A 72,089-nucleotide genomic window follows, 5' to 3' on the forward strand; every position below is an offset into this window, starting at 1 on the left:
CATAAAAATAATTGTGAAAAGAACATGTGGCTAGAGCTAACCCCAGTTATGGTGGGCTCATTGGAGTTAATGACTCTCTAAGGAAGAGCTGTTTTGTCTCTGTGTACACACTAGCAATTATATAAGTTGATGATGAGTATAAGAAATTGAGAGAGATTGAGAGAGCAAATATTAGCTCTGTGTGTTTGATGTATTTGCAACCAAATGGAACCTCCATTATATAGGAGATGATTTACAAGACAAAATGATGAACAAAGGAAATATACAAATGAAAGCAAAAGGAAAAGAAGGTGTAAAGAAGGTGTGAAGGTGTAAAGAACTATCTGCTAGGCTAGCAACAACTAGCAACAACTATCAATTACAGATCAATAGTATTAAATTATAGGTATAGTTTATAGGCATAGTATAACATATTAACATTATTAACAGCCCCCCTCAAACTCAAGGAGGACAAACATCAACCAACTTGAGTTTGGAGACAAGGTCAACGAAGCGGCCAGGAGAATGAGCTTTGGTGAAGATATCAGCAGGTTGATCAACAGAAGAGATCGGATGGAGATGGACAGTACCATGAGTAACATGTTGCCGAATAAAATGGCAGTCAATCTCAATGTGCTTGGTGCGATCATGAAAAACATCATTGTGAGCAATTTGAAGAGCACTGTGATTGTCACAAAAGAGGGCAGTAGCGCCAGAGGGAGTAACACCCATGTCAGCAAGAAGCCAACGAAGCCAGAGAAGCTCCTGAGTAGTATCAGCAAGGGCACGGTATTCGGCTTCGGTACTAGAACGAGCAGTAAGAGATTGTTTCTTACTGCGCCAAGAAATAAGAGAATCACCCAGAAAAAAGCAAAACCCAGTAGTAGAGCGGCGGTCAGTAGGATCGCCAGCCCAATCAGCATCAGAGAAAGCACGAAGCTGAAGAGAGGAGCGGGCGGAATAATGAAGACCATGAAACATGGTGCCTTTGAGATAGCGAATGATACGAAGTAATGCAGCATAATGTGTGGTACGAGGAGCTGACATAAACTGGCTGACAATATGGACGGCATAGGCAATATCAGGACGAGTAACAGTGAGATAGACAAGACTGCCAACCAGCTGACGATATAGAGTAGCATCAGAGAGAAGAGTGCCATCAAGAGGTGTAAGACGACTCTGAGGTTCCAGGGGAGTTGAGGCAGTCTTGCAATCGGTAAGACCAGCACGGGTGAGAAGATCAGATGTGTACTTAGCCTGAGAGAGAAAAGAACCCGTGGAATCATGGAAGATTTCAAGACCCAAGAAATAGCTGAGAGGACCAAGGTCTTTCATCTCGAAATGATGGCTAAGAAATTGTTTAAGATGAAGAATACCATTGACATCATCACCGGTGATAATCATATCATCCACATAAAGAAGAAGCAAGGTGGTCCCATGAGCAGTTTTGCGGATAAAAAGTGCAGTATCATAAGAGCTGGAGGTGAAACCACAGTCATGAATAGTAGAGCTGAACTTGGCAAACCAAGCGCGGGGAGCTTGTTTGAGACCATATAAAGCACGTTGAAGTTTGCAGACTTTATGAGGTGGATAAGTAGACCCAGGGGGAGGTTGCATGTAGACCTCCTCAAGAAGAACACCATTAAGAAAGGCATTTTTCACATCCATTTGATAAAGATCCCAGTGTCGGGTAGTAGCAACTGCAATAAGGCTGCGAACAGAGGTGAGACGAGCAACAGGAGCAAAGGTCTCCTCATAGTCAATACCATATTCTTGATTGAAGCCTTTAGCAACAAGGCGAGCTTTATAGCGCTCAATAGAGCCATCAGAACAGGTTTTAATTTTGTATACCCATTTACAGCCAATGGCAGTCTTGCCAGGAGGAAGATCAACAATGTCCCAAGTGTGAGTTTTGTCTAAAGCCTGTAATTCATCAGTCATAGCTTGCTGCCAAAGAGGATTAGAACGAGCCTCCCGATAGGAGGTGGGTTCATAAGTAGAAAAAGCAGTAGAGCCAACAATAAAGTCACGAAGACGAGTAGAAGGTTGGATTACCCGGTGTGGTCGAGCAGGAGGAGGAGGAGCCAGAGGAAGAGACTCAACAGGGGGTGAGGAGTCTGAGGGAGCAAGAGCAGGACCATCAGAGCTGGCAGGTGCTTGAGAAAGACCAGTAGGCAAGGCAGTCTCAAGAGAGTCAGGCATGGGCAGTGGAGGAAGCTCATCAGAAAACAGATCTGCAGAAGGGTTAGTAAAACACAGAGAGGGTGAGGGAACGGATAAACGGAATTGAGAGAGGGAGGAAAACATTGTATGTTCCCAAAAGACCACATGACGAGAGATACGGAGACGCTGGGAGAGAGGATCCCAACAGCGATACCCTTTATGTTCAATACCATACCCCAAGAAGCAACAAAGGCGAGAACGAGGTTCAAGTTTGGTACGTTCATGAGGTTGGAGAAGAACAAAACAGGCAGAGCCAAAAACCCGAAGGGTGTCGTAAGGGGGACTGGTGCCATGTAAACGCTCATATGGAGTGTGATTATGAATGACCGGTGTAGGGATACAATTGATAGTGTAAGCAGCAGTGAGAGCGGCTTCTCCCCAAAAATTTTCTGGACAAGAGGAAGAGAGAAGGAGGGCTCGAGTAGTGTCAAGTAGATGCCGATGTTTTCGTTCAGCACGGCCATTTTGTTGGGACGTACCTGGACAGGAACGATGAGGTTGAGTACCATGACTCCTAAGGAAGGAAAGAAAGTCAAAATCTTTATATTCCATGGCATTGTCGGAGCGAAAAATCTTGATAGTTTTAGAAAATTGGGTTTTAACCATTGCAGCAAAATTGTAATAAATTTGTTTGAGTTCAGAGCGATTTTTCATAAGAAACAACCATGTAAAACGAGAAAAATCATCTATAAAAACAACAAAATAACGTGCGCCTCCCATAGTAGGAGTAGGAGAGGGTCCCCAAATATCAGAATGAATGAGATCAAAGGGCGCAAGAGAAACAGAATTACTTTTATTAAACGACAAAGCAGGTTGTTTTGCAAGTTGACAGGACACACAATTGAAAGCATCAGAACTTACAGTACCCAAATGACCACTAGAAATTAAAGACTTCAAACGACCAACAGAAAGATGGCCTAAACGATAGTGCCAAAGCTGAAAATGAGATAAAGGAGGAGCAGTGGTAGTAGTGGTAGTAGTGGTAGGAGCAGTGATTTGAGAGGAATCCGGAACATGAAGATGGATAACTTCGTAGAGACGTCCTTGCTTACGGCCTATCCCAAGAGTTTGCCTGGTCCGAGGGTCCTGCACCAAACAACCAGTATGGGAAAAGGTAACAGTTAGACCATGCTCACATAATTGACTAATGGAGATAAGATTTAAAGTGAGAGCAGGCATAAGATATACATGGGATAAAGATAAGTAAGAGGTGGAAACAGACCCAACATGACTTACAGACAGAAGAGACCCATCAGCAGTATGGATAGAAGGAACATGAGGAGTTGAAGAGAGAGGAGTAAAAATAGTAGGATCAAAGGTCATGTGATTACAACAAGCGGAGTCAAAGTACCAGGAAGTGTTACCTGCGGTGGTAGACAAAGCAGTAGATGGAGGAGTACCGGAATGCTGCCAAAAATGTTGAAACATGGCTTCAACATCGGTATGAGAGAAGACCGGAGTGGAAGGATCTACAGGAACAGAAGAAGGTGAATCTTCGGAGGCGGCAGCAGCAGTGCGTGGAGCAGGCATGTTTTTAAATGGAGTCCCAGAACGGTGAGAGTTGCTGCGGGAAAAATTCCCGGTGGAAGGACCATGGCGAGAGGCACGGGTAGGATTGCGGAAGCAATCTTGTTGGAGATGACCGGGGCCAGTCTTGTTGCAAAATCGACAAAGACGAACGGGACAATGAACCAGAAGATGAGTCGATGGAAGATTGCGGTTGTGACAATAGTTGCAGGTAGTGGACCGCTGTGGTGAAGGAGAACTCCGAATCTGGGGAGTAGCAAGAACAGAGTCCACAGGGTGTGGATGGAGAGTACCAAACCTGGTTTCCTCAGACAGGAGTTCAGAAACGGCTTGCTCAAGAGTGGGTAAAGGAGTGCGATGTAGGAGAGATGCGCGAACGGGCTCAAAACGAGGAGTGAGAGCCATGAGAAACTGAACCAAGCGTTGTTGGTCACGGTAGGTAGTAAACAAGGCAGCATCCTCAGTATGAGGCCATGGAGGCTCAGAAAGAGCGAGTTGATCCCAAACATAATACAGTTGGGAGAGGAAATCATTAATGGTCTGAGTGCTTTCTTGGCGCATACGGTGAAGATGACTCAGAAGTTGATATTGGTGAGCAAGACCGGTAGTCTGATAGCGTTCTTGCAAAAAATCCCAGATGGCCTTCGCTGGAGAGGAAGCAGACTCAAGTTGGAACCTACCAAACTGAAGGTTGATGGATGTAATAGAAGTATTGCGAAGCCAGGTGATGATCTGATAGTTTTTACTATCCCAATCTTCTAGTCGGTCGATATATTTGGCAGCGGAGTCTGTGGCAGCGGATTCCGTGGTAGCTGGGACTGGTTTGCACACATCCCCAGTAATGATACGCCAAAGTTTCTTGCCTTTGAGGAAGCCAGACATGGCTTGTGCCCAAAGGACATAATTAGTCCCGTCAAGAATAACGGAAATAGGGTGATTAGAGGAATCCTGGCGATCCATGAGAAAAAATAGCAAAATGGAGATAGAATCTGAAAAAACCGAGGTTACCAGTGAATTCAGAAGGCCGAAATTAGTGGGAAAAGGAGTAAAATGACCCAAAATATGACCACAGAGGCACAGAAATGAAAGGCAAATGGCGCGGCGCACGTTAGCAAGAAAGGGCGCGGCGCACGTTAGCAAACAGGCCAGGCAGTGCACGGTAGCAGAGAGGCTGACGTGTGCTGACGTCAGAAACACGCGGCGCACGTTAGCAAGGTAGTGCGCGGCGCACGTTAGCAAAACAGGCCAGGCAGTGCACGGTAGCAGAGAGGCTGACGTGTGCTGACGTCAGAAACACGCGGCGCACGTTAGCAAGGTAGTGCGCGGTGCACGTTAGCACGGGACAGTGTGGAGGACGCGTGGAGCGCGTGTGAGGCGGAAGGCGGAGGCAGGCGACGCGCCGTCACAAAAGTGGCGCGTGAGAGCGCGTGTAACGTCGGATTGCGCTGAATTTGGTGGCGTTGGAATCGTCCGGAGGAGACGAAGGCTCTGGTGTGGTGAAAACTGTATTTCAGAGATGGACGAAAAAAACAAAGGGATACAGATGAAATGCAATCTGCAGAAAAATATGTTGGAAGAAGAGGCTAGGCAGAAAACCTGTGCTCTGATACCATATAAGAAATTGAGAGAGATTGAGAGAGCAAATATTAGCTCTGTGTGTTTGATGTATTTGCAACCAAATGGAACCTCCATTATATAGGAGATGATTTACAAGACAAAATGATGAACAAAGGAAATATACAAATGAAAGCAAAAGGAAAAGAAGGTGTAAAGAAGGTGTGAAGGTGTAAAGAACTATCTGCTAGGCTAGCAACAACTAGCAACAACTATCAATTACAGATCAATAGTATTAAATTATAGGTATAGTTTATAGGCATAGTATAACATATTAACATTATTAACAATGAGATTAATTAAATAGTAGGCCACATTAATTACTTCACGTGATAACCATAAGGTAGAGTTTTGATATTTGTCTATGGTAGGTGTAAACTTTCCCTCACTTTCTAAGTTATTGTCAAAACCAAACAAAAGACAAGTGATGTCATGTCTCTCTTCTTTCCCTCTCATCAAGGATGCGATCTTCCATGTATTATTTATTCAATCGATCTTTTTTTTTTTTTTTTTTTTTTAATTTGAGGGCTTTGCCTAATCTAGTAGTATTTGTAAAAAATTATACATATATGAATTTATATTCTTTTGATTACAGAGGGTTTAACCAAAATCCGGATGCGCAATTCTCTTTAATGTTTGATTAATGGTTTCTGTCTTTTACAAGTAATTGGAAAGGTTGAATATAATTTTGTTACTGTTTTGCTAGAAAAATAAGACTGCTATGAACAATGTGCGTCTGTTTTGTAAAATCACAGTGATATGAACCATTTTTTTTTTTTTTTGGGCTTAGTTTTTTATTCATTCAGGTGCAATATTCATTTTTTAATAGAAACAACACAAGTCCATTCTGCAGATCCTTGCATTACTGATTACTATTAGACTGACCACAGGTCCACAACCCAAGCTAATTTATATAATCCTGCTTCTTAGAAATTACAGTTCTGGATGCAAAAAAAATAAATAAATAAAAACGGAGCAAAAAGTAAAATAATTAGTTATAATTTTTCAACCAGGCCAGATTTTTATGTTTTGAGTTTTGTAATAATTTTTCATATCTTCATATGTTTTCAATAAATCTTAATATATAGTTTTAGTGATTATATGTGAAAGCAGACTTTGTGTGGATATTTATCATTTTATCTACTTAACAATTGTCATTTTTTTGGGGTGTGATTATATAGAGAGTGCCTCATTTTAGGAGTTGACCTAGAGAACTCAGGGCCAACCCTGTTTATTACCAGGGCATCTTCAGCCCAGAGTCTTTAGATTCAGTTTGGAACAAGAGAGAGAGATTGCAAATTTTGGTTTGTTTGAAGGGCAATGGACAAATCGAGTGCTTTGGAGTACATCAACCAGATGTTCCCCACAGGTCATCTCTATACCATTTACCCTCTCTATATATTATGTATTTGTATATGCTGAACAGATCCTCACATTTCATGTATTTCGTTGTAAATTGTTTTCCTAGATTAATTTGTCAATCAATGTCGATGATCCTTGCAAGCCCCCTTCCAATTCCACATCTGTTTGGTTTGGTTTTCAAAACCAGTTTTAACTAAAAACTAATTTGGTGTAAAAAATGAAAAAAAGAAAAGAAAAAATACTCATCATTTTCACATGATTTTGTCTTTTTTGAGGGCTGAATTAGTTTTTACAAATATGAAAATATCTTCTTGGAGCTTATTTTTGTCAAATTAATTTTTATTTTAAAAAAAAATTAGAAAACAAAATTTGAAAATGAACTCAAAACTTTTGTATCAGATCAGATTCCAAGTCCTAAGCATATATATATATATATATATATTCATTTTATAATTATTATTTTTTGGCTGGGGAAGGGGAGGGTATAATGAAAGGGCCTCTTGATGAACATGTACAGCTTATGATCACTGGTGCATTAGTGCTTGATTAATAAGATATGAAAGGAAGACTGATGTCCCATAATAGAAATCAATTAATAAGTCCAATTTATTGTCTTGAATACCTATGAACTCAATAATCATAGGCTGTGGGAATTTTGTTAATGGATAAGCTGCATTTAATTTAATTTTACCACCAAAAAACTTGGAATTATATAAATACATATAGAGGAACTCCCCATTCTAGGTTGAGGTAGAGAGAAGATAATAGTCACAACTTCAACTTCTCCAACAGACAGTTCCATCACAAGTGTATTCAAGGTTGAAAATTTTTGAAGCAAAAAATATGTCTGAGTTGTTTCCGGATCAACATGACTAACGGACAAAGCCCTAAAACATTGATTATTTTGATTATCATGAAATTTAATCCTCCATCACATTAATTTTATGCCTATGAGTACCTATATGTTGTATTTCTTATGCAATTTAATTCTCTATCATATTAATCCTATACCTAAAGTTTTGTGCATTTATCTCTCTCAGAAATCAACTTTATCTAGCTATCGTCTAGCGAATCGGAATTCGACTTGTGTCTACAATTAGGTATGCATTTAATTTATCATAGACCTTATGTTTTTTTGTTTTGTTTTCTTTGTTTGCAGAAATTCGTATTGATTTTAGGTTTTTGTTGTTATATACCTTGCACACCATGTGCTTGACAAGTTACTCAAACTTATTCTGTTTATATGCATTGTTGCTTATTCTCTGCGATTATGAGATGTCAATTCATGTTAGCATATGATTTACTGAATGATATATTGTCCAAGACTTTATGTATGCTGTCTAGAGTGTTCTTGGTTAAAGCTTTAATTTTGTTTTTACTTCTTTCTAGCGCTTTGTATGTGCTTCTGGTTTTGTTTCCCTACTAAAATTTAATATTTTGCTCGCACTTTATTGTTCTGTTGCTCTGCTACAATTTCATATCCTGCTCACCATGTGAACAAGATGCCCAAAAAAAGGCTCTAATCAGATTCTACAAAATCAAATATTTCATACACTCTGCGATTTTGATTTCACAATGCTCATTCCCTCTGCGATCACGTTAGCTTTTGACTTACAGATTGCAAATGGTTGGGTTGATTCAATACATGATGTTGGGGTGATTTGATATCGTCAGTGCTTTCCTTTCTAATGACGAGAAAGGTGAAGAAAAGCCGCATGTGAAGACCACAGGTTTACGACATTTACCTTTGTGGTCATTCGAAACTACTTCGTAGTGTTTGAGTTATAATTTATAAATGGATAACAAATTCATAGGATGAACCTGTTAGGTGTTTGTGATGTTTGCTTCTTTGGAATTCAGCCACCCGTGTTCAGTTAACAATCTTAATTTTGATTTTTAATGAATTTCCTCTCTAAATTATTTGTGATAGCAGTTTAGGATAGTTTTTGAACAATTATTTCAAACTGTTAAATAGAAATAGAACTGAAGCAAAGTGTTTCTCACACATTGATATGTATTATGTATGTGATTTATATACACAACACATTACATGATCATAATATGAACAGGTACAAGGAAATGATAAAGCTCTTACAAATGGAAGTTCCAAATGTATTGGGTTGGAGCTATATTGGAATATGTATAAATTTTATCTCAACAAGGACTAAAACCACTGAGGCTCTGTTTGGTTGTGCTCTGAAATCAATTTTCTACCCGTGTGTTGGAGTATGATGTTTGGTTTCGTTTTCAAATCAATTTTCTACACTCTGCAGAGAGAACTCTGATGCACAGGCGCCTTTTTTGTCCACCGGATGACCACCCGGTAGACCACCCGGATGTCCGGCTGGTTCCAGATTTTTTTTTTTTTTTTTTTTTTTTTTTTTTTTTTTTTTTTTTTGCAATTGATTTATATAATCGGGACAAATATTTTCTGAAAATTTTTAAATTTTTTATGTGGTTTAAAATAATTTTGAATTGTATGTTTAGTTATGAGTTGTAAATTTTTGTATCACATATCAAATGTCACATCAATAATTTCCCACTCAAATCAAACCTCTTTTCCAAAACTATTTTCAAAACTCTTTACCAAACAAATTTTCTACACTCAAATCATAATTCCACAACACACAAACTCAAAATACAACTCATACTCTCAAATCACATTTACAAAACTCTACCAAACACTACTTAAATTTTCCAAAGTCGGCATTGGGCTAAGCATTTTATTGTTGCTGAGCAATAAGTTGTCCTCATAGTCTGATGTATGTGATTCTTTTAAGCGTTTTTTTTTTTTTTTTCAAACAAGGATTTTAGATATTATTACTGATAAAATAATTATGCTCAAGCCAAGCCACTGAGTCTACATGGCAAACAAATTTATTCAGTGTTTGGTTCATTCCAGTGTAATGTAATAATTATTTTATTAAAATATTCATTCATTGTTTGATTAGACTAAAAAAAAATGACCAATGCATTACAAATACAATCATCTTTTACCATTTTAAGGTAATGATTATTCTATAAGAAAGTATAAAGAATTAGGGGGTGTTTGGCAAGTTGAATTTTAGCCTTTTTTTAGTTAAAATTCACAAAAAGATAAAATAGACTAAAATGACTAATAAGATAAATGTCACATCAAATTCATAATCATTTCACTTCTTCTTTTAGGAACATCATATCCAATTACAAAAAAATTCAATTATCTTCTTAAATATAAAATTTTAATCTACTAAAATAGCCTAGTAAAATGATAACTTTTCAAACATCTACTTAACATTTTATTCTATTTTATCTCATAAACCAAGAAGAGCATTAGAATATTCTGAAATGTTTTTGACTTGCCACAAAGAAAGAGATCTTTTGCGTATATTCTTTCTGTCTACAACATTACCAAGGCAACTAGAGAGTAAAATCAATGGGGTATTGTATTGAATTCAATAAATCAATAGTTGCTTGGATATTCAAAGTGACTGATAAGGATATTATGTTTATATTTTTCTCTGTACATAATCTTACATATATATTTCAACCCCACGTGTTTGGTTACTAATACTTTGGGATTACTAACTAATTACTGTGATTGTAAATGTGTGCAAAATATATTAAATATGTTATAAAATGATCATGCATGTTTAGGTTCGAAATGTTTATGTGCAGAAGAACCATGCAGAAGAACCAACCACAGAATGCATAAATGTGAGACATATTCCCTAAACCCTCAACATATTTGCAATTACAGATGTGAACATTTTGCCTCAAATCTGTGTATTCTGTATCTAATTTCATCTGTCCGATAACAAGTTACAAACTTCTCGTGTTTGGACAAGGCACTCCTACAATATAGAGAAAGATATAAATTGAAAATGAAGAAAATTAATTAAAATTTTAATGAAATAAAAGTAATGTCTTGATGTCCATTGATGAATTGAGAAAGATAAGAAGATTAGGGATTCCATTCAATAGAGAAAAAAGCTATCAATGGCTTATTAGTTGACTGAATGAGTGATAGCTGTTTAAGAAAGAGACAACATCACTCTCAACGACTACGTTATAAATCAAAACTGCTCGTCTAATTTGGAAACCCCTAAAGAAAAAGGCATAACAAAAATGAATGGAAGCTTTCAAAACAGTGACCCAAAGACAAGACATCCCATTAACTATTCTAGTAAAATAAGAAGGGGTATTCTGAGAACCCGAGATACTATTATGAAAGGCTGTAAATGGAGCATTGGTGATGGGTCTAAGGCCTCTATCTGGTTTGATTGGTGGTGTGGTGAAAGTCCTTTGGCTTCTCTTTTTCCTTATTCTCACCTCATCAATTTTGATAAGGTGGAGACTATCTTGGACGAGGAAGGAAGGTGGGCTATTGATAAAATCTCCATCACTTTGCCTAGGGAGGCTCTGGACCTTATTTTAAAGGTTCAACTCCCTAGATTTGTTACCTTTCCTGATTTACCACATTTGAAAGGCTCTAGTAGTGGTACTTTTACTTCTGCTTCAGTTTATGACTTGGTGAATGCTCAAGAGGCTGATTCTGTTAATTGGCTTTGGCTTTGGAAATTGAAGCTTCCTCAAAAACTCAAGGGATTTATTTGGTTAGCTTTGCATCGAAGGTTGCTGACTAATAAATTAAGAGTCACGAGGGGGCTGTCAAACTCTGCTATGTGTGTGAGCTGTGGTGACAAAATTGAGGATGTTGATCATATTTTCAGAAATTGTCAAAGCCCGTACTATTTGGTTTAATTTAAACTGTGCAACTTGGTTGTTTAACTGCAGACATCTTACTTTCAATGCTTGGCTAGAGTCTATTTTAAGTACTCTTTTGTTATTGGCCCTACCATTTTTGTTGCCACTTCATCGCAAATTTGGAAAAACCGTAATCAGTTTATTTTTGAAAACATTAACACTTCTTGGCAACACAGCATCTTCACTATTCAGAGATATGCTTCTGATGTTAAAGATGCTTCTGATATTAAAGATGCTTTTAAACACTCTTTTGCTCTTCCTTTGTCTGACAGGCTGGTTGTGTGGACTCTTCCTGTTTCAAGAACTTTGAAGATGAATACGGATTCCAAAGGTGACCCAGGAGATGGTGGCTTTGGAGGTCTGGTCCGCGATGAGAAGGAAATTTGGATTTGTGGCTTCTACGGGAAGCTTACTAACTGTTCAAGCATTGAGGCAGAAATTTGGGCCCTTTATCGCAGCTTGACAATTGCTTTTGAAAAGGGCTACAAGGATCTGATCATAGAGACTGACACTATGGAAGCCCTTGACATGCTGAAGGAGCAAGTGGAGGTTATTTCTTCTCTGCGCAGCTTGGTGGGGGATTCAAAGTTTCTCATCCGAAGATGTGGCTACACTCTTCAACACGTCTTGAGGGAGGGAAATATGAGTGCCGATGGTCTGGCCAAGACGGGTGTAGATCAAGATGAACATCTTGTTGTCATGGAAGACCCCCTAGACAGGATCCGCAGTCAAGTTGTAACGGACATGATTGGGCAAAACTACCTTAGGCAGGGCACTCCTGGTCCCTAATCTGTTTGTTTTGTTTTTTCTCTTTTGTTTGTTGTCTTTTTCACTTTCCGATGTACCAAAATAGAAAAAAGAAAAAAAAAAGAATGGAAAACAAAATTCAGTAAGTTCCCACATTCAAATAATCAACTTTTCTGATATCTAGTAAACAAATAAATAATTTACATATATCAAAATGATAACAAATCATAAAGTACAATATTTACAATGAATTTTATCAAACAGTCAAAAACAATAAATCCATATAATTTACATCCTCTGATTTGTAAACCATTATGCTCATCTTTGCTTCAACCTATGCTAAATCAAAAGCAGACTCTCCAATGGAAAGTAGCCAGACACAACCTCACAATCTTTTTTTTTTTTCATTGGATACCTTAATCCCAATTTGAGAATCCATCATCCAAATTTTCAGTGATGAAGCCCATTGTGTTTTTCACACTAGATGCTCTCATCCATTATGGCAAAACTCTCTTACTTTTTCATCTATATATTCCTTTCGAAATGAATGAAGACATCAATCCAAAAAAGTCACTTGGGGTTGATGTCTTCATGCCTTTCAAAAAGAAGAGAAATGAAAAATTCAAGATTTTGTCATAAAGCATTTAATGAGAAAAACACTAGAATTCAACACTACAAACTTAGATGACCGATTCTCAAAATAGGGTTAAGGTATCAAATGAAAAAGAAGCTTGGAGCTTTTGTCCATGGCAAAAGGTAGTTTGTATTTTAAACCACAATGAGTCCAAGAATCCATTTTGAGAAATCGAGAATATCAAAACCAAATAGTAGATCTTTCCAAGGCAACTCTGAACTATAGACTTGTGGTTTGTTGGTATAGCCAAGAAAACAACTGGATTAGAATGGGCTTACTGATAAGGGTAACAGCAAAACTATCATCATCTGCAGCCCAATGCGATCAAGGTAAAATAGAGGGCTTGATGAAACAGAACAAAGCAGCTCCAAATGGAGAGAGAGGCCCATTTCAAACCAACTGCTAAAATTGGCACTCTATCAGACATATTTCTAACTCAAATTGAGAAGACTGCTTTATGTCCATCTAGGCTATCTTCTAGTTGGATCTTGAGAAATTGCAATGAAAACCATTGTCTAACTGATAAATGGTGCCAATAATTTGAACCTGCACCTTCAATCTGCAAAACACAAAAGAACTCAAGGATAATCCTGTTATCAATAAATCAATCAAATCATGCGGAACTTTTGAACCCACAAGCTAAGAAAAAATAAAATTTTATCAAGATGAAATGTTGCATGATAAAATAAGATTCAAATAGTGTACCCCAAGTAGTCATCCAAGTTTTACTAAAAATTTGTGCTACAACAAATATTTTTTAATAATAAATAATAAAAATAAAGCACTAAATATTCATAGGCAAATTCTGCCAAGGATGGGAATAGAACACACAAGCCAAGTTTGTCACTAGTTCCTAACTACTACTGCATATTTTTATGAAGAAAACCACTTCAGTAAACAAATTCCCTTTTTTATTTTTTTTAATAAGTTTGGCAAAGAACTAGTGAAAAGATAAGACAAATCACCTATTAGTATAATGGCAGATATCAGAGGCCACGTAATACAAATAGAAAATATAAAGAGAAAAATCATTTGATGATATAGACAAAGGAAGAAGAATTTGTTAATATAGTAGTTATTCTGCTACATCCATTCAGTAATATATATATATATATATACTAGTGCATAACACTCCCATATAACCTTTTTTTTTTTTTTTTTATCAAACCCACATAACCACTTAAATAGTGGATTTTGTTCCTTAAAAAAAAAATAAATAAAATAAAATAAAAACTACTATCACTCAAATGATTTGTGGAGCTTTAGACTTGGACGCCATGTATATACATCAATTTAATGTTACATTACCTCATCAATTTAATAGCATACATTCAAACCTAGGTTAAGTAAATCCATTTTTAATCCAACTTACCAAAATCAGCTGTCAAGAAAAATCATTGCTTCCATATAATGCCAATGTTGTTAAAATTGGGATCCTACATAGGATCTGTGAGAGGGTTTCGTGGATCAGATCGAGGATCGTAAGATTTTACTTTCTAGGTAAAAATACAAATTAGAATGATACATACTAAAATTAAGGTGAAAAATCATAAATCCAGCGATCCTACTTATGATCCTACTGTAACACCGATCCTACAACGATGTGTATCGTTTTGACAATATAGGATTGTAGGACTACGATCCGAATCGTGATTTTGATAACCATGTATAATGCCCCAATGTGGTTGAATAAATTGCATGAATGAAAACGTACTTCAAAGAGAGTAATTGTAGGGATGATTATTGTAAAAGTCATCAATTAAAAACAACTATAAAATTGAGATTATTGCTCTAAAAACTGGCCAAAATAAAAGTATTTGAAAGTCGTTCAATAGTCGTTGACAATTGCTAGTATCGATACCTGGAAAATATATATATATATATATCTAAAATCAAATGGATTAAAGAAGAAAATCTAATTCAGAGAAAATGCCTAATGATATCTCCAAATAATGTCACAATAAACTTTTTAATTGCTCAAAAGTACCTATGATGTATCTTCTTAATTTAGGCTAGGTTTGGCATCCCCTAAAAAAGTCAAAAAGTCACTATTCTATTAAGTCACATCATCTTATTTAAGTCACATCACCTCTCTACCACATCACTTCAAACCCAACCCATATTTCATAAAAAGTCAAAAAGTACACTTATTTAGATCATCCCAAACAACCCCTTATTAGACATTACCACCACGCAAATAGTCTGACCCGCCTATTCTTCACATGTTTTCCTCATCTAGTTTTACTACCTCCACTAAAGTACTCAACAAAAATAAGCACACATGTTTTCCCTAGCTAACTTAACCATATTTTTAAAATATGTGCTCAAAGTAAGAACAACGAGACAACAAAAAAACAACACCATGAAAAACGATACCATGATTTTGTTGTCCTTATATTCCAAGAGGATTCCAAAAATAAAATAAAATAAGGAGAGGAATACAAAGGGGGGAAAACATATGTAACTCATATTTTCTTTGCAAATAAAATGTAATTTTATAAATCTTCGAGATATATATACGAGTAAAAAATTCAAATAAAGAGGCATATATTGTCTTAAGCAAGGCATCTTTTGGTTTGTCTGTCTTCCTTTTTTTTTTCTTCATAATCCTCATTATGCACATTTTCTATTTGGTTTAAATCTTCAACACATTTATTATTTGATGTGGAATGGAAGTCATTCCAACAATCACCAAAACATGTAATAGCCAAACCAGTACTTTTTAGGGGGAAAAAGTAAGCTAATTGTATACAATCCAAAGCCATACCAAACAGAAAATTAAGAAACCAAAATATCATGCATGAGTCATTCAAATGAGCTATTATAGTAGGTTCTTATAGGCCATAACAACCCAAATTAAGAGAGAAACGCCTAGATAAGGAGAAAACTAATCTAATGGAAGAAGTATATCAGAACAAAAAAGTTTGCTTCCATCATGGGCTATATTTTATTCATTGCTCATCAATCCCATTTTGGTTCCATCTTTAATGATAAATCTAATTCAAAAAAAGAAAAATGACCAATGTTCAGTATTTCCAAATCGCATCACATAATAGCCAATAAACTTTCTAGTTGCTAAAAAGTATCTTAGTTCTTGATTTATCATGCCCCACCACTCACCACCATGCACATAAAGTCAAATGGATTAAAGAAGAAAATATAATTCAAAGAAAAAATGACTAATGTTCAGTATTTTCAAATCACATCATATGGTAGACGATAAACTTTCTAACAGCTAAAGGGGATCTTAGTTCTTGATTTGTCAGACACCACCACTGACCACCATGCACATAGCCCAGTTCCCCTATTCTTCACATGTTTTCATCATCTAGTTTTGCTAACTCCTCTAAAGTATTTAACATAAAATGAGCACAAAAGCACTACACTATAAAAAATAAATAAATAAATAAAAAAGCTCCTAAGTAAAAAATAAGCTCTACACTGAACCATATTTTAAAAAATAAGATCCTAAGTAAAAGAACAATGGGACAACAAAAGCACTATACTATGATTCTGTCATCCGCAAATTCCAATGAGGATTAAAAAAATGAGACAACAACAGAAAAGAAAGAAGCATCTGTAACTTATAGTTTTCCGTAAATAAGGAGACAATTAGACATAAATTTTGGTTTTGACAATATATGATTCCAACACTTAGCAAAAGGTTGTTCCCAAAGTAACTCAAATTTTGACAATATAGTTTCTCTTCTTTCTTTCTTTTTTTTTTTTTTTTTTCCGTTATGCACATTATGGAAAGAATACATCACTGATAAATGTCACACTATATGATGAATTTTCAAAAACCAGTGTGATAAATTTTCAAGAGGAAGTCAAATACTACATTTAAAATTCAACAATTGAAACAAATGAAATAAAATTAGACATTCAACAATCGAAGTTTTCAAAAGGATGGAATAAACAAAGTTTTGAAGCCACCTAATAATAGGGGCCAAAAAAGGAACAACTTAATCTATAAATAATAAGTTTTTATAAATCCTAAAACAATTTTTTATTTTGTTGCAAAATGAATTGAAGCATATATAATGAAGACCGAAAATATACCTGACACAATAGAAAAAGAAATGGACCTCAAAGATTGCTTTGACCTTCTTTCATTTCACTTTTGATATTGTTTTCTTGTCACTTGATTTGGGCTCACATCAAATTTCAGTGGCTTTATCTTCAATATCAAATGCACCCCAATAGTTCTAACCAGCCTTTCACAATTATTTTCTGTTGTAACTGAAGTTTAGAGCTAGGGAATTAAAATAAAAGAAAATAGAGACAGGGAGAGATAGAAAGAGTAGTCAATGGCCTGAAAGGCGCATATATTGTAGAATGAAAAGGAGAAAAAATTTAAAAGGAAAACTCACATTAGGAATTTTAGGATGGTTCTTCTATGAGGATTAAAGGCAGGACACTATTCTTTCCCTTTTCTACATGGAGGCTGAATGGAGCTTTTCCTTCAATCTGAAAGGATATTGGATCTAAAAGGGTCTGACCGACATAAGTTCCATTGAGGCTTCAATGGCTTTTAAGGATTTAAACTCACAAAACCAAACCATACCTGAAAAAAATATATATGTATATATATATTTAAGACCACAAAACAAAACAGATTTTAAAACAACACAATAAAGAATTCATTCCAAAATAACTCAAGATAACGGCTGAAAAGAATCCATTCCAAAACAATGAATTTTCTGAACTCATTTTTTTTTTCCAACTCAATGCTCTGAATTTATTTTTTTTTCCTTTTTTGTATTTCCATTTAGCTCCACCTTCACCTTCACCTTCACCTCCACGTCCACCTCCACCTCCACATCTCGTACAATTCTATTTTTTTCTCTGAATTTTTTTTACCTTCAGACTCTCCCCTTCCCCAATTGCACAACCACCACTCTCTCTATCTTCCCCTTGCCTCCCCTACCATACACACCTTCTCTCGTTTTCCCTTATATCTCTCACCAACGACATAACAATGCCACAAAAATAGAAGCTGAACAAAATCAAAGCACACTAACTAAAGTACTACAAAAAGCACACCAACTAATAAAATAACCCAAAATATCAAAATCAACCACCAACAAAACCAATTAACTGAACCCAAAATATCAAAATCAACCACCAACAAAACCAATTAACTGAACTCTTCTTGCTGATAAAACAATCAAAAGAATAAAAAAAATATGCATGAATACTTACTTTGAAACAACGAAGCATACGATTCTCTGGACAACAAACAAATAAATATAAAAAATAAAAAATAAATCAACAAACAGATAAATATACCCCAAAAAAATTAACATAAGCAAATAAATATAATTTCCTTCATCGCCTTGCTGATCTAGGATCGTTGTTGGAGACATCAATAGAATTCACTACCACCACTGCCTTGTTGAAAAAAGAGAAAAAGAAAGAAGAATTGAATAAATAATTAGACAAAAAAAAGGTCTAAAAAAAAAATTTAAAGAAAAGAAAACAGCAAGAACACTCTAGAAAGCTCAACTGATAATTGAATTATGTAAGAAATAGATGTATTATTGATTGATATAATGTTATATATATTACAATGATTCATGATTCCTATATATAGAAGAGGGTGAGTGTGTAGTAGGTAAGGAGTAGGTGAAGTGGAGGTGGTAGTGGTGTAGTGGGTTAGGTTTAGTGGAGTAGGTGAGGTGGTAGTGGTGTAGTGGGTTAGGTTTAGTGGAGTAGGTTTAAGTGGGTGAAGTAGGTGATAGGTTTTAACAGCCCCCCGCAAACTCAAGGGGGATAGGAACTAACCAACTTGAGTTTGGAGAGAGTTACAAAACAAGAAAATACATAAAAATAAAAGAGGATAGGTGACACTGTATGGTCGTGTCAGACCATTGGTGAAGACACTGGATGGTGGTGTCATAACGTTGTAGAGGACACGGTATGGGGGTGTCATAACGTTGTAGAGGACACTGTATGGGGGTGTCATAACGTTGTAGAGGACACTGTATGGTGGTGTCAGACCGATGTAGAAGACAGTTTATGGGGTCATGTCGGACCGTTGTAGCAGACAATATTGTGACAGTTGTTGTGACAGTTTACAGAGTCTTGCTGGACCCTTGTAGAAACTAACCGGAATCAATGTCGGGACAGTTTACAGAGTCTTGTCGGACCCATAAAGGAACTAACCGAAATTAATGTCGGGACAGTTTACAGAGTCTTGTCGGACCCATAAAGGAGCTAATCGGAAGTAATGTCGGGACAGTTTACAGAGTCTTGTCGGACCCATAAAAAATACACTGTATGATGGTGTATATAGGCTGCCCAAATATATATATATATGGATATATATAGTGAGCCTTCAAAAGTCGCGCCCTCAAAAGGCGCGCCCACTTCATCAAAAGGCGTGCCCGACAGAAAACGTCGAGCCATCAAAAGGTGAGCCGGAGACGCGGTGAGGCACGTGAACGACAGAGTGGCGTGTCGGCCGCGTCGTCAGTGTCGATATAAACCAATGCGGAGGCGGTGGAAACCAAACCAGACTGAAACCTCTGAACTTGTCATTCTGAAACAATCTGTAAATACTCTGTATCCAACCCTTCTCGGAAACACTCAGCAACCCAAAAAACATGGCCTCTTCTTCCCGTTCAGCTACCCAGAATATGGCCTCATCTTCCCGTGGTCTGCTAACTCTCTTTCCCGACCTCAACGAGTCAACAAGAGAGATAACTGGTGCGGTGGCACTGGAACCTCAACCAAGCGCCCCGGAGTTTGCTCCGTTGAACTTTCCTATGCGGTCTGTGGAGCAAAGAATGGCAGTGCAGTCGGATGTGGAGGCCAATCAGTATACATTGAAGTCATGTGTGGAAACCATGACTGCGGTTACAAATTTGTCGAACCGGCTGCAGAGTAGGACAAATGAGGTGCAGCAGTTAAACGCTCAACTGGCTCTGCTCCAGCGCATGTATAAGGATGCGCGAGCAGAGATAAGTGTGCTAAAGGCGGAAAATAAGGAGCTGAAGCGGAAGGCCACCGTTATGTTCCGATTTGGAGGGCCGCCATATGCTGCAGTGGAGGAGCAGGGAGTAGTGATCGTGCCCAGTGGAGTGGGAAACACGGAGGCAACACCGTCAAGGGCCGCCCAGGACGGAGGCAAGAAGAAGAGACCGGCGGCAGAGTAGAGAAGAAAAAAATCCTTTGTTGGTGTGATGGTGTTGGTTTTTTTTTTTTTTTTTTTTTTTGGTGTAGAAATGTGATCGGGGTTGATCCCTGTCATGAATAAAACGAGTTTGTTTTTTTTTTTTTTTTTTTTTTTTTGGTGTAAAATTGTGATCGGGGTTGATCCCCGGCATGAAGAAATGACAAGTTGGTGGAATATTTGTGGTGGTATTTTGTGTTGGTGTTTTGTTTAATAATAAAAATAAAATAAAATAAAATAAAAAATAGATAAAAAAATATATTTTTGGATGGGTTATTTAAGAAAGATCGGTGTGAGGTGGATGACAAAGGGAACATGGATGTTTCAAAAGAAAGTGGGGGGTAGTGCCCCTGCAAAAAAATAAATTATTGTAGAGTGGGTATTTAAAAGAGATTAAAAGTGATTTGGAGAAAATAAATAAAAAATAATTGATTTTGAAATCAAACGGAGGAGAGAGAAATGACAAGCCCATGTGATAAAGTGGAGAGAGAGGGTCTTGAGTTTGGAAAGAAAGAGATAAAAAGTGGAACATCTCTGCTGTGCTACCCCATCATCAGTCTCACACAACAAAGGAGGAGAGAGAAAGAGCCCCTGAGAGAGAGAGAGCATCAGTGGTGGTCCTGGAAGCTGTGATCCCATTGCATTATCAGCTAGACCTGGAATCCAAGCAGGCGCTCTTTCGGGTTGCATGGAGCTTCCTACTTGACTGTTGAATTCTGTACCGAAATGTGAACCTCCTACCTGATACACTGATTGAGGTGGTGGCTGACTTGGAAGTGGGGGCTGTCCCTGCGGAAATGAAGGCCCCATGCTAGGTGGAGGTTTGTTACCTAAATGAAACATGGGCTGTGAATGATGCAGCTGAGGTGGACCAGAGTGCTGGAAACCAGGGTTCTGCCCAATCTGTGAATGAATCTGGTGAGAGAAAGCCGGCATTGAAGGTGGTCTCGGTTGTGGTGGCAGTGGGGGTTGCAGCGGCAGATGCATAATGCCACTTGTCTGTATTGGTTGCTGCAACTGGGTGGAGCCAGTGGGCAGAGAGGATTGAAGTGGAGTGACATCGGTGGTGCTTGGGCATTAACATGTCCCTTCGGCTGCTGTACTGACTGTAAGGCATGTGATGGCAAGGACTGGGATTGGCATCACAGGTGGGTTTTGATGTTGCTTTCTTACAGGAATTGGAATCTGAGGCGACAGTTGACGACAGTACCTGGTTTTATCCACCCATCTATCCAAGTAATCTCTGTGAAACACATGACGACAGTTGCACAAATCTTTGTTGATTTTATCAGCGGAATAGGTTGAGGTCCGGCGGACAGCTTAGGTGAGGTTGCCGCCCGCCGGTGAAGCGAAAAAATATTAGGTTCTAAACCTGCTCTGATACCATGTAAGAAATAGATGTATTATTGATTGATATAATGTTATATATATTACAATGATTCATGATTCCTATATATAGAAGAGGGTGAGTGTGTAGTAGGTAAGGAATAGGTGAAGTGGAGGTGGTAGTGGTGTAGTGGGTTAGGTTTAGTGGAGTAGGTGAGGTGGTAGTGGTATGTTTTCTATATAACATATAATAATTTGTTTACTATAATAAACTCGAGCACATGCCGACATATTCCCTAAGCCCTCAACATATTTGCAATTACAGATGTGAAAATTTTGCCTCAAATCTGTGTATTCTGTATCTAATTTCATCTGTCCGATAACAAGTTACAAACTTCTCGTGTTTGGACAAGGCACTCCTACAATATAGAGAAATATATAAATTGAAAATGAAGAAAATTAATTAAAATTTTAATGAAATAAAAGTAATGTCTTGATGTCCATTGATGAATTGAGAAAGATAAGAAGATTAGGGATTCCATTCAATAGAGAAAAAGGCTATCAATGGCTTATTAGTTGACTGAATGAGTGATAGCTGTTTAAGAAAGAGACAACATCACTCTCAACGACAACCCCTAAAGAAAAAGGCATAACAAAAATGAATGGAAGCTTTCAAAACAGTGACCCAAAGACAAGACATCCCATTAACTATTCTAGTAAAATAAGGGCTTCCCACACTTGGGAGGGGTATTCTGAGAACCCGAGATACTATTATGAAAGGCTGTAAATGGAGCATTGGTGATGGGTCTAAGGCCTCTATCTGGTTGGATTGGTGGTGTGGTGAAAGTCCTTTGGCTTCTCTTTTTCCTTATTCTCACCTCATCAATTTTGATAAGGTGGAGACTATCTTGGATGAGGAAGGAAGGTGGGATATTGATAAAATCTCCATCACTTTGCCTAGGGAGGCTCTGGACCTTATTTTAAAGGTTCAACTCCCTAGATTTGTTACCTTTCCTGATTTACCACATTTGAAAGGCTCTAGTAGTGGTACTTTTACTTCTGCTTCAGTTTATGACTTGGTGAATGCTCAAGAGGCTGATTCTGTTAATTGGCTTTGGCTTTGGAAATTGAAGCTTCCTCAAAAACTCAAGGGATTTATTTGGTTAGCTTTGCATCGAAGGTTGCTGACTAATAAATTAAGAGTCACGAGGGGGCTGTCAAACTCTGCTATGTGTGTGAGCTGTGGTGACAAAATTGAGGATGTTGATCATATTTTCAGAAATTGTCAAAGCCCGTACTATTTGGTTTAATTTAAACTGTGCAACTTGGTTGTTTAACTGCAGACATCTTACTTTCAATGCTTGGCTAGAGTCTATTTTAAGTACTCTTTTGTTATTGGCCCTACCATTTTTGTTGCCACTTCATCGCAAATTTGGAAAAACCGTAATCAGTTTATTTTTGAAAACATTAACACTTCTTGGCAACACAGCATCTTCACTATTCAGAGATATGCTTCTGATGTTAAAGATGCTTCTGATATTAAAGATGCTTTTAAACACTCTTTTGCTCTTCCTTTGTCTGACAGGCTGGTTGTGTGGACTCTTCCTGTTTCAAGAACTTTGAAGATGAATACGGATTCCAAAGGTGACCCAGGAGATGGTGGCTTTGGAGGTCTGGTCCGCGATGAGAAGGAAATTTGGATTTGTGGCTTCTACGGGAAGCTTACTAACTGTTCAAGCATTGAGGCAGAAATTTGGGCCCTTTATCGCAGCTTGACAATTGCTTTTGAAAAGGGCTACAAGGATCTGATCATAGAGACTGACACTATGGAAGCCCTTGACATGCTGAAGGAGCAAGTGGAGGTTATTTCTTCTCTGCGCAGCTTGGTGGGGGATTCAAAGTTTCTCATCCGAAGATGTGGCTACACTCTTCAACACGTCTTGAGGGAGGGAAATATGAGTGCCGATGGTCTGGCCAAGACGGGTGTAGATCAAGATGAACATCTTGTTGTCATGGAAGACCCCCTAGACAGGATCCGCAGTCAAGTTGTAACGGACATGATTGGGCAAAACTACCTTAGGCAGGGCACTCCTGGTCCCTAATCTGTTTGTTTTGTTTTTTCTCTTTTGTTTGTTGTCTTTTTCACTTTCCGATGTACCAAAATAGAAAAAAGAAAAAAAAAAGAATGGAAAACAAAATTCAGTAAGTTCCCACATTCAAATAATCAACTTTTCTGATATCTAGTAAACAAATAAATAATTTACATATATCAAAATGATAACAAATCATAAAGTACAATATTTACAATGAATTTTATCAAACAGTCAAAAACAATAAATCCATATAATTTACATCCTCTGATTTGTAAACCATTATGCTCATCTTTGCTTCAACCTATGCTAAATCAAAAGCAGACTCTCCAATGGAAAGTAGCCAGACACAACCTCACAATCTTTTTTTTTTTTCATTGGATACCTTAATCCCAATTTGAGAATCCATCATCCAAATTTTCAGTGATGAAGCCCATTGTGTTTTTCACACTAGATGCTCTCATCCATTATGGCAAAACTCTCTTACTTTTTCATCTATATATTCCTTTCGAAATGAATGAAGACATCAATCCAAAAAAGTCACTTGGGGTTGATGTCTTCATGCCTTTCAAAAAGAAGAGAAATGAAAAATTCAAGATTTTGTCATAAAGCATTTAATGAGAAAAACACTAGAATTCAACACTACAAACTTAGATGACCGATTCTCAAAATAGGGTTAAGGTATCAAATGAAAAAGAAGCTTGGAGCTTTTGTCCATGGCAAAAGGTAGTTTGTATTTTAAACCACAATGAGTCCAAGAATCCATTTTGAGAAATCGAGAATATCAAAACCAAATAGTAGATCTTTCCAAGGCAACTCTGAACTATAGACTTGTGGTTTGTTGGTATAGCCAAGAAAACAACTGGATTAGAATGGGCTTACTGATAAGGGTAACAGCAAAACTATCATCATCTGCAGCCCAATGCGATCAAGGTAAAATAGAGGGCTTGATGAAACAGAACAAAGCAGCTCCAAATGGAGAGAGAGGCCCATTTCAAACCAACTGCTAAAATTGGCACTCTATCAGACATATTTCTAACTCAAATTGAGAAGACTGCTTTATGTCCATCTAGGCTATCTTCTAGTTGGATCTTGAGAAATTGCAATGAAAACCATTGTCTAACTGATAAATGGTGCCAATAATTTGAACCTGCACCTTCAATCTGCAAAACACAAAAGAACTCAAGGATAATCCTGTTATCAATAAATCAATCAAATCATGCGGAACTTTTGAACCCACAAGCTAAGAAAAAATAAAATTTTATCAAGATGAAATGTTGCATGATAAAATAAGATTCAAATAGTGTACCCCAAGTAGTCATCCAAGTTTTACTAAAAATTTGTGCTACAACAAATATTTTTTAATAATAAATAATAAAAATAAAGCACTAAATATTCATAGGCAAATTCTGCCAAGGATGGGAATAGAACACACAAGCCAAGTTTGTCACTAGTTCCTAACTACTACTGCATATTTTTATGAAGAAAACCACTTCAGTAAACAAATTCCCTTTTTTATTTTTTTTAATAAGTTTGGCAAAGAACTAGTGAAAAGATAAGACAAATCACCTATTAGTATAATGGCAGATATCAGAGGCCACGTAATACAAATAGAAAATATAAAGAGAAAAATCATTTGATGATATAGACAAAGGAAGAAGAATTTGTTAATATAGTAGTTATTCTGCTACATCCATTCAGTAATATATATATATATATACTAGTGCATAACACTCCCATATAACCTTTTTTTTTTTTTTTTTTGATCAAACCCACATAACCACTTAAATAGTGGATTTTGTTCCTTAAAAAAAAATAAATAAATAAAATAAAAACTACCATCACTCAAATGATTTGTGGAGCTTTAGACTTGGACGCCATGTATATACATCAATTTAATGTTACATTACCTCATTAATTTAATAGCGTACATTCAAACCTAGGTTAAGTAAATCCATTTTTAATCCAACTTACCAAAATCAACTGTCAAGAAAAATCATTGCTTCCATATAATGCCAAGGTTGTTAAAATTGGGATCCTACATAGGATCTGTGAGAGGGTTTCGTGGATCAGATCGAGGATCGTAAGATTTTACTTTCTAGGTAAAAATACAAATTAAAATAATACATACTAAAATTAAGGTGAAAAATCATAAATCTAGCGATCTTACTTATGATCCTACCTATGATCCAATTATAACACCGATCCTACAACGATGTGTATCGTTTTGACAATATAGGATTGTAAGACTACGATCCGAATCGTGATTTTGATAACCATGTATAGTGCCCCAATGTGGTTGAATAAATTGCATGAATGAAAACGTACTTCAAAGAGAGTAATTGTAGGGATGATTATTGTAAAAGCCATCAACTAAAAACAACTATAAAATTGAGATTATTGCTCTAAAAACTGGCCAAAATAAAAGTATTTGAAAGTCGTTGACAATTGCTAGTATCGATACCTGGAAAATATATATATATATATATAAAATCAAATGGATTAAAGAAGAAAATCTAATTCAGAGAAAAATGCCTAATGATATCTCCAAATAATGTCACAATAAACTTTTTAATTGCTCAAAAGTATCTATGATGTATCTTCTTAATTTAGGCTAGGTTTGGCATCCCCTAAAAAAGTCAAAACATCACTATCCTATTTACGTCACATTCTCTTATTTAAGTCACATCACCCCTCTACCACATCACTTCAAACCCAACTCATATTTCATAAAAAGTCAAAAAGTACACTTATTTAGATCATCCCAAACAACCCCTTATTAGACACTACCACCACGCAAATAGTCCGGCCCGCCTATTCTTCACATGTTTTCCTCATCTAGTTTTACTACCTCCACTAAAGTACTTGTAAAATAAATTGATAGAGATAGAATATTGTATTATTGATTTATATGTTGATATTTATTACAATGATTCATGATTCCTATATATAGAAGAGGGTGAGTGTGTAGTAGGTAAGGAGTAGGTGAAGTGGAGGTGGTAGTGGTGTAGTGGGTTAGGTTTAGTGGAGTAGGTGAGGTGGTAGTGGCGTAGTGGGTTAGGTTTAGTGGAGTAGGTTTAAGTGGGTGAAGTAGGTGATAGGTTTTAACAGCCCCCCGCAAACTCAAGGGGGATAGGAACTAGCCAACTTGAGTTTGGAGAGAGTAACAAAACAAGAAAATAGACGAATACATAAAAGAAAAGAGGATAGGAGATACTGTATAGTCGTGTCAGACCGATGGTGAAGACACTGTATGGTGGTGTCATAACGTTGTAGAGGACACTGGATGGTTGTATCAGACCGATGTAGAAGACAGTTTATGGGGTCATGTCGGACCGTTGTAGCAGACAATGTTGTGATAGTTGTTGTGACAGTTTACGGAGTCTTGCTGGACCCTTGTAGAAACTAACCGAAATCAATGTCGGGACAGTTTACAGAGTCTTGTCGGACCCATGAAGGAGCTAACCGGAATCAATGTCGGGACAGTTTACAGAGTCTTGTCGGACCCTTTAAAAATACACTGTATGATGGTGTATATAGGCTGCCCAAATATATATATATATGGATATATATAGTGAGCCCTCAAAAGTCGCGCCCACTTCATCAAAAGGCGTGCCTGACAGAAAGCGTCGAGCCATCAAAAGGTGAGCCGGAGACGCGGCGAGGCACGTGAGCGACAGAGTGGCGTGTCGGCCTCGGCTATTTAACCAAGGTTGAGGCGGAGGCTGTGCAAACCAGTCTGAAACCGCCGAAAATCCTTTGAAAAAACTCTTCCGTTTCTGAGAAAGAGATTCTGGAACACTCTGTTGCCATTCTGTAACCAACCTTTCTCTGAAACACTCAGCAACCCATAACATGGCCTCATCTTCCCGTTCAGCTACCCAGAATATGGCCTCTTCGTCCCGTGGTCTGCTCACTCTTTTTCCCGACCTCAACGAGTCAACAAGAGAGATAACTGGTGCGGTGGCACTGGAACCTCAACCAAGCGCCCCGGAGTTTGCTCCGTTGAACTTTCCTATGCAGTCTGTGGAGCAAAGAATGGCAGTGCAGTCGGATGTGGAGGCCAATCAGTATACATTGAAGTCATGTGTGGAAACTATGACTGCGGTTACAAATTTGTCGAACCGACTGCAGAGTAGGACAAATGAGGTGCAGCAGTTAAACGCCCAACTGGCTCTGCTCCAACGCATGTATAAGGATGCGCGAGCAGAGATAAGTGTGCTAAAGACGGAAAACAAGGAGCTGAAGCGGAAGGCTACCGTTATGTTCCGATTTGGAGGTCCGCCATATGCTGCAGTGGAGGAGTATGGGGGAGTGAACATACTCGGCGGCGTGGAAAACACGGAGGCAGCACCGTCAAGGGCCGCTCAGGACGGAGGCAAGAAGAAAAGAACTGCGGCAGAGTTGAGAAGGGATAAGGAAAAAATCCCGCCTGTGGGTGGGTGTTTGTGGGTGATGTTTGTTTTTTTTTTTTTTTTTTTGGGTGTGTAAAATGGTGATCGGGGTTGATCTCGGAGATGAATAAAATATGGGTGTTGTGCAAAGTTGTAAATTGTTTGGTTTTTTTTTTTTTAAAGAGGGGGAACACGCCCATGTGATAATAATAAAAATAATAAGAATGATAAGGAGAATTTGCTCATTGTCCAGTAAAGTGATTGGAGATAGGAGGAGAGAGAGTGTGTTTGAGTAATATATTATAATAAAAAAAAAGATATATATATATATATATATATGGGACAGTGGAGAAGATGGGTTTGAAAATGATGATGATAAATAAGATAAAATAAGTCTTTGATGGGCGGTGGGATCAGACAGCTGCTTTATTTGAAAGATAAAATGTAGTGGATGTGAATATTAAAATAAAAAGAAAGGAAAGAGAGGGTTAAAAGCAAGTGGAAAGATGAGAGAGAGACAATGGTGAAGTACTCAAAAGAGCCTGACAATCCCATCCCACCAAGTCCTGCAAAGCCAGGGGCTCAGATCTCATAGTCCATTTCAAGAACACAAGAGAGACAGCACATGCCAGCAGGAAGCTGCCTTTGGCGAAGGCTAAGAGGTATTTAGAAGATGTTCTGGCTCACAAGCAGGCCATACCTTTCACGCGTTTTTTTTTTTTTTTTTTTTTTTTTTTAATTTTTTGTAGGGGTGTAGGACGAACTGCTCAGGCAAAGAACAGACATTCAAATGGACAAGGACGTTGGCCTATCAAATCTGCTGGATTCATACTCGACTTGCTTAAAAATGGTGAGAGTAACGCCGAGGTGAAAGGCTCATCAAGGTGAATCCAAGCGGTCCCGGTAGGTGGAGACGGGCTCGGATCTGGCCGGCGAGACGGGTGTTTGAGAAAAGGCCGGCGACGGAGATGCGACTGCGTGTGGTTGCGGTGGAGATCTGGATGGCGGCAACGAGGTAGTGTTTGAGCTCGATACGCTACAAGAAGAAAATGAGAGTTTGCTCGATAAGCTTCGATTTGCAGAGGAAAGGTGTGATGAAGCAGAGGCAATAGCCAGGCAGCTTGAGCAACAGGTTGCGAATCTTGGAGAAGGTGTATCCCTAGAAGCCCGATTGTTGTCCAAGAAGAAGGCAGCCTTGCAGCAAAGAGAGGCTGCTTTGAAAGTGGCAGCATAAACATATAGTGGCAGAGGTGAAGGGAGGTTTGAATTGGTTGAGATCCGGCGGGCGGTCAAGGCAAGGTTGCCGCCCGCCGGAAGGTGAAGAACACCAAGATCTTTAACCTATAGCTCTGATACCATGTAAAATAAATTGATAGAGATAGAATATTGTATTATTGATTTATATGTTGATATTTATTACAATGATTCATGATTCCTATATATAGAAGAGGGTGAGTGTGTAGTAGGTAAGGAGTAGGTGAAGTAGAGGTGGTAGTGGTGTAGTGGGTTAGGTTTAGTGGAGTAGGTGAGGTGGTAGTGGTGTAGTGGGTTAGGTTTAGTGGAGTAGGTTTAAGTGGGTGAAGTAGGTGATAGGTTTTAACAGTACTCAACAAAAATAAGCACACATGTTTTCCCTTGCTAACTTAACCATATTTTTAAAATATGTGCTCCAAAGTAAGAACAACAAGACAACAAAAAAACTACACCATGAAAAACGATACCATGACTTTGTTGTCCTTATATTCCAAGAGGATTCCAAAAATAAAATAAAATAAGGAGAGGAATACAAAGGGGGGAAAAACATATGTAACTCATATTTTCTCTACAAATAAAATGTAATTTTATAAATCTTAGAGATATATATACGAGTCAAAAATTCAAATAAAGAGGCATATATTGTCTTAAGCAAGGCATCTTTTGGTTTGTCTGTCTTCCTTTTTTTTTCTTTCATAATCCTCATTATGCACATTTTCTATTTGGTTTAAATCTTCAACACATTTATTATTTGATGTAGAATGGAAGTCATTCCAACAATCACCAAAACATGTAATAGCCAAACCAGTACTTTTTATGGGGAAAAAGTAAGCTAGTTGTATACAATCCAAAGCCATACCAAACAGAAAATTAAGAAACCAAAATATCATGCATGAGTCATTCAAATGAGCTATTATAGTAGGTTTCTTATAGGCCATAACAACCCAAATTAAGAGAGAAACACATAGATAAGGAGAAAACTAATCTAATGGAAGAAGTATATCAGAACAAAAAAGTTTGCTTCCATCATGGGCTATATTTTATCCATTGTTCATCAATCCCATTTTGGTTCCATCTTTTATGAAAAATCTAATTCAAAAAAAGAATAATGGCCAATGTTCAGTATTTCCAAATCGCATCACATAATAGCCAATAAACTTTCTAGTTGCTAAAAAGTATCTTAGTTTTTGATTTATCATGCACCACCACTCACCACCATGCACATAAAGTCAAATGGATTAAAGAAGAAAATATAATTCAAAGAAAAAATGACTAATGTTCAGTATTTCCAAATCACATCATATAGTAGACGATAAACTTTCTAACAGCTAAAGGGGATCTTAGTTCTTGATTTGTCAGACACCACCATTGACCACCATGCACATAGCCCAGTTCCCCTATTCTTCACATGTTTTCATCATCTAGTTTTGCTAACTCCTCTAAAATACTTAACATAAAATGAGCACAAAAGCACTACACTATAAAAAATAAATAAATAAATAAGCTCCTAAGTAAAAAATAAGCTCTACATTGAACCATATTTTTAAAAATAAGATCCTAAGTAGAAGAACAATGGGACAACAAAAGCACTACACTATGATTCTGTCATCCACAAATTCCAATGAGGATTAAAAAAATAAGACAACAACAGGAAAGAAAGAAGCATCTGTAACTTATAGTTTTCCGTAAATAAGGACACAATTAGACATAAATTTTGGTTTTTTCAATATATGATTCCAACACTTAGCAAAAGGTTGTTCCCAAAGTAACTCAAATTTTGACGATATAGTTTCTCTTCTTTCTTTTTCTTTTTTTTCTGTTATGCACATTATGGAAAGAATCTATGAAGCACAGGTACGGGTACGAGTACGGTACGGGTACGAGTGCGGGTACGTCGATACGTCAAAATTTAAAAAAGTATGATACGGGTACGGCTGCGGTACGCCAATAAATATATATATTTTATTATATATGATAAAAATTATAATTTATAAAATTTATTATATATATTATATATGATCAATTATATTATATATTATACATGATCAATTACATTATATATAAAAATTTATTATATTATTATATATTATATGTATCACTAATTATATTATATATCTTATATTATATATATTATATTATATATTATATCTTATATTATATATATTATATTATATATCTTATATTATTTATATTATATTATATGTATCATATGTCTTATACTATATCTGAGAGGAGGCGAGAGAGCAGAGGCGAAGAGGAGCAGAGGCGATCGAGAGACGAAGAGAGAGAACAAGAGAACAGAGGCGATCGAGAGACGGAGAGAGAGAGAAAGGAGAGAGACGAAGACGATCGATCAACAGTGAGCAGAAGATCGGTCAAAGAGAGAGACGATTGATCGATCGATCGATCGAAGAGAAAACCCTAGAATCCTTCATTGCCCTAGCACACAAAGGCGACGCCTCTCTACACTATCAGGTTCGATCTCTTCCATCTCCTCTGTCTCTCTCTCGATTCCCTCTATAGATGTGTTTATGGTATGTTTATGGTATGTTTATGGTATGTTTATGGTATGTATACATGTATACATGTAGTTTTTGAGTATTTTTTGCCCCCTCCGCACCCATGCCGTACCCAAATGTACCAGACGTACCAGACCCCTTTTGGCCGTACCCGATACGCGTGCAGCCGTACCGGTACGCGTACCCGTACTAGGTACGTACCCGGTACTTGTACGGCAACATTTTAGGAGTACCGGTGCTTCATAGGAAAGAATACATCATTGATAAATGTCACACTATATGATGAATTTTCAAAATCCAGTGCGATAAATTTTCAGGAGGAAGTCAAATACTACATTTAAAATTCAACAATTGAAACAAATGAAATAAAATTAGACATTCAACAATCAAAGTTGTCAAAAGGATGGAATAAACAAAGTTTTGAAGCCACCTAATAATAGGGGCCAAAAAAGGAACAACTTAATCTATAAATAATAAGGTTTTATCAATCCTAAAAGAATTTTTTATTTTGTTGCAAAATGAATTGAAGCATATATAATGAAGACAGAAAATATACCTGACACAATAGAAAAAGAAATGGACCTCAAAGATTGCTTTGACCTTCTTTCATTTCACTTATGATATTGTTTTCTTGTCACTTGATTTGGGCTCACATCAAAATTCAGAGGCTTTATCTTCAATATCAAATGCACCCCAATAGTTCTAACCGGCCTTTCACAATTATTTTCTGTTGTAACTGAAGTTTAGAGCTAGCGAATTAAAATAAAAGAAAATAGAGAGAGGGAGAGATAGAAAGAGTAGTCAATGGCCTGAAAGGCACATATATTGTAGAATGAAAAGGAGAAAAAATTTAAAAGGAAAACTCACATTAGGAATTTTAGGATGGTTCTTCTATGAGGATTAAAAGCAGTACACTATTCTTTCCCTTTTCTACATGGAGGCTGAATGGAGCTTTTCCTTTAATCTGAAAGGATATTGGATCTAAAAGGGTCTAACCGACATAAGTTCCATTGAGGCTTCAATGGCTTTTAAGGATTTAAACTCACAAAACCAAACCATACCTGAAAATATATATATATATATATTTAAGACCACACAACAAAACAGATTTTAAAACAACACTAAAGAATTCATTCCAAAATAACTCATGATAACGGCTGAAAAGAATCCATTCCAAAACAATGAATTTTCTGAACTCATTTTTTTTTCCAACTCGATGCTCTGAATTTATTTTTTTTTTTCCTTTTTTGTATTTCCATTCACCTTCACCTTCACCTTCACCTTCACCTCTCTTACAATTCTATTTTTTTCTCTGAATTTTTTTTACCTCCAGACTCTCCCCTTCCCCAATTGCACAACCACCACTCTCTCTATCTTCCCCTTGCCTCCCCTACCATACACACCTTCTCTCGTTTCCCTTATATCTCTCACCAACGACATAACAATGCCACAAAAATAGAAGCTGAACAAAATCAAAGCACACTAACTAAAATACTACAAAAAGCACACCAACTAATAAAATAACCCAAAATATCAAAATCAACCACCAACAAAGCCAATTAACTGAACTCTTCTTGCTGATAAAACAATCAAAAGAACAAAAAAAATATGCATGAATACTTACTTTGAAACAATGAAGCATACGATTCTCTGGACAACAAACAAATAAATATAAAAAATAAAAAATAAATCAACAAACAGATAAATATACCCCAAAAAAATTAACATAAGCAAATAAATATAGTTTCCTTCACCGCCTTGCTGATCTAGGATCATTGTTGGAGACATCAATAGAATTCACTACCACCACTGCCTTGTTGAAAAAAGAGAAAAAGAAAGAAGAATTGAATAAATAATTAGACAAAAAAAAAAAGTCTAAAAAAAAAAATTAAAGAAAAGAAAACAGCAAGAACACTCTAGAAAGCTCAACTGATAATTGAATTATATGTTTTCTATATAACATGTAATAATTTGTTTACCATAATAAACTCGAGCACATGCAGGCACATTACACCTTTGCTCAAAAACCTTCCAATTTACACATACAATTTAAAGATGGGTAGCATGAGGAACAATATGTTTGTAGCATTAATACTGACATATTAATGTGTTTCCAACATTCAAAAATTATTTATTGCTGATCAAACCAATAATAGTATAAGAAATCAGAAAATATATCTACTTCACAAGACATCCCTAATTTCATGGCTTTTCATCTATTAGAATCACCCATTTCATAGAAACCCATATGAACATAAACCAGAGCAAAGAAATCTATAGAGACTACTCATTTATAGAAACCAAAATAAGAGACTCAAAGAGGATACCATCAATTGGATTTGTGAAGGATCATAGGAGTAGTTGTCTCGTTCCTCCATGATGGCTTCCAGAGCTTGGAATCAACGAAGCCCTAAACCATCTCAATCGCCGATTTGCAAAAACAATGCCCTAAGACAGTTTGAAAGGAGCAATGTCTGTTGCGGGGAGGAGACAGCTGAAGTGATGGAGAAGTGAGCGGGGGAGGGAGGGGCTGAGGCGGTGGATGGGAGAAAGAGCTCAACTAAGGTGGAGCTGAGATATGAGAGAGAGAGTGAAGGAGAGATTAAAAGAGGCTGCCCCATAGATGGAGTTTCAAATTTTGAAACTCAATTTGTATCTCTAAGCCATTTGAAGGTGGTGAGGTAACATTATACCATTAGATTAGAGTAGAAATCATCTGAGCCTTTGCCTCAGATTATAATTTTAGCCATTGGATTGAATAAATCCTGAAAGTTCAAAGTGCCACATAGGACAAATGTCTACATCAAGATTCAAAACCAGCCTTGTTTTGTCAAAAAGGTCAATGATACAAAAAACTCAAGCTGCATTAGAATGTCAAAAGCTCAATGAAGTTTAGAAACAAAAAATTAGGAGATACAAAAAACCAAGAAACATAAAGGGGACAATTTCATAGCAGATATTACCACAAAATGAATACAAATGCAGCTATTAGATGAATAAATGAAAGAGAGAACCAGAGTGTTAACCACATCCACAGAACAGCAGTTACTGCTCATTCCATAGCAGACTTGTGGGTGTTTCCAAGTCAGCCATTTTAAAACATTTTACTCAATTCAATCAAATTCTAACTCAAATTAGACTAACAGATATTAGCTCAACCAAATGGGTTATTGATAAACTACACAACAACATGATTCCAATATATTCTAGGTATTTTGATTTAAGGTTTAGAAAAACAAAAATCGAAATGAGGGCCAAACCACAGGTGACTTTTGCAACTTGGCAACCTAAAAAGAGTCCCAAAAAGAACAACCTAAAAAAAGTCCCATCAAAAACATCAAATTCAGATCATAAAACTAAAATCACACCAAACCCGTATTGTAATTACCTTACAGGAGTGATCGGAGTGAGCTCTGATTTTGCAACTGAGCTGCCAGAGTGAATGACAGTCGGAGTGAACCAAGCTACCAAAGTGAACGACCAAGCTGCCGGTCGGAGTGATTTTGAACGACAGTCGGAGTGAGCTATGATGAAGCAAGAGAGAGAGAAATAGGAGAGGCAAAAGCTAAGAGAGAAATGGATAGAGAGTTTAAAATTTGAAATCAAGAAGAACAGAGAGGGAGACAGGGGATAGGTGGGAGGCAGATGTTTGAGAGACAGAAGAAGAAGAGTGTTTGGTACACTTGGGCAGGAACCAAAGGCATGTTTGGTATACTTTGAACCGGTAGATATTGATTAGGAAACATCTCCGCCATTGAAACAAAATGTATCTCTCATACATTTTGACACATTTTCAAATACTTTTGTGCTTTGTTATATAGATATATATATTTCTTGGCATTCATCAATCAACTACACTACAGTGCTACTTACTTGCATATAAGGAGAAACATATCACAGCTCCCATGTATAGCTTTTAAGTACAAAGAAAAACAGATAGAGATATCCAAAAAACAATAAAATATGAGAAGTTGATAGCATGTCAAAATTGCAGATGAGAACACAGACCCCAGAGCATGCAGAGACTTGGAAGTGAGCTAAGAAAATGGATATTAAAATAGAGAAGTGATTATAAACTATGAAGCATGGTACCTTAAGAAAGGAGCCATATCCATATTGAATCTGTATTGAATGCTCACAAATACATATACCATCTTAAATTTTGAAAACGTATTGGATCTCTAGGTCACATATTCATCCTTTCTTGAAATTGTGATATGGCATTTTATCAAGCACAGATATACTCCAAAACGGACAGCATACGAGTATTGGATACGGATATGCATCCGATACACAGGGATGCATATCGGATACGGCAAAAGAGTATCCATTTTTTTTTCTTTTTTGAATTTCGGATACGTTTTCGATATGCATGGATACGTGGGAGATACTTTCTGCCATTCCGGATACTTACGGGATACCAGCGGGGGGCAAAAAACATAATTTTCAAAGGTTTTTTGTGGGTCAAACCGTAAAATATGTAAATTTAAATTAAAGATAACACAAATTAAAAATAAGAAAAGGTGAGAAGCCCTAACCTAACCTCAAATACTCAAATTCAAGAGGCAAATCTGGCAAGGAAGGAAGCAAATATGGTTGCTCGATCTTGTCTTCGTCTTGATCGAGCACAACGAACAGGTTTCTCTCTCTCTCTCTCTCACTGTCGTCTCTATTTCTCTCACTCTTCTCTCTGTCTCTCTCTCTTCTCTCTCATGCTTCTTCTTTCCGATTTATTTTATTTTATTTATTTATTTATTCTATTTTCCCTTTTATCTCTTATTCTGATTCTGCTTTATTCTTTTTGATTTCTTTTTTTCCCCTTTATCTTATACTATTACTACAGCTTTATTTCTTTTTTCTTTCTTTTTTTTTTTATTTTTTAATTTTGTTTTTCTCTTTTATATAATATATTGTGAGTTTTGGATTTTTTTAAGTGAAACCTTTGGACTGTTCCCAAATGATGCTAGAAATGTTAACGTTGTATTAATTATACTTTAAAAGTGAGGTGGGATGAAATTTCTCTTAAAGTAATGAAATTTAATTTAATGTTAGTATTGCATGCATATTACATTAATAAAATTATAAAAATAATTCGTTTTACAAATGTATCCCTGCTATATCTGTATCCTATTTTTTCAAATTTTATCATATCACCATATCCCGTATCTGTATCCATGCTTCCTAGGTGGCATTTCTTATGTAGCATGAGGTCATAGTTTCCAGGATAAACACAAAAATATTAATAAATAGTGAAATTAAAGTATGCCAGCTTTGGTCCGAATTCATGTCCGCATAATATAACCTCAATTTTTTATGTGAACGTATTATAAATTTGAAGGTGAGAATATTTGGTAGATTCAATATTTTGTTACAAATATGTTATGTCAAAATAATTGTCTCATATACGTAAAATTATATTATCTAAATATCTTACATTTATACAATTTGTTGTTATCAACATATCTGTATCATGTCGTTACTGTATCCCATATCCATAGCCATGCTTCGAAGATCATAGATCATAGACCACAGATCATAGACCATAGATGTTGTGCAACAAGCATACAAGTGCCTCATTGAATACGATTCACCTGCAGAATAAAAATAAAAATAAAAATAAAAATAAGGGAGTAGGGGTGGGGGTGGGGGTGGGGGTGGGAGTGGGAGTGGGGGAGGGATAATATAAAAGCAGAATGGATTACCTAAGTTAGCATGACGCACAAGTGTCATCAGCACTTTGTCACTATGGTCTCTTGAGAGTTATATCATATTGAGCAGAAACCTGAGGGAAGCAAATGATAAATAAATGATACTATGCATAAAAATCCAATCAGAATTTATTAAATAGAACATAATCATGTGCCATACCAGTTGCCTCACAATTCCTAATTAATAGAGCCATCATCAGTACTTAAAAGAACTTGGGCAAAATCACAAGGACAGAAGGGGATGAAAGGGATGAAGGCTTTCTAGGCACATATCTCTGAAGCTCCTTGATAACTTGTATATAAGAAAGATAGGATGAAAACAAGGAACTGGACTTCGTCTAATTCCCAACTTGGCCACTTATTTTTTATTTGTGTGTAAAGAATTACTTCACTGGTCCCTGATAACATACACAAGTTTGTCATACAGTTTATCGCGAAGCACGGAAAGTTTCCCCGCTATTTGGAAGAAGCCCATCTTTCGCCATTTCAGTAAGAACATTAAATACTGCAGCCATGTTGCCTTCTTTGTGGTTGACCTCAACAAGGACTTTTGCAAGTTCAGCATCAGTAAGCCTACAGCTTCTCAGTGTATTCTCTATAACTTGACTCAAGTCCTCACTTCTCCCTTCTTTGAAAAGTTCTTTTATCAGAGCAATGACAGATACAGTATGAGGAACAAATCCATGGTGCACCATCTCCTTGTAAAGATCCAATGCTTTCTGCAAATTTCCACCCCTACAATGACCATGTATAATAACATTATAAACTGCTTCACTAGGCTTGCAGTTTCTTTGAAGCATTGATTCAAAAACGCGATCTGCTTCATTCATCAAACCATGCATGCAGAATCCCTTTATGAGAGCTACCACATTCTTAAACTCAGTATTACTACAATTTTCTATCAGTGTAGCATATGTGACATCATTCGGAATGGACTCCTCATAAAACAATTTGAAGAGAAGCTGTTTTGCCTCCCTCGTCCTAGCTTGTTTGCTAAGCCCATTTAATAGCACATTATAGGTAACAACATCAGGAAGGAAGCCCTTTTTTATCATCTCATCATGCAGATGAAGAGCACTTTTAATATCTCCTTCTACACAATAAGCATTGATCAGAGTAGTATATGTGCATTCATCAGGAGGCAGATCCAATCTCCACATCTCCTGGAAAATATCACAAGCCTCAGTCAGTCTTCTGTGCTGGCAGAGACCTTGAATCAGTGATGAATAAGCAACAGCATCTAGCGAAACTCCTTTCTCCGCCATCTCCTGCTTCATTCGGAACGCGTTATCCAAATCTAGATTTTTGCAAAACCCGGATAAGACTGTACTATAACTGACAACATCTGGGGCCAACCCTTTCCCAACCATATCTCGAATAATTCCTAAAGCCCCTTCCATCCTCCCCAATACACAGTGTCCATTGATTAGGGCATTATACGTCACAATTGAAGGTGAAAATCCACATTCAGTCATTTCATTGAGGACCTTATAAGCTTCTTTTAAGAATCCCTGTTGGGAGAAGCCATCTATCAATGTTGTATATGTTCTCTCATTTGGATGAAGCCCCCTCACATGCATCTGATCAAAGAATTCCATTGCCCGATTTAAGTTCCCTGCTTTACACATACCGTTGATCAATGAAGTATAAGTAATAACATTCGGTGAGAGACCATTCCTCACCATCTCCGCATGCAAGACAAGCGCTTGGTGAAAATTACCTTCTTTACAATAACCATTGACAAGGGTATTATATGTCACCTCATCAGGTACATAACCTTTCCACCTCATTTCATCAAGAACCTCACCAGTCTCCTTCATCCTCCCTTCTCTACACAACCCATTGATAATCACATTGTACGAAATCAAATTAGGATCCAAACCCTTCTCCGACAACGATTTCAACAACCTCAACGCATCATCAATCCTCCCAGTCTTACAATACGCATCAATTAAGGTATTAAAAGTAACCACATTGGGAGAACACCCATTTCTTTCCATTTCACTAAACAACCTTAAACCCCTCTCCAATTTCCTAACCCCACAAAAACCCTTAATCAGTATATTATATGTAAACACATTAGGCGAAATCCCACTGTTTTTCATATCATTGTACAATTCCTCAGCTAGTTCGATGGAATCGCGTGACCTAATTAAAGCATCAAGAACCGAATTATAAGACAATACACCGGGCATAAAACCATTCAATTTAGCTAAACTAATTGTGTGCAAAGCTCTTTTGATCATATTCAAGTGAGAGTACGATTTTACCACGAGATCAAAGACAGCAGAGCTCGAATTGCAGAGATGGTAAGTCTCTTTGAGAGACTGAAAGACCGAGTCACCGGAATCGTCGGTGGTGAGAGCAAGGTCTTCGGCAAGGGATTGAGCAGTCTTGTAGAGCTTGAATTTTGTGAGGAGATGGAGAGAGAGACATTTGCATCGGGGATCGAAGAAAGGGCGGTGTCGAGCCCAGTCGATGAAATTTACGGTTACGGTTTTGTGGAGTTGGGATTGGAGGAGTAGATAGGAGGCCGATTGAGGGGTGAATTGGGCAGACAGAGATTCGAGGTGGATGGGTTGGTGGCGTTTGAGGATGGTGATGGCTTTGTCGACGAGGTGGGCGTTGGAGGAAGAAGAGAGAGAAGAGAATGGTGAGTAGGGTTTAGGGAAGAGCATTTTCATGATAGGGTTTGGTTTATCACAGAGTGCTGGCGGCGGCGGCGGCGGCGGCGGCGAGAGTGGAGATTAGAGAATCGACTGAGGACATGACCAGAGAAACATCAGGCAGCAAACCCAACCAAAACAATATGACTGTTTATTTTTGGGAAAAAATTAATCTTTAGTTTGTTATAAATAAAAAAAAATAATGAGCTACATATTTGCTTAAAATATGAATTAGTGGTATGTACAGATTGTATTTATAATTTTTTATATACGTAAATTGTAATTTTTAAATGTCTTTTTTTTTCTTTTTTATATTATATTAAAGTTTAATATTTTGATAATAATCATATGTGTTGGACTTTTCAATGAATTAAATTTTTTTTTTATTATATTATATTAAAGTTTAATATTTTGATAATAATCATATGCGTTGGACTTTTCAAGAAATTTTTTTTATGTTTGTTCTTAATGCATTAAAATGTTATTATGAGGGATAATAATCATATATGTTGGGACTTTTCAAGGAATTCATATGTATTGGATTTCAAAGAATTTTTTTTATGCTTTTTCTTTATGCATTAAAGTGTTATTATGAGGGTAAGACTTGGGAGTTTGGAGAAGTTAATAAATGCTAAGATTTTTTTTTTAAATCAAAAAATCAGGAAATTTAGATTGGGAGATTGGAGCTCCCACAAGGCTTGGGGTTAAAAATCCCCTTTTGCTTAATATATAGTATAGATTATTTTTTGTGATTTAAAAAATGATAAATATATTTTTATCAAAATTTTTATTTAACAAAATTAATTAAAAAAATAAAACTTCTAACTATTCACCTATACAATAATAAAATTATTTGAATTATTAATTAAAATAAAATTTTAACATTACTAAAACTATGGCAAATTACCAACACCCCTCGATGTTTGATTAAAATATGGATTCCTCCTGAGATTTGAAAAATTATATCCCGCCCCCTGGGGTTTATATTTACATAATAAATTACCCCCTGAGGTTTATATTTGCATAACAAATAAACCTCATGGGACAATTTGTAATTTATCAAACCTCTGGCGAATCTGTATTTTAGTCAAATCTCAAGAGAGTGTTGGTAATTTGCCCTAAAAAATATTAATTAATTTGATAATTTATTAATAAAATGACCTATTTGTTATGAAATTAGAAACTTTAGCACCATAATGTAATTTTTAAAATCACAAGGGGTGATTTGTAATATAAGTAAATCTCAGGAGGTGTGTTTTTAATTTACCTAAAAATAAAAATAAAAACAAACAAACAAACAAATAAATTATAATTTTTAAAGGACACTCGGTCTAAAAGTCTAAATTTTAATTTTATTTGTCCAAAGTATAGGTGTTGAAACACTTTATTCAAAAATAAAATGATTAAAATACCCTTATATATAGTATACACCATAGTACAAAACTCCCAAACCATCTCACTTCTTTTTGTCTCAACCTGCAACAGTCTCAAATCCTCTCTTACTCAAATTTCTGCCTTCAACGATCTCGTCGTCGTCCACCATCCTCTTGTCACAACCAAAATAGCGATGTTGTCGCGCCTATCAACTCTCAAATCCTTTTTTCTCTAACATTCGCCGCCAGTCACGACTCAAGATCTGTTATACCGATAAACTCGTTGACTGTAGATCTCACTGCCATCCACCGTAGGGTTTTGCAAAATGTCACATTTTCTTTCGATCTCATCATTCATACTGTTAGCGTTGGAAAAGATCGTCTCTTCGAAGCCCTAGGATGTATGTACAGTAAGTTGCTTAATCGCTCTCCTTCTTAGCATAGTTCAATTCAATCGATTTTCAATTCATCAAGTTCACAATTTGTTTACTCAAGTTTTAGCTCTCAAATCCTCTCACCGCCTCTCTATTTTGCCATCGCGCAATCAAAGAGTGCCATGAGTCATCATCATTATCTTCAAAGCTCAAAAACAGATCTCTACGAGTCATCATCGTCATCTTCAAAGCTCAAAAATAGATTTGTTTTATTATCTCAGCCATCCTTAAATATGTTTCATCATCAACTTGAGATTTGTGTTTATCTATCTATACTATTATTAAGTGAAGACCTAAATTGGTTTAGTGAAGCCTTCTTCTCTTCATGCTACGTAGCAACTTTATGTATGCTAAAATAAAAAAATTTATTTTGAACCTAAGACCTTGGGTTTCATTAAGAACATACTTATCACTTAAGTAACATACATATTATGATATCAAATTCTTTATTATTTGTTTTTATTATCAGTCATCTAAAGTGCATACGTAAAGCGTATGCCACCTGCCAATATATATATATATATATATACACATCGCAAAATCAGATTTGAGAAATAGATATATATATATATATATATGAACATGATTTTTTCAGATCTTTTTTTTTTTTTTTCTTTTTTAAGATTTGAGCTCAAATTTGGTAAAGGATCATCTGTGTGTATGGATAATCATCAAGATCCTTCTCTCTATTTTTTTTATTTTTGTAGTTGTTATTGTTATTATTGTTGATGATGATGATGTGTTGTTGTTGTTGATAATGAAACATATTACAGATCCATATGTTTTGTTTTGAATAGATAGTAGGTGGTTTTTCGGCTAGGAAAGACTGACCAGAGTTATTGAATTTGAACAGATAGTGTCACGACTCAAACCTAGTACCTAGAGGTTAGATGTACGAGTCAAAACTGAAAGTCATAACAAATTAATAATACAACAGAGTAAAATAAAAGGATACCCAAATATTTATTTAATTAAAACATATACATTTGAGCTTTTATTTATTTACATTGTCAAAATAGACTATAATTACAAAGTGCCTAGTGCCTTGTGCCTATCACACGCATTGGTCTTGTTACTTCCAACTTATGAACCCCTCCATAAACCTCATCACCTAAAAGTGTTTAGCAGGTATAAGTATATGACAGAGTGACAAATATTATACTGTGAGCATAAAGCTATAAAAATCACCATGGATAATTATTTAGGCTAAACAAAGAACAGTTTAGTTCGAATAAATCATTTTAAATAACAGAAATCATATAGCAAAATAATCATACCCACGATATAGAACAGAACAGAACAGAACAGAGAGTCAATAGATTCATGACAAACAGAGAGTCATAAAGTGACTAATCAGAGGACCAATGGTTATTTAATTTCCCCAAAATATGGGACCGGGTCACTAAAGTGACAATTCAAAGGGCCATGGTTATTTAAGTGTCTTAAGGCAAAAGACCTCCGTAATGGTACTTATAAAATAATTGCTCAAAAACATATTTAATGAACAGTTATATCCATAGGTTTTATTTTTTTAAGCAAATAGAATTCATTTAACAAATAATATATCCTAAAAATTAATATAATATGCAAAACATAATTTACATAAAATAATTTATAATCACTTAAAATATAATAAAATTTACCTAAATATCGGTTCTTAAGTTTTCCTTTACTTCATTCACCGAAGCTTACTTCATTTACTGGCTGACTATATTTTTCATTTGCTGTTTATTTTGTTTTTCCTTGCTTCCATTCCCAGCACAAACTCTCTAATTTATAGGGGATCCTTCTACAGCTTCCTGGTGCCAAGCACAATTAGGGTTGTGTAAAATACTAGTCAATTCGCTAAATCACGCCGATTTATATCAAATCGTACTGTTTTATGCGCTAACCGCGGATTGAATTTTAAAATTTATAATCTGCCTTTCAAACCGCTCTGTACCGCTATAATTAATACATATATACTTTTTAACCTCTAATGAAATATCAAATTAAAAATGAGTGTGAGAAAGATTTAAAATGTGAAATTTGTTACAAATCAGTAGTCACTACAACAAAAACATACTTTAGTGGCACTACACTAGTGGCATATTTTTAGAAAATGTCACAAACAATGATATTTAGTGGCACATTTTTTAAAAATGCCACAAAACGATAAACATAAAAGGCTCTAGTGACATTTCAATGAACAAGTGTCACAAAACTACAACAAAAACATACTTTAGTGGCACTACACTAGTGGCATATTTTTAGAAAATGCCACAAAAATGATATTTAGTGGCACGTTTTTGAAAAATGTCACAAAACGACAAACATAAAAGGCTCTAATGATATTTCAATGAACAAGTGTTACAACATTACAACAAAAACATATTTTAGTGACACCATACTAGTGGCATGTTCTTAAAAAATGTCACAAAAAGAATATTTGGTGGCATTTTTTAGAAAAATGTCATAGAGCCACAAACATACAAGGCTCTAGTGGCATTTCAATTAAAAAAAAGTGTCACTTCACTACAACAAAAATGTCACTACAAAAACTTTTTATGAATATTTGCAATGACATTTTTAAAAAAAATGTCAGGACACTAGGTAGGTGCAAATTACTTTTTATGGCACTTAGGTGAAAAGTGTCATAAACAAATATTTTATAGCATTTTGAGAAATGCCACTAAGCCAAAAACTTTCCAAGCTTATAATGACATTTTTGAAAAAACAAAAAATGCAAATATATTTTCTAAATTTTTAAAAGTCTACAATTGGCAACTAAAACTAAGTTTGGTCGCTGATTATATGGGTTTTAATGACTAAAAAATTTTTAGTAGCCCAAAGTAAAGTTTTTTGACGACTAAAAAAATTTAGTAGTCAAAAGTAAAGCTTTTTGGCGATTAAAAATTTTTACTAGCCCAAAGTAAAGTTTTTTGGCGACTAAAAAAATTTAGTAGCCAAAAGTCTACAATTGGCGACTAAAAATAAGTTTGGTCGCTGATTATATGGGTTTTACCAACTAAAAAAATTTTAGTAGCTAAAAGTAAAGCTTTTTTGGTGCCAAAAAAAATTTTAGTAGCCAAAAGTCTACAATTAGCGACTAAAAAATAAGTTTAGTCACCAAAAGTGGTCATTTTTAGCGCGGGAGAACTAAAATCCTAAGGCAGGAATAAAATTTTTTGGTGACCAAAACTTTGGTAGCTGAAAGTGCATCTTCGGCGACCAAATCCGATTTTGGTTGACAAAAGTTAAGTTTTTTAGCAACTAAAAAATAATTAGTAGCCAAAAGTATAGAATTGGCGACTAAAAATAGTGGTCTTTTTTTAATTTTGGTAGTAAATAGTTTATTTTACATGAATTATGTTCAATAAAATAATTATGTTTCTACATATACTTTTATATTAATATGGATGTATGTACTATCTAAATAATATATGTTGCATATATAATCATGTGGTGCTATAGAGGTGTAGTGGGAAGAGTGTGGTGTATAAGGTGTATGGTGCGGAAGGTTGGCGGTTCGAGTCTCCGCAAGAGCGGATCAAATTGTTCTACAACGAATTATTGTCATGATTGGCACTTTATAGCGTCACGAATAGTGCCTACCATGACATTAAAGTGTCACTGAAAGGTTTTAGTCTTGATGGTGTAATGACACTTACAAGTGTCACTAACTCTTTTTTTAATGCCGCTTGATAGTGCCACAAATAATATCTACCATGACATTAAAATGTCATTGAAAGTTTTCAGCATGATGGTGCAGTGGCACTTGCAAGTATCTACCGTGACACTCATATCTACCGTGGCACCGATAGAAGTGGCACTTGTTCAAAATGCCACAAGACCAAAAAATGTCATTAGAAGAATAGTTTTGTGGCACTTTCAAATGTCACTAAACTAAGAAAATGTTGTAGTGAGTTATATATATAAAACATATTATGTAAAATTAATTTGTGTTATATATATAAAAAAATATTATGTAAATTAGTGTTATATATTATGTAAATATTTGATAATTAGTTAGAATATTCTTCAATCCGTTAATTCGTCCAAAACTGCCCAAATCACGATTTGTCAATCCGTTAATTCGCCAATCCGCCATTCAATTTGTAATTTTACTCTTAAATTACCCGAACCGTACCACGCACCTCCCTAAGCATAACCACGTGGCAAGCTCCACAATTGTCACCTAGCAAGATTATCCAAAACTTTACCCAAGGCTTATCCCCCAGGTAGGTTATACCTATTTTCACTTAGGCCCATATCCTAAAATAATTATATTAATATCTTCCTTGGTAACATATAATCCCTAATTAAATTATACTTTATCACATGCGATCATGATATTAAATATTTTATTTTACTATTATTATTATTATTATTATTATTATTATTATTAACGTGGTATTCAATTAAATATTTAGAATGTCACATTTATCCCCTTCTAAATAGAAGTTTATCCCCAAAACTTATTAACTATGATTTTTTTCAACCGTTAATTTAACTATTTTATATAATAAAATAACTGATTGAACTTAAGGCATTCAAAAATAAATAATAGAATGATTTTCGTAAATAGTATTAGTCAAAGTGTTATAGATAGATAGTAAGAAGAGATATATATTTTTAACAGATAGATTTGTTGTTGTTGTTAGATTTTCAACAGATAGATTTGTTATTGTTGTTGAACAAATAATAAAATTGGAATAGATAGATTTAAATAGATAAATGAAAAAATTGAACAGATAAAGGAAAAAATTGAATAGATAGTCAAAAAATTTGAACAGATAGATATATATTTTGAACAGATAAATTTTTTTTGAACAAATACATATAAATTTGAAAAGATAGTTAAAAAAAAATTGAATAGATAGAAAAACATTTGCACAAATAGATATAAATTTAAACTATAGATATAAATTTGAACAGATAGTCAAAAAAAGTCAAACAAATAAAAAAGTCAACAGTAAATTTAGAAGTAAAATTAGAAACAAAATGTCATTCAAAATCAACCAAAAGATTTCTCACCAAATTATTTCATAAAAAGTGGGCCTATTACCAAATAAAAAATATTCACTAAACTTAATGCCTTATACTCTTCTTAAATTGAATTAATCACTAATTTTCTCATTTTTAAATGATTTTATTTTTGAAACTCCGGATCAAGTGGTCATTGAAACATCTAATTATAGAAATAAATTTTAAAATTATAAGGGCATTCAATGTGGAAAGGTTTAATTTTAAATTATTTTGTCCAAAAGTTCACACTCTAAAAATACTTTATCCATAAAGACAAATTCTTATAAAATGACCAAACTACCCATATATATACAAATTCTTACAAAATGACCAAATTATCCATATATATATATATACCATCACCACATATACCAGGAGTTCAGATCCTCTCTAGCCAAATCCTCCAGCCCTTCCTCCGGTAAAGGGCCAGGATTTGGCCACGTCTCTTAAAAGAAGATCTACGGCTCATATGCTAAAATAAAAAAAAATAAAAAAATTGAATTTGTTTCATTCAACACAGCTGTTGCTTCCCTCTCATTCACTTCAGTTTTTCCCTCCCTCTTCGAAGCACTTTTTTCCTCCCTCTTCGAAGCTTTGGTTAACGACGATCGGTGAAGTCGGCGGCGAATCGAAGTCGGCGGCGAACATCGACGGTCTCTCCCTCTCTCCCGCTGTCTTACTCCGAAGGTTTCAACTGCGATTTCAGCTGCCGGTCTCTCCCTTTGTCTTACTCTGAACATTTCAACCCCGAACCAAGCTCCGGCGACCCCGCGAACTAGAGCTGCACTTCATCAAACTAAAGGTAATATTTTTTTCCCTTAAATTTTTTCCCAAATAATCTGCCATGTTCAAACAATCTACCATATTCAAAGCATTTTTCCCCAAATAATCTGCCATGTTCAAACAATCTGACATGTTCAAAGCTGCCATTTTGTAAAACTTGTAGTTGATGTGTGTTTTCTATTCAAAGCAATTACGTTTGATGGTTTGCCATTTTCATTGTTTAATAGGCCAAAAATAATAAATAAATAAAAATAATAATAAACGTAGAGAGAGAATGAAAATGGTAGAGAAAAGACTAAAAACATAGGACTTGATTGGTTTGGCATAGAATTTATGAATATATATATATATATAGTGTAATCTATAATGTGGTTGTGCAAGATCATTTTCTGAAAACAGCATCAGTTATTATTTGTTGGTTTTTATTAATTGGTTCCAAATAAATAAATAAAACACTTCAAAGCTATATTATTGATGTTCCTCTAGGCTATATTTTATAAATTATTTAGTGATGATGTTCTCAAATGCATCAAATGCCACATGAAATAGGCTATATTTTTGCCGTTAAGTTTCCAATATGATGTTGGGCAGAACAAGCCAAGAAGGAAATGGTAGATATTTCATTTCATATTATTTTACTCAATTAATTAAACATATTATTCACTGAAATCCATTTAAGAGCAAGATTTGTATCCGTTAGCAGACTGTGATGCAATTGGGTCGGCCAATCCTACTTAGAATTTCGATCAGTTTTAACATGTCTATAATATACATTGATGCAGTAATTAAAATAAGCCAATGTGGTATACTTGAAAAGGCATTAAAATCACTCAGAAGGTGATAACCTAGATATTTATGTGGTCTTCCTAACTTGTTCAATTGCATTTTCAAACTCTTTAAGTTTCAGCACATTATTTGTATGTACAGAACGAAAAAAAAATATCAAAATATAGGAAAAGACTCTAGAAGCAATGCATTTTCATACATAGTGTTTAAAATCAAGTGTAGGTTCATATTCAGGTAAAAAAATTCCCCCCAAAAAAGGCAGTCTTGAATTACTGAGAATACAGTGATTGAGCTAACAAAACCTCTAAAACCCAACTGATTTTACTTTATTATTCTGTATTGATACTTCTCCCATTTCATTGCCTTTACTTTTCAGTTGCATTTTCATATGGATATGGAACCTGACAATGATTGTGATTGGAAGCCAAAAGAAGGAATGACCTTTGATTCGGAAGAAGGTGCGTATGATTTTTATAATGCATATGAAGGAAGAATGAGATTTAGCATAAGAAGGGAATATTGTAAGAAGAACAAGTTTACAAAACAAATTATTTCTAGAAATTTTGTTTGCAACAAGGAGGGATTTTGGAAGGTTGACAAGCGAGACCCATTGACAAAAACCCCAAGAGCTAAAACTAGGACTGGTTGTGAGGCCTGGCTTTTTGTTACATTGGATGTCAGTACTGGGAAATTAGTTATGATTGATTTCAAAGAAAAACACAACCATGAACTTGTATCTCCTGATTATGCCCATATGTTGCCATTTCAAAGAAGGATACCAGCCATCCAAGCAATTCAGTTAGACTTAGCCTCAGAGTCTGGTCTTCGTTTAGGGCAGTCTTTTGAACTCATGGGTAGGGAAGCTAGTGGAAGGCAGTCTCTTGGGTTTATGAAATTTGATCAAAAAAATTACTTGAGAACCAAAAGGCAAAAATGTGTAGCGTATGGGGAAGTAGATAATGTGTTGCAATACTTTCAACAAATTTTTTTGGAGAATTCATCTTTTTTTTGTGCTTTCCAATTAGACAATGAGGAGCAAATAACGAATATGCTTTGGGCCGATACACAAATGATCATGGATTATGCCCAATTTGGCGATGTAGTTACATTTGATACTACTTACAAGTTAAATAGGCCATTTGCATCTTTTGTGAGATTTAATCATCATAGAGAAACAGTTATTTTGGTGCTGCTTTGTTGTATGATGAGACTGCTAAAACATTTGTATGGTTATTTCAAACGTTTTTAGAGGCTATATCAAAAAATGCACCAAAAACTTTGTTTACCGATCAAGATGCTGCAATGGCTAAGGCCATATCCATTGTCATGCCTGACACGAGTCACCATTTGTGCACTTGGCATTTGATTCAAAATGCATTAAGGCATGTTAATTGTCTCTTTCAAGATAAGGGGGTGAAAGGTGTATTGAACAGATTCATGTTTGATATTGAGGATGAAAATGAATGCAAAATAAAGTGGGGGGAAATGCTTGATACATATGATACTCATGATAATCATTGGTTGGAGTTGACTTTTGGGGTGAAAGAAAAATAGGGCTGGCCATATGTTAGATCGACATGGGCTGCGGGAATGAGTACAACACAACGTAGTGAATCTTTTAATGCTTTTTTGAAGGATTACATTCGTTCTGATTTTAATTTACATGAATTTTTCATGCATTTTGAAATGGTACTTTGTGAGAAGCGGTACAAAGAGTTAGAAGCTGGATATGCTTTATGCCAAAGGTTGCCAAGGGTGAGAGCGCCATTTATAATGTTAAGTCAAATAGGTAATGTGTACACTAAAAATATTTTTGAGGAGTTTCAAAATGAGTATTTTCTTTCTGTTGAATCAGATATACAAGCAATTTCATACGATGATGGTTGTAGCCTATACACAATTGTTAATGCTATTGGGAAAAATGAAAGGAAAGTGAATATGGAGATGGATGGCTCTTTGACTTGTAGTTGTACAAAGTTTGAAATGAAAGGGATTTTGTGCAGTCACTGTTTGAAGGTTATAAGAGAAATATTGAAGCTAAAAGAGATTTCTTTACAATACATTATGAAGAGGTGGACCAAACAAGCAAGAGCAGAAGTTGTGAAAGACAAGTTAGGGAATGAGATTCAAGTAGATGTCAAATTCCAACAAGCCTTACGGTATAAGACATTGATGACCGCATTTAGAGAAATAGCATGTAAAGTTGCTGAAACTGAAGAAATTTATGATTTTTGTTGTTCATAACTCGCTACATTAGGTGCAAATGTTGAAAGCAAGATAAGTGCCCATTTTTGTATCGAAAAAGAAGCAAGTATTGATGATCAACGTCAAAGCTTGGAACTGGGTTCTAAAGACAACAATCATCTTGTGCAAATTCCAACAGGATTGAAGAAAAAACATCCAACTAGTAAGGGCAAAAGGAGGATAAAAAGGTCTATGTGAGCTAGCATTACAAACAAGATTTAAAAAGAAATCCCGTGCTACATTTGTGAGTTCTTCACAACTTGTTGCTGCTCCAACAGTGAGACCTTTTCCATTATCTGTTGGAGGAGATGTCTACATTCATGAAAATGTTACTCCTCTTCATCCTCCTTCTGCTCCCCCTCTTCCTTATTCTTTTGCCATGGGTGGTACTTCAATTCCTCATCCATTCATATATCCCACATATAATGTGAGTGAGATTTTGTCAATTTGTTTTTATTTTCGTGTTTTTTTTTTTTAGGTGGGTATAATATGGTCATTTGTATGTTGTTATGAAGCCTAATATAATATGAATTCATTGTAGGCAAACAATTTGGTATATTGTGCTCAACTAACATTTATGACACTACTTCAAGGTGGGTATGACATTGGGTTTCAAGATTCTGAAGCCTCAAATACAGATTGTTGTCCAACAAATAATTGGCAACTGTCTATTAAGGTACTTTTGCTACTGTTTTGATATTGTTTTTGCTGAATTTTGTGCTGAAATTAATGTTGTTTGTTGCTGCTGAATTGCTATTGTTTTGCTGCTGTTTTGGTGGTGAATTATTGTTATTTTGTGCTCCAAAGTGCTGCTGAATTTGTACTGTGTTGCTGCTGTTTTTTGGTCATTTCTTTTGTTGAAATTAATGTTTCTTGTTGCTGCTATTTTGCTACTGTTTTGGTGGTGAATTACTGTCATTTTGTGCTCCAAAGTACTGCTGAATTTGTGTTGTGTTGTGTTATGTTGCTGCTATTTTTTGGTCATTTTTTGTGCTGAAATGGTGCTGTTTTGGTGTTGAATTGCTGGTTTTCATTTTTTTTTTTTAGGGTTTGGATGGCCACGAAGAGATGGAAGGCACTTCAAATTTCAAGCATAAGATATGCCTCTAATGCTGCTATTTGTGTTGTTTTGTTGCTGTTTGTGCCTCACAATCGGCTGAATGTTTTGTTTATAGTTCATGTTGTAGTCTATTTGTAGTAACACTTGGGGCAGGTCACTATGCAGGTCAAATTTTTTTGTTAAATTTGTTTTGTTTTGTTTTGTTTTGTTTGGGGCAGGTCTCTAGGCAGGTCCATTTATTTTGTTTTGTTTGTAGTTCATGTCGTTGGTCAAATTTGTTTTGTTTGGAGATGAATGCACTTGGATTCTTGTAGAATTTAAGATGTGTTTATTAATGATTTAAGATGAATGCACTTGGATTCCCTTGCACAATCATGAAATGATTTATGTATGCCACTGTTGAAGACATTAAAATCAGTTGCTTGATTAATTACATTAAAAAAAAAAATCTCTCAAATCTCAACTTCAAATAAGAGCAATAGTACTATCCACATCCTTCAGTAATTGGCCAAGACTTGCAACCAAGTGTGTCAATGGGTAAAAGATGTGTAATTGACACAAACACCTCCATCTCAAATCTCAACTTCAAATAAGAGCAATAGTACTATCCATATCCAAATAATTACTACTTAGTGCAATTGACAAAATTAATCTCACAATTTGCTAACATTTTACAAGTTCTCTCTCTGTATATTTGTAGTAATGAAGGTGAATATTAAATGTGTACATACAACATAGATCATTAAACAAAAAAAGCCACTACATTCATTACTACTTCAACAAAATGGTAGTAGTCCTCCATACATTACATACACATTCTGTTGAAAATAATGGTTTTTATAGGCTAATTTTGAGCCAACTTTGAACCCAATTTTGAGTGGGCCCCAAATGTCTTTTGGGATGGGTCCGAAGAGGTGATGTGTTCCTTGCCACATGACAAGTCACATGGTGAAGACAATTCGTCAAAACCATTTATGAGTGAATGGAAACTTGACGTCATTTTCGGGTGCATGGAATGGACATTTAAAGAATTAAATGTAGGTTTCCTTGTAAGGCTTATCCCACATTAAAACTTTAAGAGAGCTTGTGTATATATATAAGCTCTTGGTGTACTAACTTGGGTTGGGCCCCAAGCGACACCTCAAGTTTGTAGAAGGGAGGAGTTATGGACAAATGGAACCTTGGCTCAAATCGCCGGGGCCACCGCCGTCCGGCCGGCCGAGCCATGCCAGGCGCGGGTGTGGGTGTGGGTTGTGGGTCGAATCGGTTCTTATATTAATTTTTTGGACAAAATTTATTTGAATTTTTTCCAAAAAAAAAAAAAAATTCTTACGGGAAAAATTAATTTAAATTTTGCGCCAATGTATTCAAATTCAAATTTTGTGCCTCTTTTCAGATCTGAATTCCACATAGGTTCAAACTGTTTTACAGTTATAAAACTGCCTAGACAGATTCAAATCTGTCGAGCAGTTACCAATAGATCTGTCTAGTTTTTCAAACTGCATCTGTTCAAGGGTTTTGCACCTGTTCAGTTCAAAAACAGCACCTGTTCGGATAGATTAATTTGCTTATAAATACAAACCATTTCAGCAGTCTTAGGCATTTGAAAACAATCTGAAAAATTCATTTTTGCAGTCTATTTTGCTCTTTCTTTGCATAATTCTTCATATTAAATTTTAGGGAACACTTTGAGAGTATAGATCACAGGTTTTCTTTGTCGTACAAATTGTTTGGAGTATTACTACAATTTGTGAAGATCATTTTATCTTAAGAGATAGACGCCATTTGTCCGTAAGCACCGTAGCGGGGCGAATCTGTCTTAAGAACAGAGTGTCACACACTCGACTTGATCTTTTAATTATTTACTCGGTTCAGTAAAATAAATTCGGTAAGTAATTTATTTCTATTTGTTTAATTTGTTTCAATTTATTTATTTTACACAGAAGATTGTTCCAACAATCTTAAGACATATTCGAATTATTCTGTTTACAGAATTTTTCGTTTGTCTCCTTTTTCTTTCTTCTTCTTACGGAAATTATTTTCTGTGATTTTACAAAATAATATTTTGGTTGGAAAAAAAAATAGTAGTAATATACTGTTTATTTTCTTTGACAACTAGTAGTAATATACTGGTGTCATTAACAATTCAGAATATTTATTTGTGAAGTTTGTCAGAAATTAATTTTAGTTTTCAGAAATAATTTCTGAATGTTCCTTAATTAAAATTTTGTTTTAGTATTTTAATTATTGAAGTGTTACAAAAATTTAATTTTCTGTGTGGAATTAATTTGGTTAAATAAAATTTTATTTTATTTTCAAATTAATTGAAAATAAAAGTTACCATTCTTGTTTCTTTTATTTTAACAGAATTTAATTATGTGGTTTTGGTTGAAATTTTCTGTGTAATATAAAATTCTAATTATAATTTTGTTTTATAATTTAGAATTCATGGCTACTGAAATTGGTCAAACTAATACTCAAACCAGTACTGGTATGGTGGTTGCAACTGCGCCAACCCTTCCTTCTATTGTGACTGTACCAGTCAATCATGGTGAAAAACCAGAGAAGTTCTTAGGAACTGATTTTAAAAGATGGCAGAAGAAAATGCTATCTAAAGGAGGGGAAACTAAGAAGTACAAGTTTAATGGAAAATGTTACATTTGTGACAAAGAGGGACATTGGGTCAAAGATTGTCGTTGCAAATGCAAAGGCAAAAGAAGAACAAGCAAAAAGCCTGCTCAAGCCAATATGACCGAAGTGAACAAACTTTCCAATGGTCTTGATAACATAAATCTTTCTGTAGTTATTTTCGAGACAAACCTTGTCAGAAATCCTAAAGAATGGTAGGTGGACATTGGTGCTACTCACCATATATGTACCGACAAAAAGATGTTCACTTCTTATTCAATAGTGGACAACGGTGAACAACCTTTTATAGGCAACTCCTCGACTTCTAAAGTTGAAGGACAAGGAAAGATTATTCTAAAGATGACATCTGGAAAGGAACTCACTCTCAACAATGTGCTGCATATACCAGACATTCGCAAGAACCTTGTTTCCGGATCTTTGTTGAGTAAAAATGGTTTAGGCTAGTTTTTGAAAGTGACAAGTTTGTACTTACCAAAAATGGAATGTATGTAGGAAAAGGTTACATGTCTGATGGCCTTTTCAAAATGAATGTAATAACTGTTGTACCCTCTGTTATTAATAAAAATACATCTTGTTCTTACTTGTTTGAGTCTTCAAATTTATGGCATAGTAGACTTGGACATGTTAATTATGGATCTTTGCGTAGATTAATTAATATGGAATGTTTACCTAAATTTGACATTGATTCAAATCATAAATGTGAAATTTGCGTTGAGGCAAAATTATCCAAAACTCTCCAAAACTCCTTTTTATTCAATTGAAAGAAGTACGGAACCACTTGAATTAATTCATAGTGACATTTGTGATTTTAAATCAATTCAAACTAGAGGTGGGAAAAAATATTTCATCACTTTTATAGATGACTATACTAGATATAATTATGTTTATTTAATTTGAATTAAGGATGAAGCTTTAGAAACTTTCATTCAATATAAGAATGAAGTTGAAAATCAACTTGATAAGAAAATTAAGAAACTTAGAAGTGATAGAGGTGGTGAATATGAACCACCTTTTGGTGAGTTTTGTAAAAAACATGGAATAATTCATCAAACCATCGCTCTTTACTCACCTCAATAAAATGGAATTGCTGAAAGAAAAAATAGGACTTTAAAAAAAATGATGAATGCTATGTTAATAAGTTCTGGATTACTTCAGAACTTGTGGGAGGAAGCAATGCTTTCTGCTAAATATATACTTAATAAAGTACTCCGAAAAAAAATGAATCAAACGCCTTATGAATTTTTGCATGGGAGAGTACCATCTTACAAATACTTAAAAGTGTGGGGGTGTTTGGCTAAAGTGGCTATTCCTAGTCCTAAAAAGACTAAGATAGGTTCTAAAATTGTTGATTGCATTTTCATTAGTTATGCCATGAATAGTAGTGCATATCGATTTTTTATTCATAAGTCAGAACATTCCGAAATGCATGTAAATACTATTATTGAATCTTGGAATGTGTCTTTCTATGAACATGTGTTTCCAAATAAAACTCGACAAGAGACTAGTTTTAATAAAAGATCTTATGATGCCATTACTAGTCATGATCAAGAACAATTAGATCAAAATGAGAAAGAGGAACCTAGGCGTAGTAAACGTGCTAGAACCTCAAAATTTTGTGGTCCATATTTTCTAACTTTTTTGTTAGAAAATGAGCCTTTAACTTTTAAATAAACTATATCCAGTCCTGAGGCTCCTTTATGGAAAGAAGCTGTAAACAGCGAAGTTGAATCCATCCTGTAAAATTACACTTGGGAATTGGTGGATTTACCACCAGGTTGTAAACCTCTTGGGTACAAGTGGATTTTCAAAAGGAAAATGAAAGCGGATGGATCAATTAACAAATACAAGGCAAGACTTGTGGTCAAAGGTTTTAGACAAAAAAGAAGGTCTTGATGGCTTTGACACATACTCACTGGTTACTAGAATAACATCCATTAGAATGCTAATTGCTATTGCATCTTTGTACAATCTAGAAATTCATCAAATGGATGTGAAAATCGTTTTCTTAAATGGCGAGTTAGATGAAGAAATTTACATGGAACAAGCAGAAGGATTTTCTGTTCCAGGAAAAGAAAAGAAAATGTGTAAATTGGTTAAATCATTATATGTTTAAAACAAGTGCCAAAGCAATGGCATGAGAAATTTGACAAAGCAATGATGTCAAATAGATTCAAAATTAATGAATGTGACAAGTGTGTTTATATTAAAAACACAAACAATGGTTATGTTATAGTATGTCTTTATGTGGATGATATGCTCATCGTAGGTAGTAATAATGAAATAATTAAAACTACCAAGAAAAATGTTAAATAAACATTTTGACATGAAAGACATGAGGATTGCTGATGTAATACTCGGTATGAAAATTACCAAAATATTAGAAAGTTATGCTTTGTCACAATCTCATTACATTGAGAAAATACTTGACAAATTCAGCAAAGATGATGATCATATTGCTAGAACACCTGTGGATGTTAGTTTGTTTCTTTCTAAGAATATACAGGAAAGTATTTATTAATTAGAGTATGCCCAAATTATTGGAAGCTTAATGTACTTGATGAACTGCACTCGCCCAGATATAGCTTATGCAGTAAGTAAATTAAGGCCCCGTTTGGCAAGAGGCTATTTTAGCCAATTAGCCAAAAAGTTACTAAATTAGCCAAAAAGCCAACAACCCATACCAAAAAGTCAAAGATTCTCTTTTCTCTCTACTTTTTGCACATCTTTTCGTAATTAGCCAAAAAGTCATCCCAAACACACAAATTTTTTTTACCTACCTTTTTAGCCAAATAGCCAAAAAGTTACTAAATTAGCCTGTTCCCAAACGAGGCCTAAGTAGATATTTAAGTAATCCGGGAGTAGAACACTAGAAAACAATTATAAAGGTTTTAAGATATCTCCGTTTTATTCATAATATTGGGCTAAATTATACTAGATATCCAGCAGTACTTGAAGGATACTGTGATGCAAATTGGATATCGGATACTAGAGACTCAAAGTCCACTAGTTGGTATGTCTTTACTCTTGGTGGGGCGGTTGTATCTTGGAAATCTTCCAAATAGACTTGCATTGCTAGGTCTACTATGGAATTAGAATTCATCGCTTTAGATAAAGCTGGGGAAGAAACAGAATGGCTTCGCCACTTCCTTGAAGATATTCCAATGTGGCCAAAATTAGTACCTGCTATATGCATACATTGTGATACTCAATCAGTAATTGGTAGAGCACAAAGTCATATGTATAACGGTAAGTCGCGACACATTCGTTGTCGACATAAAACTGTGAGACAACTACTCTCTAATAGAATTATTTCCATTGAATATGTGAAGTCTAAAGACAACATAGCGGATCCACTAAGCAAAGGGTCAGCAAGAGAGCTAGTTGAGAATTCATCGAGGAAAATGGGACTTAAGCCTATTAAATAAGAGTTACTACAACGATAACCCAACCTAGTTGACTGGAGATCCCAAGATCTAGGTTCAAAGGGACAACCGAGTTGTATATGACTCATAAGGATCACTAGGGAGTTAAACTTCTGCTCATTTCTATGATGAAATAGTGATGTCTGCAGCATTTTAGGTTAAGTAATACTTTTAATGATTCTTATATCTAGGTATACCTGGTGGAGTCTGGCAGGATACTCTTCATAAGAATCACCTATATGAGTGTGAACTGGGCTGGTTCTATGAGATTTGTGAAGGGCTACATGTCTTTAAAGCACTCATGAAAGACCAGGTTGTTTAGGGCCAAAATGAACACAATAGTGAGAACTAAACTATGTCTGGGGATATGTTGTGTGAGTTCTATTGTCTTGGTTTACACAAATGGTTGAATAGTTCAAGACATCATGTTCACTGGTTAGCTAGTAAATCTGACAGTGTCTCATAAGAGAAGGTTCAAAGCCAAAAGCCACCTATCCTTTGCAGAATATTTCCAATTTCTAGTACTCTCTGTAATTAGATCACATTGTTGCATTTTCTCTTCGTAAAATTCCATTCATATGGGGGATTGTTAGAAATAATGGTTTTTATAGGCTTGTTTTGGGCCAACTTTGAGCCCAATTTTGAGTGGGCCCCAAATGTCTTTTGGAGTGGGTCCGAAAAGGTGGCGTGTTCCTTCCCTCAGGGCAAGTCACACGGTGAAAATGGTTTGTCAAAACCATTTATGAGTGAATGACAACTTGACGTTTTCGGGTTCATGGAATGGACATTTAAATAATTAAATGTGGGTTTCCTTGTAAGACTTGTCTCACATTGAAACTTTAAGAGAGCTTGTGTATGTATATAAGCTCTTGGTGTACTAACTTGGGTTGGGCCCCAAGGGGTACTCCAAATTTGTAGAAGGGAGGAGTTATAGGCATATGGAACCTTTGCTCAAACCACCACACATATGTGCATGCGACCACCGTCGCCGTCCGTCCGTCTAACCGAGCCGAGCCGAGCCGAGCCAAGCAGAACCACGGGTGTGGGTTGTGGGTCAGTTCTTATATTAATTTTTTGGACAAAATTTATTTGAATTTTTTCCAAAAAAAAAAATTTCTTGCAGAAAAAATTAATTTAAATTTTGTGCCAATGTAATTTGAATTTGAATTCAAATTTTTGTCCAAATTTTGTGTCTCTTTTCAGATCCGAATTCCACACAAGTTCAAACTATTTTACAGTTATAAAACTGCCTAGACATAGTCAAATATGTCCAGCAGTTACCAGCAGATCTGTCTAGTTTTTCAAACTGCATCTGTTCAAGGGTTTTGCACCTGTTCGGTTCAAAAACAACACATGTTCGGATATATTAATTTGCCTATAAATACCAGTCATTTCAGCAGTCTTAGGCATCCCATAACAATCTAAAAAATTCATTTTTGCAGTCCATTTTGCTATTTCTTTGCATAATTCTTCATATTAAATTTTAGGGAATACTTTGAGAGTATAGATCACGGGTTTTGTTCGCCGTACAAATTGTTTGAAGTGCTACTACAATTTGTGAAGATCATTGTATCCTGGGAGATAAACGCCATTTGTCCGTAAGCACTGTAGTGGGGTGAATCTGTCTTAAGGATAAAGTGTCACACACTCGACTTGATCTTTTAATTATTTATTCGGTTCGGTAAAATAAATTCGGTACGTAATTTATTTTTATTTGTTTGATTTTTTTCAACTTATTTATTTTACACAGAAGATTGTTCCAACACATTCAACCTACAATACAAATCATAGTCATTGTACCCTACATTACATACACTATTTCAAATACACTAGACTGACAACTACCACCAACAACAGAACAATAAAAGTAAAGGCATAATTCAATTTATCACTAACTCTTTCAGTCACCATTGCCAAGTCTCTATATTGTTTGCTACTCTTCACAGTCATGTCTTTTAGCTCCCTATTCAAGATAATTACTTCTCTAAGAATAGACAACACATCCATGCGTTCTTCAAGAAGATCATTCTCAACCACCTTCAAATTATGCGGCATATGTAGAGGGATCCACCACTCAAAGAACTTACAGCCATTTGGTGAATTGAGGCATACAAAATATAAGCAATTTGGGTTTTCCGTTGACTGAGAAATCTTAACCATAGCTTTGCTGCCACATTGACAATTGCGGTTGTCAAATCTAACTTCATGAATGCTGCACATACTTGCATTTGTGCTTGATATTGACATTGACCTTTCTGAAAATATCAAATAGCAAAGCACATTAAGACATCTCTCAGGAAAATTTCCTTCATTCAACCATACAAAAGCACATCAAGGCACCAAATGACCCAGCTAGATTTCCACAACTTTTGCTTGTTTTTTTCTTTTGCAATCTCATATTTTTTTTCTAACCCAAACAACATCAAAAATATTTTTGTCATTCATAGACTCCATAAGTGCAAAACATCAAAAATATGGCTTCCAATCTCCATATGAGTAATACAAACATTTCACTAAACTAATACATATGTTTCATGTACTACTTCACTTGGTACATAGGTCCTCCAATCTTCCATATGAGTATATAAGATTTTAATTGCAAAATGAACATGTACCAACATTACACTTAACAAAAAAACATATAGCGTGTTTCATGTGGCATTTGATGCATTTGAGAACATTATCACTAAATAATTTATAAAATATAGCCTGGAGGAACATCAATAATATAGCTTTAAAGTGTTTTATTTATTTATTTGGAACCAATTAATAAAAACCAACAAATAACAAATCTTGCTCTAAAATGGATTTCAGTGAATAATATGCTTAATTAATTGACTAAAATAATATGAAATGGAATATCTACCATTTCCTCCTTGGCTTGCTCTGCCCAACATCATATTGAAAACTTAACAGCAAAAATATAGCCTATTTCATGTGGCATTTGATGCATTTGAGAACATCATCACTAAATAATTTATAAAATATAGCCTAAAGGAACATCAATAATATAACTTTAAAGTGTTTTATTTATTTATTTGGAATCAATTAATAAAAACCAACAAATAACAACTTATGCTATTTTTAGAAAATGATCTTGCACACCCACATTACAAATTACACTATATATACATATATATATATATATATATATATATATATATATATATATATATATGTATATTCATAAGTTCTATGCCAAACCAATCAAGTCCAATGTTTTTAGTCTCTTCTCTGCCATTTTCATTCTCCCTCTGCGTTTATTATTATTTTTATTATTATTATTTTTTGGGCCTATTAAACAATGAAAATGGCAAACCATCAAATGTAATTGCTTTGAATAGGAAACACACATCAACTACAAGTTTAAAAAATGGCATCTTTGAACATAGCAGATTGTTTGAACATGGCAGATTATTCGGGGAAAAATGCTTTGAACATGGCAGATTGTTTGAACATGGCAGATTGTTTGGGGAAAAATTAATGGAAAAAAAATATTACCTTCAGTTTGATGAAGTGCAACTCTAGTTCGCGGGGTCGCCAGAGCTTGGTTCGCGGCTGAAATGTTCGGAGTAAGACAGAGGGAGAGACCAACGGCTGAAATCACGATTGAAACCTTCGAAGTAAGACAGCAGGAGAGAGGGAGAGACTATCGATGTTTGCCGCCGACTTTGATTCGTCGCCGATCGTCGTCGATGTTCGCCACCGACTTTGTCGATCGTCGTTCACCAGAGCTTCGAAGAGGGAGGAAAAAAGTTCTTCGAAGAGGGAGGAAAAAACTAAAGTGAATGGGACGGAAGCAACAACTGTGTTGAATGAAACAAATTCTTTTTTTTTTTTTTTTAGCATTTGAGCCGTAGATCTTGTTTTAAGAGACATGGCCAAATCCTAGTCTTTGACCGGAGGAAGGACTGGAAGATTTGGCTGGAGAGGATCTAAACTCATATACCAGACCCTCATTTCCAAACCCTCCATCTCTGTCTTCTCATCCTCTCTCTTTCTCTCTCTACTCTCCCGACTATGACGACCCCACCACGTATAATCATTAGCATGTAATCAATTAAGGAGATTTGAATTTTAATTGTCCATTATTCTGATTTAATTTGGGATTTATGAGAATTATTGAGTCTGATTCATAAATAGTTTTATTAAGGATTTATTTTGGAATTAGAAGAATTGAACGTCCAAATAGCCTAAGTAGGTGAAATTGATAAGTTGAAGTATTGGACCATATGAGAGTGGTATCAGAGCACGAGTTAATACCTCACACACGTGTCCATTGAGCTTTAGAAAGTCTAGAACTGATTTAAGTTTCATGCATAGAGTAAGTAAGTAAGTAAGAAGTTATGCATTTAAGAATATGTATATACGTTTATGTAATATGTTTAAGTATTGAAACTAAGTATTATGAGCTATTATGGAATTGTGATGATTATAAGGAAACTGGAATGTGTTTAATTAGCTTAGCAATGAGGCTAAAAGCTACGAATTATTGAGATATTGAGAAATCACAAATGTTGCATGGAAATTAGAATTTTTGACTAGAACATTGGGGAGTACAAGTATGTTGATTTGTGGAAACATGGAGTTATGAGAAATTAAAATCCTTAATGATGTGAGAAGCCAAAATTGATAATGGAATTAAGTTTATTTTAATATTTGAAGCCGTTTGGGAATTTAATTAAAAATTTGATTCAGATTGATAAATTTAAATATAAAAAATTGAACTTTAATGGAAGTCAAATTAGATTAATTAAATTATGTGGGATCTGTGATTAGTTATAATTAATTTAATTATGTGCTAAAGTAAGATTAATTGATGTTTGATTAAATTAAAATGTAATTAATATACTTAGTTATTCCTAATCAAATCATAATACAAGTTAATTGTTGGAATCCTCTAGAACCTTGGAGGCAACAAGTGCCTATGTGTATTTATGTGTGCTGGAGAAGAATTAAAAGAAGAAAAGAAAATCTGAAGGAAAGAAAGAGAGGAGCACTGAAAGAGAGAGAGAGAGAGAGAGAGAGAGAGAGAGAGAGAGAGAGAGAGAAAGCTGCTGGACAATGAAAAAAGGGGAAGAAGAAATTGAAGAACTCAAGTAGAATAACAAAGGAAGGAAAGGAAACTTGAGAATTTCAGCCAATTAAAACTTAAGGTATGGAATTTATGTTCAATTTGTGTAGAATCTTCACATAATACTTGAAATTAAGAAAGTTATGAAATCAATTTTATGGAATTTGCAAGGAAATGGTTATGAATATGGCTATGTACATGAAAGTTTATTTCCATTCAAGTCCTCACAACTCATTGGACGATGTATGTTATTATTGATTGGCTTTCGCCAGCCCCGTTATATTGTATTATTGTCAGTATAGTTAAACAGGCCTTCAGTAATCACGGATTACTGGCCGGTTACGACGCTAAACCTATAAGGGCGGGTTTGGGTCGTGACATCGACAAACAACCACTGACAGACTACCACTTTCGTCACTGCCGATTGGATGCCGATCCACCGCCGTCATCTTTGATTTGCCACCATTGTCTTTGATCCCTCATCTTCCTCATTTTCCTCATCTACTCTATTCTCTCTCCGATCTCAACCTACCATCGCAACCGTCACCACTACTATAGACGGCGGCGACTCTCCATCTACTCTCTCTCTCTCTTTCTTCTCTTCATTGTTTCTCTCACTGCCATCTCACTCCCCGATCTTAGTTGATCTCCCTCACCACCCTCACATCTACCGCACCATATCATTCTCCTCATCCGCTGGTGGATTCGCCAAATCCGAGAAGATCTGACCACCATCGGCCCACACGAATTCACTACCAGACAGGTCTACACACTTAGCACTTTCAAGTACAATTATTGTGTAATTATTGTTGTTTTTCTTGGATTTTATGGTATATATGCTGCGATTTGCTTGATTTTATTTCTGATCTATATATTTTGGTTGTTTCTGAGGTATAGTTGATTTGTATAGTTGTTCTTATTTCAAATTTATACGTTTTTTCTATACCTCTGTTATATATGATTTTCATTGTCTTTTGGATTGTTTTAGATATATCATCAAACAATTGTTGGGTTTTTTCTGTAATTAATGTGAATATGTGTTAGTTGTTTTGTCATGTTCTAATATGGTTCAAATGATTTGGGTTTGGGTTTAAGTTTTGGCTGCTGAACTATATACTTTTTGATATATATATTTCAACCAATGAAAAATAAGATTTAGGACTCCGAAAATTATCATGCGGTGTCGGAACTAAAGAAGATCTATGCCTCTGTTTTTTTTTTTTTAGTTGTTGTTGTTGTTGAGCAGATAGTGATGAAGTTTTTTTTTAACAGAGAACATATCTGTTCAAAATTAGAACATATAGTGGCTTATGTATTTAAATAAGAAAAATTTGAACATACAAAAAAATCAAAAAATAGATTTTAGGACAAAAAATTGAACCGATAATAAAATTTGGTCATATAGATTTAAACCGATAAGCAAAAAAATTGAACAGATAGGTAATTTTAACAGATAATTTCAATAGATAAGGGAAAAATTAAACAGATAGGGAAAAAAAATTAAACAGATAGTCAACAAAAAGTCAACAAATAGATAATGGGTAAAATTAAAAACAAAATGTCTTTCAAAACCAACAAAAGGATTTCTCACCAAACTATTTCACAAATGGTGAACCTCTCAAGAATAAAAAATATTTACTGGATCTAATACCTTATACCCCTCTTAGATTGGACTTTTAACAATTTTCTCTTTTTTTATACTAGTTTTTAGGGTAAATTACAAATACACCCCTTGAGATTTGATTAAAATACGAATCGTCTTACATTCCACCCCTTGAGGTTTTTAATTTCATAACAAATCATCACTTTTATTAAGAAATCATCAAGTCAATTAACAGTTTTTAATGATATTAAAAATATATTTCAATTAATAATTTAGGTAATTTTATTATTGTATGGGAGAGTAATTATGAATTTTATTTTTCAGTTAATTTTGTTAAATAAAAAATTTTAACAATGGGGTATTTGTAATTTTTCAAACTATGGGGATCAATCTGTATTTTAAACAAATCTCAGGGGATATATTTGTAATTTATCCTAGTTTTTATAATTTAATTTAAAAAAAATTGATATTATGAAAATGAAATTAGATATATACTAGAGAAATTCCAAATCCCTGATTGTTTCAGCATTATCTGTTAAAATGTTACTTTTAGTATTTTTTTTTTTTTTACATAATATTTGTTTCGCCATTTCATTTTTCTATGTATTTTTTGTTATCCTTTTATTTGGCTCGATAATAATTTTAGGGTTAAACTTATCTTATGTTGAGATCTTAACATGAGAGAACTTGAGAGGTTTATAGAACTCATTACAAGTTTCATTTCGATGATCCTAATCATTCATTTTGTAGGGTCATTAATATATAATGTCCATGAAAAAAGTTAGTTCAATCTAATAATCGTAGCTTTTTCATTTTATCGCATTTGTCTTCGAAAAAATAAACAACAAATATATTTTTGAAATTGAACATTCAATTTTTTAGAAATAAATGTGACAAAATGAAAGAGTTACTTTTATCGGATTGCCCTAGAATTTTCCATAGATAATATACATTGAGAGCTCTACAAAATAAACGATTTGGATTATCAAAACAAGGGCCGTGGTGAGCCTTACGGGCCTCTCAAGTTCTCTACTGTTGAGATCCCAACATGAGATAAGCTCAACCTTAATTTTAAGGGTAAATTACACTTTGCCCATTCATATTTGGTCACCTTCTCATTTTACCCCTTAAATTTTATTTTTTCTCATTTTGGTTCTTCATGTTTTCAATTTTTTTCAGTTTACTCCTAAAGTTAACTTCTGTTCAAAATTAAACAGAACATTCCACGATAACCTATGAAGCATGAACACGCCAGATTTCATGTCGTGGTGGTGTTTGACACGAGGACACGCCGGGGACACGTACGGGACACGCCGGTTGGGGTGTCCCTTTAATTTAATTTTTTTTATAGAGGACATAGCGGAGATACGGTGGGGACACGCTTGTAAACCAAATGTGGACACGCGTGTCCAAATCTGAACACAAAGAACAAAAGAGAAGAGTAAAGAAGAAAAGTGAAGATCAAGAGACAAACCTGGACTTCGATCCAGTCGACTTGCCTGTCGACCTCCATGACTTTGACCATCGTAAGCCAGTCGACTCACTACTACAAAAACATACTTTAATGGCACTACACTAGTGGCATATTTTTAGAAAATGCCACAAAAAATGATATTTAGTGGCAAGTTTTTGAAAAATGCCACAAAACGACAAACATAAAAGGCTCTAGTGACATTTCAATGAACAAGTGTCACAAAACTACAACAAAAACATACTTTAGTGGCACTACACTAGTGGCATATTTTTAGAAAATGCCACAAAAATGATATTTAGTGGCACGTTTTTGAAAAATGCCACAAAACGACAAACATAAAAGGCTCTAGTGACATTTCAATGAACAAGTGCCGTCGACCTCGACCTTGACCTCCATCTAGTCGATTTCAACCATCGTAAGTCTCTCTTCTCTCGCCTTCCCTCTCGCTCGCGTCTCTCGCTCTCTCTCTTGCTCTCATGGATTAATATGTATAATATATATATATATATATATATATATATTTAATATTAATAAAATAGACAAATCTTATATCTTATATAATATATACTTATACATATTAATCCAAAAAAAAAAGATAAAAAAAATTAAAAAAAATTAATAGAAACACGTTTATTTAAAAATATAATAATTAAATAAAATAATTAACTTGTATTAAAATAAAAATATTTATAAAAAAAAAATTGTCGTGTCCCTAGCCGTGTCCGTGCCCCCATTTTTTTAAAATTATTATATTACGTGTTCGTATCCGTATACGTATCTGTATGTGTGTCCGTGCTCCATGGACGATAACTATCACGTAACATAAAAAATACTTTGTTATATTGGGATTTGAGCTAGTGCCAGACGTGTAAGTTATATATAACAAAATATTTTTGTCACGTGACTATAAATGTGTCATTTTCTGTCCAATTTTTAACAAAAATTATCTTTAAGAGTAAACTGGGAAAAATTTGAAACATGAAAGAATAAAGTGGGAAAAAACAAACTTTAAGGGCCAAAATGAGAAAGTGGCCAAACATAAAGTTATAAATTGTAATTTATTTAAGGGGAATTTACTGATAAGTCTCACACACAAAGTTCAAAATTCGACTAGTCCCTAAACAAAATACTTGCACCAATTAGTCTTATATATTTTTAATTGTTATCAAAAAATTCTATTTATTTTTTTTTAAAAAATTTAAAGACGCTTCTATATCCCACCACCGTTGGACTTCCGTCAGACGGTCATCAGAAACTTGCCGGAATATTGAATATCACAAGGAAGTCACCGGAATATTATTAAAAATTCGTCGAAGTATTGCCAGAATGTTTTAAACATCACCGAAATTCGTTGGAATGTCTACAATATTCGCTAGACGTCAAGAATATTATCGGAAACTCACCTAGAATATTGCCGAAAAAAGTAGAAGAATAAATTGAGAAATTAAAGTGAAAAACATAGTAAAATGTGCTAAATATTGATAAATTGAAAAAACAAAAACAAAAACCTAAGAACAACAAACAGCAACAATGAAAAATAAAAGCATATGTTATTTTTAATTTTTGTAAGGTTTAAGCAAACAATTTCTAATATTGATCAAACTGAAAAGTAAGTTTTGAAACTGTTAAATGTTACAGTTTCTAAAGTATGATTCTGCTAAGTATTTATCCTTATTAATCAAATTGAAAAACATGTTATGAAACTGCAAAATTTTACAGTTCTAAAGAAATTTATGAAACTGCCAAATTTTATAGTTTTAAAAAATGATTCAATTCAGTACTAAAAAAAAAAACTGAAACTATAAAATTTTACAGTTTTCATGACCTGTAATTAAAACTCGAAAACAACTTGTTCAGAACTTGAAATTTTTTTTCATTATAATTGGAAAATAAAAGTGTATAGTACAAAAAAAGTATTAAAACTAAGAGAACAAAGGAAAGAGACAAATGTAGAGAGATGTTTGTACTCCGATAACTATTTTTTGGTTTAGATTTAGCCGTATTTAATGTAGATCTACATCAGATTTGAGTAGATCGACTTATCTTCTTCGTCGGAAACTCATCTCTTTCGTCGTCAGTGAACACGAAGCAAAGAGTTGGTGTTCGGTGGCTACCTGTGAACTCCAATCAATGCTGGTCGTCGAGGATTGTAGATTAGAAAGAGAGAGAAAAAAATGAAGGCGTGGTTGTGGTCATGGTCGTCGCCGATATCAGAGAAAGAGAGATATAGAGAAGAAACAAGGTGTAAGGAAAGAGGGGAGATAAATGGGTATAAGACTTTTTGACTCTATTTAAAAAGGTTTGGGATTAAATAGAATACAAACTTTTCAAAAAAGACTTGTGGGTAATTTTCCCTTTATTTAACTAATATGACTCAATGCAAATTAACATGAGGGTTTTTGTAAATAATCTAGATCCTTTAGAGTATTTTTTGTAGAGTGATCTTAGAGTGATTTTTTTTATAGTTAATTTTTTTAAAAAAATAATTATCAATACTATTGTATCCTCAACTTAGTACTACTGTAATTTCAACTTTTGTAGAGTTAATCTCAATCATTCAAAAAATTACTCTAAGATTTCTCTATGAAAGATCACTTTAGAGGATCTGAATTCTTTCGTAAAGCGTTTGGATCCTCTAGAGTGAAGCTCTCAAGAGTGTGTATAGAGTGAATCAAAATAACGTCATTTTGATTAATGTTAAAAAAAAAAAAAGAACAAAGAGAAAAAAAAGACAAACAAAACGAAAGAGAGATGCCACCGCCATTGAAGCCAACTCCTCATTTTCTTCTTATTCTTCTCATCTCCCCTTCCTCTTCCTCGTTATCATCATCATTATCATCATCTTCTTCTTCTCTCTCCCTCTTCCGAAACCCTAATCTTAGATCTAGACTACCACTGCTACATACTTGAATTGTGATCCATTGCCATTGTGTCACGACCCAAACCCGCCCTTGTAGGTTTAGCACCGTAACCGACCAGTAATTCGTGGATTACCAAAGGCCTCTGAACAGATTAGCAAATAATAAGGGGCTGCGGAAGCAATAACACAAAATAGACAAGGTCCAATGAGCTGTGATAACGTACATGGGATAGAACATTTCAAAACTTATATATATATATATATATATATATATATATATATATATATATATATATATATATATGCATAAACATGCCAGTCCAGATACACCATATTTATAAGGTATTTACAGAATGTACTTCCCAAGACCTGACTTTACAGAGCATACACAAAGACTAGCATGAATACAAAAACAGCCATGGCATTAGGCTTCGTTTGGAACCTCCTCGGGAGGCACAACAGTTGGCTGACAAAAACAGAACAGAAGGCCGTCAACTCTGGCCCTGGTCATGTGCCGGCTCACCTACATACATAATATAAACTATGAGTGAAAGCCCAGTGAATAATAATAGAGTAAAGGGTTTCAATAAATGAATTCGTACAGATTCAGAAATCATAATTCAGATTTGTATCAAATTCATCATTTGTCCAGATCATATACAAACAGAAATCATAAGTCATGATTAAGTTTACGTGATACATCCATAAGCATTAACAAAACAGAACAGAACAGAACAGAACGTATACACGTGAGGTTACGAATAACCAGTTCCATAAAGGAACCTCCGAATCCGGGCAACAGAACAGAACAGAACAGAAGCTGAGCCCCCGTGACAGGGCCTCCGGTACAGGTAACAGAGTGGAGACAGAAATAAGTTCCATAAAGGAACCTCCGATACCGGGTAACAGCTAACAGCTAACAGATATCACATGATGCTAAGGATGTCACGAGTACATATCAGAAATTGAACAATCATTCATTGTACAGAACATATCATTTCGGAAAACAGATCTTGTTTTATCACACAGAAAGTAGAAACAGTTTGAACATGACTTTACTAAATTATTACTCACAGTTGGCCTTGAAACAGACAGACGGAGCAGATTGATCGCACGATACTCGGCACGTGACCTACATAACACATGACGGACACACACTTGAAACACACATTCTAATTGCACAAAACTTACATCGTTGGTTCTTAGTGTGTTTCTAACCTTAAATCCTCACTAAAGAGTCTTAGACATAGCCTAGGAATGCCTAGGATGGAATGAGGATGCAAAGATGTCTTGGAAAATATTTTTCAAAACTTGCTAAAAACAGGGGTTTCGCTCGAGCGTGGCTTCCTTTGCTCGAGCGAGCTTGTCAAAACAGAGGGGTCGCTCGAGCGTAGACTCATTCGCTCGAGCGGTCTGTAAAAAAATGCAAAAGTACTGGTTGTTGAAATTTCACGCTTGATGCCCGCTCAATGCTCGCTCGAGCGTGAGACACAACTCTTCGCTCGAGCGTAGGTCTCATCGCTCGAGCGTGCGTCTGCGTGCACCAAAAACCTGAGAGCTTGCAATTTACGCTCGAGCCACCATTACTTCGCTCGAGCGAAGCTCTGAACAAATGATGGTCGCTCAAGCGAGGAAGCCAAATTCTGGAATTTCCAGATTTGCCTCCCAAGCTCAAACCAAGCATTCAATACCTCAAAACTCGACCTCTTGGGCCCATTTTCTAGAAAACACTTGTAAACTCATAGTATAAGATGTTTCAAAGATCAATTTGTAAAATCAAAACCTAAGGGTGAGTCAATTGAACACAATTACAAGTAGAACTTCAAGAACAAAACAAGAGCTTAACATGCAAGTGTTCATTTTAAATCCAATGCTCTAAAACATGACCAAATATAAGATTGAGCTCAAAATCATGATGAATTCATGGACTAAGGCTAGAATATGGGCTTGCATGCAAGAACTTCCATGAAGACACTTCAAAATGCTAAGATATGAACATGCATGCATGATTTAAGCCTCAATTTAACATTTTCAACCAATTCATGACTTAGATCACTAATGTCTCATGAACTATGCAAGAATTAATCTTAAATTCACAATCAAAAAGATGATTCTCCTACCTTAGGTCTTCAACTCCAAGTATGGAGGCTCAATTATGCAATCCTTTCTTCAATTCTTCTAATTTTCCAAGCAATTCTTGTTGAACTCTATTTTCTCCTAACTCTTTCTCTCTCTAGTCGGTTTTGGCTTAGGAAGATGGATGAAAATGATGTCAACACCTAACATGGAGAGTAAACAATGGCCTAGGATTGTCCACTAATTGGCAAAATGGTAGATAAGTCCAACTAATGTAATTTAGCTTATTTAATCCAATTTAATCATTCTAAATCAAATTTCAACTAAATTTACCATAAAATCACATCAATTCTAATTAACACAAAACACTAATCAGTTTCGGATTCGGTCGCCGATAAGGCTTCCAATTCGCAAACCGAAACTAAAACGTGAACAGATCATTTTATGGCAAATAGATAAAAACACAAAGATAATGCAATACATATGCAATTTAATTCTGGATTCCTTCTAAATTACTGTTAGGTATAAATAATCATGGTTTAGCATTAATCGGAGGTCGGGGTTATTACACATTGCCATCATCGCCCATCACCGCAAACCCAAATAGCAACCGCTACTGTCCGTCGTCCCCTTCTCTTCTCATCATCTTTCTATATTCTTCTTCTTCTTCATTTTCATCGTCTTTTTCCTCCTCTGCTAAAACCCTAACCTTAGATCTAGCTTTACCATCGCTATAACCCAGATCGTGATCCACCATTGTTGCCATCATCGTCCACCACTGTAAACCCAGATTGCAACCACTGCTGTCATCACTGCCCACTCCCGTTAGGAGGAAAAGAAGAAAAAGAATAGAATGAGTAGCTGGGGCGTTGATCGAAGATGGTCATTTTGTTTTAACTGTTTGTCTTTTCCTTTTTTTGTTTTTTACATTAATCAAAATGACATCATCTAAATCAAAATGACGTCATTTTGATTCACTCCACATACACTCTAGAGAGCTTTACTGTAGAGGATCCAAATGCTTTGGTGAAAGGTTCTCTTAGTTAATTTTTTTTTTTTTTTTTTGGTAAAAGGGACAAGCTAAAAAGTTATCATTCATTAAGGACAACTATCATAATATAATTAAATTATGACAAAAATATCCCAAGTTCACTCTATTTGATTTTGGAATTTTCAAAATAATTTTATGAGTTTTTAATTAGTGATTTTTAAAATATTTTAATTAATTTTTTTTTTACTTTTTAAATCCACCTAATCTTGATATACTTAAAAAATATA

General features: G+C 35.1%; 2 protein-coding genes and 1 long non-coding RNA gene across 12 annotated transcripts; 1 reads left to right on the forward strand and 2 right to left on the reverse strand.

The window, feature by feature from the left end:
- Nucleotides 1-12,377: 12,377 nt before the first annotated feature.
- LOC114305015 (uncharacterized) lies at nt 12,378-18,263 on the reverse strand. 3 transcript variants are annotated; one of them, XR_014364316.1, is made up of 4 exons: nt 18,038-18,263; nt 17,206-17,399; nt 16,895-17,087; nt 12,378-13,391 (listed from the first exon to the last, which is right to left on the reverse strand). It is a non-coding gene; the product is annotated as an uncharacterized LOC114305015 (long non-coding RNA). The 3 variants fall into 3 exon arrangements; XR_014364317.1 differs by lacking the exon at nt 18,038-18,263 and having other exon boundaries at nt 16,895-17,074; nt 17,206-17,648; XR_014364315.1 differs by lacking the exon at nt 18,038-18,263 and having other exon boundaries at nt 17,206-17,648.
- A 3,845-nt stretch (nt 18,264-22,108) lies between these two features.
- Nucleotides 22,109-23,437, forward strand: LOC145821687 (uncharacterized). Its single transcript, XM_082918238.1, has 2 exons — nt 22,109-22,497; nt 22,825-23,437. The coding sequence occupies exons 1-2, from the start codon at nt 22,109-22,111 to the stop codon at nt 23,435-23,437; spliced, it is 1,002 nt and encodes a 333-aa protein (XP_082774364.1).
- Nucleotides 23,438-23,574: 137 nt separating this feature from the next.
- On the reverse strand, nt 23,575-40,125 carry EMB2745 (Tetratricopeptide repeat (TPR)-like superfamily protein). Of its 8 annotated transcripts, XM_082920391.1 has the most exons (8): nt 37,461-40,120; nt 37,295-37,374; nt 37,027-37,183; nt 33,920-34,357; nt 33,217-33,401; nt 32,460-32,653; nt 32,149-32,319; nt 23,575-24,588 (listed from the first exon to the last, which is right to left on the reverse strand). In XM_082920391.1, the coding sequence occupies exon 1, from the start codon at nt 39,982-39,984 to the stop codon at nt 37,729-37,731; it is 2,256 nt and encodes a 751-aa protein (XP_082776517.1). In that variant the 5' UTR covers nt 39,985-40,120; the 3' UTR covers nt 23,575-24,588; nt 32,149-32,319; nt 32,460-32,653; nt 33,217-33,401; nt 33,920-34,357; nt 37,027-37,183; nt 37,295-37,374; nt 37,461-37,728. The 8 variants fall into 8 exon arrangements, with proteins under 8 accessions (XP_082776517.1, XP_082776519.1, XP_082776516.1 ...); XM_082920393.1 differs by lacking the exon at nt 33,920-34,357 and having other exon boundaries at nt 37,461-40,125; XM_082920390.1 differs by lacking the exon at nt 33,920-34,357 and having other exon boundaries at nt 32,149-32,328.
- Nucleotides 40,126-72,089: the final 31,964 nt, after the last annotated feature.

The sequence above is a fragment of the Camellia sinensis genome, chromosome 3, assembly GCF_055761805.1.
Source record: "Camellia sinensis isolate YWXY chromosome 3, ASM5576180v1, whole genome shotgun sequence".
Lineage (NCBI taxonomy): Eukaryota > Viridiplantae > Streptophyta > Magnoliopsida > Ericales > Theaceae > Camellia > Camellia sinensis.

Excerpts from the sequence above, each read along its gene's own strand:
- LOC145821687 (XM_082918238.1), top strand. The coding sequence starts at position 22,109 with ATGAAAGGCTGTAAATGGAGCATTGGTGATGGGTCTAAGGCCTCTATC. Across the intron at positions 22,498-22,824 it reads AAACTCAAGGGATTTATTTG|CATCTTCACTATTCAGAGAT; the intron begins GTTAGCTTTGCA and ends TTGGCAACACAG.
- EMB2745 (XM_082920394.1), bottom strand. The coding sequence starts at position 39,984 with ATGAAAATGCTCTTCCCTAAACCCTACTCACCATTCTCTTCTCTCTCT.